The 72,089-nt window shown below is 39.6% G+C and overlaps 4 protein-coding genes and 2 non-coding genes across 6 annotated transcripts in view; 3 read left to right on the forward strand and 3 right to left on the reverse strand.

The window, feature by feature from the left end:
* Positions 1–1,389: 1,389 nt before the first annotated feature.
* cep97 (centrosomal protein 97) lies at positions 1,390–12,488 on the reverse strand. The gene is given in 12 exon segments (XM_072657052.1): positions 1,390–3,353; positions 3,355–3,797; positions 5,974–6,049; positions 7,328–7,973; positions 8,426–8,574; positions 8,772–8,936; positions 9,278–9,444; positions 9,542–9,655; positions 10,066–10,167; positions 10,267–10,425; positions 10,549–10,694; positions 12,420–12,488. Coding segments are annotated over 12 exon segments (2,259 nt in total). The 5' UTR covers positions 12,481–12,488; the 3' UTR covers positions 1,390–3,322.
* Positions 12,489–12,676: 188 nt separating this feature from the next.
* rpl24 (ribosomal protein L24) lies at positions 12,677–16,082 on the forward strand. The gene is made up of 6 exons (XM_072657054.1): positions 12,677–12,706; positions 12,834–12,909; positions 13,795–13,905; positions 14,319–14,455; positions 15,057–15,120; positions 15,953–16,082. The coding sequence occupies exons 1-6, from the start codon at positions 12,702–12,704 to the stop codon at positions 16,031–16,033; spliced, it is 474 nt and encodes a 157-aa protein (XP_072513155.1). The 5' UTR covers positions 12,677–12,701; the 3' UTR covers positions 16,034–16,082.
* On the forward strand, positions 13,998–14,130 carry LOC140536305 (small nucleolar RNA SNORA17). Its single transcript, XR_011977599.1, has one exon. It is a non-coding gene; the product is annotated as a small nucleolar RNA SNORA17 (small nucleolar RNA).
* On the forward strand, positions 15,580–15,710 carry LOC140536306 (small nucleolar RNA SNORA17). Its single transcript, XR_011977600.1, has one exon. It is a non-coding gene; the product is annotated as a small nucleolar RNA SNORA17 (small nucleolar RNA).
* Positions 16,083–23,625: 7,543 nt separating the features above from the next.
* LOC140536181 (interferon-induced GTP-binding protein Mx3-like) lies at positions 23,626–38,627 on the reverse strand. The gene is made up of 14 exons (XM_072657864.1): positions 38,607–38,627; positions 38,430–38,491; positions 38,127–38,323; positions 36,322–36,459; positions 36,027–36,181; positions 32,767–32,905; positions 31,757–31,955; positions 31,590–31,668; positions 31,183–31,305; positions 29,036–29,168; positions 27,780–27,938; positions 27,400–27,476; positions 27,063–27,284; positions 23,626–25,464 (listed from the first exon to the last, which is right to left on the reverse strand). Exons 2-14 carry the CDS (start codon positions 38,486–38,488, stop codon positions 25,240–25,242), a joined length of 1,905 nt encoding a protein of 634 aa, XP_072513965.1. The 5' UTR covers positions 38,489–38,491; positions 38,607–38,627; the 3' UTR covers positions 23,626–25,239.
* A 16,694-nt stretch (positions 38,628–55,321) lies between these two features.
* LOC140536180 (interferon-induced GTP-binding protein Mx3-like) overlaps positions 55,322–72,089 on the reverse strand; it is a 19,966-nt gene continuing 3,198 nt past the window's right edge. Inside the window, exons 4-18 of the mRNA XM_072657863.1 lie at positions 71,825–71,931; positions 67,821–67,909; positions 67,673–67,725; positions 67,374–67,570; positions 64,540–64,677; positions 64,201–64,355; positions 63,972–64,110; positions 63,385–63,583; positions 63,213–63,291; positions 62,119–62,241; positions 61,906–62,035; positions 61,105–61,263; positions 58,241–58,317; positions 57,912–58,127; positions 55,322–56,241 (exon numbers count right to left, since the gene is read on the reverse strand). Coding sequence (XP_072513964.1) covers positions 56,017–56,241; positions 57,912–58,127; positions 58,241–58,317; positions 61,105–61,263; positions 61,906–62,035; positions 62,119–62,241; positions 63,213–63,291; positions 63,385–63,583; positions 63,972–64,110; positions 64,201–64,355; positions 64,540–64,677; positions 67,374–67,570; positions 67,673–67,725; positions 67,821–67,909; positions 71,825–71,931 — 2,086 coding nt within the window. The 3' untranslated portion in view covers positions 55,322–56,016. The remainder of the gene's footprint in view (positions 56,242–57,911; positions 58,128–58,240; positions 58,318–61,104; positions 61,264–61,905; positions 62,036–62,118; positions 62,242–63,212; positions 63,292–63,384; positions 63,584–63,971; positions 64,111–64,200; positions 64,356–64,539; positions 64,678–67,373; positions 67,571–67,672; positions 67,726–67,820; positions 67,910–71,824; positions 71,932–72,089) is intronic.

The following is a 72,089-nucleotide window of genomic DNA, read 5'->3' on the forward strand; positions in this document are numbered from 1 at the left end:
ATGACTGGACATTAATAAATATCGACAGATTACTGCTAGATATGAGCGTACTAGTGTCGTCATTAGCCATTAGCATTTGCACCCAATGCAGTAGAAGGCTAGATTAAACCTGAGTGCCTTCTTGCCTCAGAATCCTGCCTGAGCAGACTGCATTTCAGCCATTTCAGATAGAACCATCATCTCAAAATATCTTGGTGGTATATGGTATTACCAGGGGGTGGGGAGTAGGGTACGTAGCTCAAGTAGCACAGATGGTACAACGCTTATGTAGCTAGTGGTTATGTAGCCACTTGGTCAGGATACCCCACTGTGCAACTGGTTATTGGACTTCCTCACAGACAGACCCCAAACAGTATGAGTTGGACCAAACACCTCTGAAACCGTCATTATAAACACTGGCGTTCCCCAGGGGTGTGTCCTGAGCCCTCTGCTGTTCACCCTGATGACCAATCACTGCTGTGCCCAGTACAACACAAACCACATCGTCACGGTCACAGACGATACGACAGTGAGTCTGCCTACAGAGAGGAAGTGAACCAACTTGTGGTCTGGTGTCACAACAACCATCATCAATTACTGTCGACTTCAGGAGAAAGCACACGGTACACCTGCATCTTACGGTCCAGTGGAGTCAGTGAGAAGTGCGGTGTAAGACTGCCAGGTTCAACAAGAGCTTCGTCCCACAAGCCATCAGATTACTAAACAGACACCAGCACAACACACAACATAATGGCCTCAGAACTGTTGATTAAAAAAAAAAAAACATACACAGACTATTACTGTAAACACGTGCAATAATCTTAGTATGTGCAATAATTTCTTTTTTTTCTGTTTGTCTATTTATTTTATTCTATGTATTTATATGTATTTTCATTCTGCTTTTTTTCCTGAAAAACAATTCAATCGAAAAATCAACAATTCAATAAATGTTAAACCATCAGTCTGACAACAAATCCAAATGCTGATTTGCCCTGAATCAGGAGAGATCCACTGGTTAGCATTAGCTTAGTCAGCTAGCAGGATCACCACAGAACGAATGCAAGTCTGACTGCCAGAAAACCCCACTTTTTCATGACTAAAATGACTCAGATGGAGCGACCGCTGTTGAAAGGAAGTTTTTTCCTCGTGGTTTTGGATTTGTGGCCCACTCACCAAGCTAGCCTTTGCTTAGCTAGTTCGGCTACAGATCCACAAAGTATCAGACAGTCCAGTGCAGCGGCTGTCCACTAACTGCTGAGCTCCCGACTAACTTTTATTTATATATAAATAAATAAATAAATAAAATTTATAGTCAGTGTCTTAAAACAGGAAAATATGAATCAATGCATGAGGGATTATGTAAATTGTAAAGAGGGTCATTCGGGTAGTGTTGAGTAACTAAGAAACTGCTGAACTTAACATTTTATTTTCAAAAGTGCATTCATAAAACATAAAAAAAATCCAGTGTGAAACAAATCAAAGTGATTCCAAATGCCACACAACCAAATGTACAACAGTATGTACAATGAAGGCATTTCAGTATGTTCTCAGTGTTGCTCAGTAATGCCAAGGTTACATGTCCGTCATCCTTTCAGCGTATATCTGCAGACCTGTAAAATTCGTTAACGTACAGTAGGGAAAAAAGTTCCTCAAGTGCAGTAATTAAGCTACAAATTGGCACTGTTTGTAAGTAAGGGTGTGATGGATCTCTGTGATGAAGATGTAATGTACATTCTTTGAGTTTATGCTAAGTGCTTGTACTTGTATCTGTACATGTAAAGGTGTGGGAAAAGAAAGTCATTCTACATTCACTAAACTGTTAAGTGGCTAAGCTGACTATGCAACATCTAACAAAAACTAGATCAGCAGACGTGGACTTGTCTCAAACTGAAGGTCAAGGCTATCCTTGGTTTGTTTTTTTGGCTTCAGTGGTGAAGAGAAGGCTATTCAAAACCCATCTAAAAATATTTCAAATGTAGTTGTCTCACAGCTACCGCCAGGGGCCGCTATTCAAAAGCACCTTCAGAGTGGAAGTGTTAAGCTAGTACCTGTTTTGGCAACTGGGACTGTTAAAAAGTAAAGAAATCCGGTCGCACGTCATCTTCCCCTCCAATCTCACACTCTTTATGAACACTTAAACACGTGTCCGCAGAGGTAATGATAGAAACAAGAAGAAATGCTTCACCCAAAACTGCTAGGTGGTCCCCATTAGCTTTCACTGTTAGCCATTTGAGCATCTTCAGAGTGAAGTATTTCCTTCAATGCTGCTTGAAAAAAAAGAACAATCTTAAAAGGAATATTCCAGCCATTTTCAACTTAACCTCTATCTGCCATGTCGGAGTCATACTCTTCTTTATCTTGGACTTCAATGGCTTCAATGTGTTTCCCTACACCGAAAAAAACCCCAACACAACATCCGCTGACTTGTAACTCACAGAAGCCAGTGGGCAGCTACTGAATTCTGTGAATAAACACAGAACTGAAATATTTAGTATAATTCAATATACACTGATGAGCCAAAACATAATCACCTCATGAAGCGAATATAGTGATTATCTCTGGGTCTAGGACATATTAGATGATAACAGAATAGTCGGTTCTCATAGTTGACGTGTTGACACAGATGTCATATGCTAAAGTCTGGCATAGAGGTGGGTAATATGATGATATTTTGTTGTAATAAATTCTGTTATTGTGATACACAATATGCTTTTCTGAGAATATTGAGGAAATCGTCAGTGCTTAAAAACACTGACCAACTCCACATTTCATTGCAGAGTGTTCTTAGTGCTGTTTAACTAGATGAAGTGCAGTGAATTGAGTATAAATCACTGTACTAAGTGAGAGTATTTGAATAACAGTGGTTAGAAATGTATTGAGTATCGTGAAACGGTCTTTAAATATCACAATATAATATTTTTTTAGATTTCGCCCACCCCTAGTCTGTTTAACTGACGCTAATAGAATCAGCAGCATTGAGAACTTGGGGCACTGTGTTGGGAAATGTGTGGAGAAGAAAAATCCAACCACGTGTGGAGGCGTGTGGACAGCAGTAAATAATGTCATGTGAGACAGTCATCCAGACCAGAGAAGCACCTACAAAATGCTTGTTTTTCATCTGATTTCTGGTGTGTAATTAGAACCAAAACCATCTGAGCATCTTGTTTGATTGACAGTGTACCTTTGACCAAAGAATTGTTGACCAAAATAGTGTTTTGCACAAACTGCCCAGTGGCTTTTAACACCCACTACAAATTTGGCAGGTGGTGATTCGGTTGAAAAGCGCTGGAGCATTCTTTACATAGTTTCCTACATCATTTGATCTCCTTTCACATTTCTGCCTTCAACAGGGGACACTGTCTTTCAGCCTCTGTATCAGGAGACGAGGGAGGCTCTGAGCCTCTAAGGGGAGAGTGAACCGACGGGTCCAGTGGCGTTCCTGTCCTGTCCAAATCTCTTTCCTCATCAGCCAGGTCCTCTTCCTCCTCCTGTCGCTGCACAGAGGAAAGGTACTGCTCGAGCAAGCTGCCGTCCTGACTGTCCCCAGCTGTTCCAGGCGAACGGCCAGCTCCTGCAGACCGCACCGTTTCAGGGGATCCGGCCGTGGCTGTGCTGCTCAGACTGTCCTCCAGCGCCCCCTGCCGTTCCCCGGGAGAATGGAAGCCTGATTCTGGTATGGAGAGCTCACTGCGCATGGGGGGAGCTGTGGCTGTGTCTTTAGGGTCAGCAGGAATAGGGCCCAAGGCAGAGATCTGGGAGGGGGACAGACAGCTGAGCTGCTCCTTCACGGAAGACTGCCACTCCAGCATGGCCTGAATCTGTAAGAAAAGAAACACAGCAACACTGTTTTTGCCTCCTGGAGTGGAAAAATGCATTGACTAAACAGTGGTCAACTCGTTCTATTGTGTGAAGAAAAAAGTCTTGGAGTAAATATCATGTGGTTTGTTAATTACAGCTCTACAAAAGTGATTGTGTACTGGTACAAAATGATAAAGACATTGTGGACAATGTGAACAATGCCAATTGTTACCATATGTTTTGTGGACGGAGAATTCTTCTCCCATGTTGAAAAAAGAAACTTCAGAGGTAAGGAGAAATTTCTGGTTGTGACATCCCATTCAAATGTGACACCACATACTCCTACAATATACTTATACTTCTATATAACATACGAGATCTGTGTGATGGAAAGCTTCTCTCTTTGCATGCAAAAAAGAAAAATCTAGACATGGTGGACAGAGTATCATAATACTCTTATGATCAGATTTTTTCATAAATGCATTTAAAGGATGTAATGTATGAATGAAGACATGTGCACTGCCCCCCCCCCCCTTTGGGGTTTCCCCCCATTTTCCGTGTTTGTTTCCTGTTGTTGTTTTTCCCCTCTTTAAATAAATAAATAAATAAATAAATAAATAAATAAAAATATGCATTTTTAAAATGATGAAAGTTAATGTTCCTAATATGTCACAAAAAATGTGTAAACAGTTCCTTAAGCCATTTGGTGCACAATATACCTCTAAAAAGATTTCTTAATAGCACCAAAACAATCTAAATGACATGAGGTTTAAGATTTCATATAATGCCATATTTCATTGGGCCTCACTGCTCTTAGGAAAAGTCCTAACAAAAAATCTAGGGTTTTTAGAAATAGAAATAGAAAACTTCTACAACTAACAAATATCAACTGTTCCAGATAAATAGCAAATAAAAATATGTACTTAGAAAGACAAAATACAGCAAACAAGAACACAACCAAGAGCACACGCCAGATTCAGATTTACCACAACTAAAATTAGCTGCCTTTTCAACTAAAAGTGAAAACAAAAAGAAGTTCAGTAAAAAAAATCCACAAGGAATAAATGAGTTCTTGAAAATATATCTTGTGGCCTGAGGTACCCTTTAGCGCTTTCCAAAAGGGAGCAAATCAAATTCAAGGATGAGAGGGATCCCCCACAATTTGTGGGCTTTCTTCATATTACTAGACAAATATATCTCACATGACTAACACATGTGTGTGTGTGAGTGTGTTCACTACCAGATGGGTTAAATGCGGAGGACACATTTCACTGTACAGTGTACACTGTTCAGTGACAAATACGTGCACCTTCACCTTTACCTTTATTTTTGTGGTTCATGTATGATATTGCCAGCCATATTCACAATTCTTGACAATTCTCCTTTTAGCCCCAATGATACCATACCAAGTGTGTACATTATACATCAAAACACTCAACCAAACTCCTATAAAACAGAGAGAGTATCTCTGCTGACTCAGAAACTCTTCAAAGTTCCTCAGCAAAACTGCAGAGTTGTTCACAGCTCTGCTCCTTTAATGATGGATCCCACTGTCCACTTGAATGTCAGAATCTCTGTGAAAACTGCAAAAGTGGGATTTAAGAAGACAAATGATCGGCAAATAAGGTCAATCGATATTAATACTAGCTTCTCTGTTATAAAAGGTATGCAACACCCAGTGGATGATGCCACTACACTGGTCACCCGACAGCAAATACCTTAATATAATAATGCTGTATTGGCCAATAAATGTCACTTGTACACAGAAAGGTGTGATTTTATATTAACTATGGATCATTTTAAATGAATGGTTAAAAATGGTTAGTTTTGCAGAGGGAATCATCTGTCTTCAGCTCACAAACAAAGGGGTGCATTCTTCTGTAATATTCTAAATGCACTGACAACTAAAGACTGATAAGCATCACCATGTTTTCTTCCACAAGAAAACAAAACAAAACAAAAAAAACTCAGTGATGTCAAACATCCACCCATGGAAACCAGACTGTCATCATACTGATACGTCTGAACAGTTTGCAATCTATAGAAGAGGCTGTTATGGTTGCCAGGACACAGATCTTCAGTGTTAGTGAGCATTCCTGTCCAGTCAGTGATCAAATATCTGAGTGACTGTTGCCAGGACTATGGTTAAACAAAGGAACAAGATAAATATGTGTGTGTGTGTGCGTTAATACTAACTTGCTTCCAGAGGAACTTCACAGCTTCTTCCTGAACCATCCTCTGCAATTTTTCTTCTTCTTGTTGCCTTCGCACCCTAACCGAACACACAGATAGCAGAAAAAGGCGCAGTTATAGAAACGCATACTGCAAGGGTGGTAAACATATGATCAATGATGATATGATCAATGGGCCTGAACCACCAGATGACCAAATTCTAAACTGGCCCTCCAAACAAGTTTAGAATCTAGATTCTCAATGGTAATGCTCTGACGCTTCTGAGTTGAGTTCAGCAGCTTACAGGGGGCGCTGTATCTATAGCTTATCATCTATATATATACACAAATTGGGCAAGCAATCTTTAATTCAGATGGGTAGGCAGAGCATGCACAAACTCAGATTGTTTTTGGCACAAAGTGTGGAATGTATTACATGTCAGATGGTGACTAAGACGGGACATGATGTTCTTCAAAGATAACATAGACAAAAGTATCTGGACACAGTATGTATCCTGCTTTTATTGAAGTAACTGTCTCTACAGTCCAGAGAAGGCTTTCTAGATTTTGAAGCACTGCTGTGAGGATATGATTGAATTCAGCAACAAGAGCATTAGTTAAGTCAGGGTGTTGGAAGATCACCACCTTATCCCAAAAGTATTGAATGGAGCACCAACAATCATTCCAGACAACACAGTTCCACTGCTCCACAGCTTAATGTTGGGTGGGTGGGGGTGGTGTTTATATCCCTCTAGCCCAGTGTTTCTCAGCCCTGGTCCTGGAAGCACCCTGCCCTACACATTTTAGTGGATTCCCTGTTTTAAGACACCCCTTGAAACTCTGAATGGGATTGTTAATAAACCAATTAATTCAACCCATAGTTAAATCAGAGTTTAAGCAAGGAATCCACTAAAATGTGCAGGGCAGGGTGCTTCCAAGACCAGTGTTGAGAAACACTGGGCTAGCCCACGCCTGGCATTAGACATGGTGTCAATAGGTTCATGTTTATCTGCTCCAGAGAGTCCTATTCTATTGGCAATACTACTCTGCCAGGACTAGACAAGCTGTGTGTGCGCATTTGCACATCTGTGTCAGCAATGGGTGCAACAAATAGCTGAATGTATTCATTAGAAGGGGTGTCCTTAGTCAGACAACAGGAACACTATTCAGTTGTCCAGTCAGTCAGCTGCTGGTCCACTTACACACTTTACCAAAATGTGCTAATGTTATTTAGCAAACTAAAAGCTCAAAAAGTCTCTTTTTGAAAGATGTGAACAGTGTGTTGGATTAAAAACTGGTCTGGTTTATGGATCTTGTTAGTTAAATGACTTCACCTCCTCACATAAACTGCATTAGGAAGGTTGTTTATATATGTTTACCTGTCCAGTTCTGCTGTCAGATAGACAATGTGGTCCTGCATCCTGCGCAGGCGAATCTCGCAGCGCACCTCTTTGGCCTGTGGGTGCCGCTGCCGAGTCCAGTGCCCCCGCCACCAAGCCTGAATCTTCACAGCTGCTTCACCTGGCTGGAACTGTGCCGCTTTAGGACTCTGCTTTTTCTGCTGAGAGCCCACCTCTGTGCCATTCTGTAACACAGCCACTCCATTCGGGAGACAGCTTTGGTCAGTGCTGTTTTTTAAAAAGACCCTTTCATCAGTCTGTGCGCCTGCTGTTGAATGGTCCACAGTGCTGTGTTTCTGAGTTACAGGGGCTTTTATTTGATAGCTCTTTTCCGTCTTCGTTTTCACAGGGTGAGAGCGGGCAGGATTTGGAGGAGCCAGCGAATCAGGCTCATCCAGCTCTTCTTCTTCGCTGTCGGGGGGCGAAGGCGAGGGAACGGCAGAGCTGACAGGCAGAAAGGCTGACTCTGAGGAGAGGAGGCTGCCTTGGAGTTTCTCTTCATCTGTCTGAACATCCTCTAGAACTAGACTCTCGTCACCCGAAGGGGGAGCCTGAACAGCTGAAAATTTAGCTGGGGACACACTGCCCATCCAAGTGTTCACCTGAGGAACTAGTTCAGGTGGTTCTGTCAAAACAATAAAAAAGAAAGAAAAAAAAAATGAGGAGAAGGCAGGCACTACTTTGGGAACTATGTTGAAGATCCTATGTCAGATCTTAAAGCTATCATTACAGTGAATCAATCTGAAATCGCCTCAGTAAACCGCAAGCAAGCTTTTTACACAGATCAAGTGATGTCAGTGTGCAGTCATATGTCATATGATCCACTCATCATGGACATGAATTCTGCCATCATTCTTAGGCAGACTGCAAATAATCAAGCTGAGCTATAAAAGATGTGAGGCAGGTGTGGAGTCTAAAATCCCTCTCTTATTCCTTTTACTTCATATCATCAGCCAACTTTTAAGCCTTTCTCGAGTCAAACTGGGAGTGTTAAAACAGGGTGAACTAAACTATTCTGTGCTGGTACCTACCCTAGACCTATTTTTATATTAATCTGAGATGTACTTAGGTACCAACCTGACTGACTGATGACCGTAAAAGTCTCGATTATGGCCCCTCTTTCTTTAGCTGGATCAGTCAAGTGTCGTTCCACATCCAGCTGAGTTGGTCGAGGAGGACTTGGGGAGTCACAGTGACCTCCCTGGAGCAGCTGTCTCTGATGCTGTCTGGAGAAACGCAAGGGGGAAAGGTACTGTTATAAACATAAAGACTAAGCACTTACAAAAAAGTAACCTAAACAGCATCATACTCTAGCATCTGCTGCTTACTCCTTTAGCATTTTATGTAGCTAAGTAGTAGCCAATTAGCTCTTTTGGGAACATGGGGATCTTAAAAAGGTTCATAAGATGGATCTCTGAGGCACCTCTGCTTGCTGAGAATCCTCTCCAGCTTGGCATCCTCAGCAGACTGCAGTGCTGATGTGGATGTCAAAGGGCACGTGGAAGCCAGGTACTGGACTAGCTGTATGTGTTGCCCAGGGCGGTATGAACGACCTTTACCCTGGCTGTACAGCCATTCTGCTTTGAGTCTGAAATGAAAAGACAGTACATACAGTCTTAAATTAGTGTAAAGCAAATCCAGACAGTATTATAACAGATTTTATAGTTCATTGTGCATTTGAACATTGTGATCTCATACATTATTCGATGTTAGTATAGCCATTTTAGTGTGTTATTGGTCTGAGATACTGAGATTACATATCATCAAAAGGTTGCAATGCTGTCCTTTTCGGCCAATGGTTCTTTTTAGGACCAATGGTTCTCCTCAACTTGCTATAACGTGGTTTAAGAATATTATGTCAGGTATAGTTAGATTATGTGAACTGACCAGAATGGTGTTTCACAGCATGACCAGCACTCATCCACTCACCCTTCTTTCTGTGACACCACATATCCGTCAAGCACCTTCAAACTAAGGCACCAGCTCACGACATATGGACGATAATCAAAGCCAGGCAGGGAGGGAGTAGCCATTACGCATGGGTTGCTCATGATGGACAGCTGCTCGAGGTCATGGAGAGGTGCCAAGTAAGAGACCTGAGAGAAATAATATGCTTAATGGACACAGGCTAGATAAACGTCGGAAATGAAACATACTTCAAGAATTAAGTAGGGGAAAAAAAGGGTAAACTACCTCACTTAGGTCCCGGATCTCATTCTCAGCCAATGAGAGAACAGTCAGGTTTGGGGGGAAATGAGCAGGGACAGTGCGCAAAGTTGTGATGATGTTCCCATGGAGAAGGAGTGTCTAGGAGAGATCAAACATTGTGTTGTTATGTTTTATGTCTTATTACATTTTACTGTCATTATACTGTAATACTGTTCTATAAAGTTATAAATGTTTCATATTAAGCCCCTTTGAAACATGTACAGTGACCCAGACCTTTTCTGGACATTGCCCGGAGGAGCTGTAAATGTGAATGCAAACGTCCAAATCATTTGTACCGGACATTACCCCTAGTACAAAGACCATGTTGAATGTGTGAATGGAGCAGATAATTTTCCGGAGAATTCACATTGGCATACACAGACACTACCCCTAGCCTAAAACGAAGAATTCCTGTATTCTCCAGCTGTACACTAGCTGTGTGAAAGGGAAACTGTGGAAAATATCCAGACCTGTCATTTGCTACACAGTAAATATTCCATACGACCCACCTTTAAGGCAGTGAGCTTAGAAAGGTCCCCTGTGTTAGAAATGTTGTTGTCAGACAAGTCCAGATGTTGCAGACCTACGCAGCTGTTAAGCTGCTCGATCACCTTTAAAAAAAAAAGAAAAATACAGAAACCATAGAACCATCAGAGGCCACAGACTGTCAGCACATTTCTTGTTTCTCATTGGACTTTTACGCTTAATACCTTTATGTTGTTGCCTGCCAAGTTTAGCCACTCAAGGTGCACCAGGTCTTTTAGCCCCTCGATGTAGCCAATGCTGTTGTTAGGCAGGTTCAAGACCCTTAATTCTGTAAGCCTGGACACCCCCATCATGCGAACTAGACGATTACAGGCCACGGACAACTGTTCATAGGGAGTGAAAAAAATGAAAACCCAGACAATCAATATGCAGCACCACATTCTGACAAACATCTCAAAATCTTATGAAAAGGTTTCATGTAGGTATGAAATACACACTACAGGTACCTGCTGAAGTGCTGCATTTTTCTCCAGATGTTCCAGCTTGATGATGTGGTTCTGGTCTAAGATGAGGGTGTGGGTGTCTGGCGAACAGGAGAAGCTCGGGTCCAGCTTGTTAAGACCCTGACTTGAAAGGTCGACTGAACCAGGTCCTTGGCAACAAAACCACACAAAACAGCGGTTAAAAGGCAGAACATGTTTAGATGAGGTTCGCAGCAACCCTATCGACCTCTAACTACAATGCATAAATGCACAATATCATACAAACGGCATTCACTGAATTTCCAAAAGTTTGTGGACATCTGATGATCCAATGTTCTTTTCTGAAATCAATGGCATTTGTCCGCTGATTGCGGCAGTAACAGCCCCCACTCTTCTGAGAAGGCTTTACGCTAGGTGTGGCTGAGGTGGATGACATGTGGTGATGTTCAATTAACACAGTTGATATTTATACTGTATCATGATATTAAGCACTGTACTGTCACTTCAGTAAAACAAAGCCGCTTTGTATAACTGTTTATGTTCGTACAGCTGTCTTAACTGTCTGTTACTTCTCTGAGCAATGCTGTCCTTTCATACTCTATGTGCTCTCTGTATCTAAAGGACCAAGGGTTCTACCACCGGGCCTGAAAAAACAGCTAAGGGAACCCAAAAACATGATGCCAATTATGACTAAGAAAAAATAGAATTCCAGGATATACAAAGTCATCATTGAAGCAACATGAACTTTAGAGAAGGAGGATACCCTTCATGACTTTCAATGGAAGCCAATAGAGTATTTCTATTGGTCCATTTTGACACAATGTAAAGAACAAGTCTCTGATTCTCATTATGTCAAAAACATAAACATAGATACGTCGAATTTTTTAAACTGTGTTTTTTTCTTCTTAATGCATTATTGTAATAATACTAGGATATATTACAAGAGTGTCCTATTTTACGGACAGTGCTGTACGGTACAAGGTGTGTGCACAAGCAGTAGTTTTCAACCCTGGTCCTGGAAGCCCTGCATGTTGCAGCGTTTTCCCTTCATTAAGGATCACAGGGTTTCCCAATCCCAGTCGCCCCAGTCTGGACACCTGGTCCAGTATATGAAGATGGTCTTAATTACAGATTGAATTTAATGATGTGTGTTTGATGAGGGAATGTTTACAAATACACACCTTGTGGCTTCCAAGCTGGGGACACCCAAGACTACACATATGAGTTTCAAATATACAGCTCTTTTAATACGGAAGCTCAATCCTGTTTTGAGCAGCTGTATGTCAAGATGATGATCTAATATCTCGTAATATTTTGACGTAGCATCTCATAATAACGACTTAGCTAACATCCCCAAATAATGCCTTCTATTTACTATCTATGTCGTAAATAAGTCAAATATGTCATGATGTTGACATACTGCTGCCAAATGCACACGAGTAGGAAAAGGCATCTCTACCTGGTGGGAAGGGGTTTGCGTACTTTAGCCAAACGTCGACCTGACAGGAGCTGTCTGACGTCTTAGCAACTTTCTCCAGCTGCACATCATAACGTTAAACCGACAAACCTCTGACAATGCCATTTCACCGGCTTTCCTGACGGTGTTGAACCGGTGCAAAGTAAAAAGGTCTAAAGATATGGTCGAATAAAGCCCTGTCAAATTAACCACTCGCTTGTGAAACGATCAGTTTACAGAAGACGGACAACACAGCCATTCCCAACTGGTCAACATTAACGTTCAGAAATTGAGGCTAAGCTAGCGCGCCATGAAAGACGTTCAGCACCATTATATGAAATAGCATACATGTCTAAGTCCTCACAGCACAACGTTACATCTATTATTATTCAGAAACCCGAAAACGCATCGGTTAGAAATCTCCCCACAAGCTTCATACCTTCGTAATTATACATTTGAGTGATGGGATCAGATACGATAGCTCTCTCCGTCGCCGCCATGCTTCCCGCTTGAGTCACCGCCAGGCAACCGATAGCGAACCTGATTGGTTAAATAAACTAAAAATTCAAAATATTTTTACGATATTTTACGAGACATTACTTTAAAATACGGTTCCAGAAATGTGGTTTGTTTGCGGAAATGTGACGTTTTCATCAAGTGGCTATCTTTATAAACCGGGTACCCACAATTCCTTTTCCTCTTCCCTGTCGGATTCGCCGCCATGAAGTAAGCGTAGTCCCGATTAATCCGTAAACATCTTCCTCTAAATCTTTGAAAAACCCATATGATTGGGGTCTGGAGGTAAATTAAAAGTATGTTAATTAAATATTCTTATGGTATTTGTGACTTGCAGGGTCGACTTGTGCAGTTTCAGTGGATACAAAATCTATCCCGGCCACGGCCGGCGATATGCCAGAATCGACGGAAAGGTACCGCTAACACATGTTTAATACTTATTCATGCATTTATCATTAAATATAGCTTAATATAAACAACCAGAGTGCTTACTCTGCTTTGCTTAGTGGGTAGCATGCACTTTGTGAAAGCTCAAAGCTGTCGGTATACTGTTGGTACGACTATCGTAACCACGGCCTGTTCGCCATGGGAGGCTTCGGCACACGTTAGTGCACTGTATAACTGCCTGTGGCTGAAAAGAGTAGCTAAGAGTAACTAACTTCTGCTCAAATCCTACATTTAGATCTATATTTTATGTGATAACGACAATGCTTTGATGGCTTTGAGTCCTGTAGCAGTCGCTGGATACATAACCCGGTCCTAGTGACGTTTATATGTTGTGTGCTGACTTGCGAAGATGTATAGGGTGTATATGTGTCCAGATTTGCAGTGTATGCAATGTTTACCCAGGATTTTGTAGACACTCTCATTCATTATGTGAGAGTTTGCTGCCCCTTAGCTGTTGTAACAGGCTGTACTATTCTAGGAAGATTTACATCAGCTAGATGCGATTGTGATTGAATTCAGCCATAATAATCATTGGAGAGATCACAAAATGATGTTGGGTTATACATATTGGAGAAACCATACAAAACACCGCTCCACTTCACCATAGTCCATTTCTGGGGGCTTGATACCCCTGTAGCTGATGCTTGGCATTAGGCATGGTGACCTTAGGCTCCTGTGTGGTTGTGCCAGAGTCCCATTGTACTGACTGCTGTTCTAAGGTTTACATAAGTGGTGTGCACTCACTGTTTTATATAAGGTGTCTATAACGTTTGTACCTATACTACGCATGTATCAGTTTTGTGCTGGTGGTGCTATGCAATCTGCAGTATTGACCAATTTTTGTGTTTCAGGTGTTCCAGTTCCTGAACGCCAAGTGTGAGTCTGCTTTCCTGACTAAAAGGAACCCCAGACAGATCAGCTGGACCGTTCTGTACAGGCGCAAGCACAAGAAGGGACTGTCTGTAAGTTCAGCAACAATAAAATTGAACTTTCATTCAAAGATGGCTGAAGGGAGAAATCTTATATGTAGAAGTAAGGTTCATAATCGGTGATGATTGCCCCTTGAGGCGTTGCAATGCGACTTACTTGTCGTCTTTGTGTCAAAAGGTGGCATAGAACAAAAGGGCTATGTTTACGCCTAGAACCTCCTCTTCAATGGGTTCTCAGTGTCTTTATAGTCCTACAAGTTTCAAAGCACTTGTTCATCATAGCTGTTTAAGGTTGTTGAAGTATGAAGTTTGAATCATGATGGCCCTTAGAGACCTGGCCCTGTCTAACTGGATTTAAAGAGCACATGCACTTTCTTTTGAGAGTATTTCTAGGGTTTTAGTAGATTTAATTATTAAAAAAAATATTTTCCTCCCTGCTCTAACAGGAAGAGGCATCGAAAAAGCGCACCCGTCGTGCTGTCAAGTTCCAGAGGGCCATCACTGGTGCCTCTCTGGCTGAGATCCTGGCCAAGAGGAACCAGAAACCTGAGGTCCGCAAGGCCCAGAGGGAGCAGGCCATCAGGTTGGTTCCTTTGTTGCATACATGCGTTTGTTTTGTCACTGTATTTTGTGAGGGCAGTAGCTTTGAGCTTGTTGGTGGGCAACTTGGGAAAAGTTGAAGTTGTTAATTATGTATAATGGTTGCTTTGGACTGTACACTGCATTAGTGGTTGTCGAGACCCTGGTAATGAAATATGGAACTTTGTTTCTATGTGGATTGTCTTACATGACATGGCTTACTGCTTACTTTTTTTTAGTTGTATGATGGTTGAATCTTGCTAAAACATTTCAGTGATGCCTTTGTAGTAACCTGCTGCAAAATACTGTCTAAGAGTGGGGTAACAATGCTGTTGAAACTGCACATGCATCCATGATGCAAGGCATGTAGTACACCTAGTTTCCCTTTCACTCGTTACAGGGATGCAGATCATATCTGTCTAATGTAGAAGAAAGTTGACTAAATTGCTTTTGAGTGTCTTGTTAACATGTACCCTGACTATTTTCCCAATCTGCTAGTTTTGTTGTAGATTTGCAAGCAAGTCTGTGGTCTGGTCACTTGTTCTGTCCATGTGTTGGACGGTTTCCTTTTTGGGGGTATTAACCTTATCCCTTATGGTCTTTAGGGCTGCCAAGGAGGCCAAGAAGGCAAAGCAGGCCACCAAGAAGGTATCCACCCAGAGTACTAAGGTAAGAGTGAACTGTAATTGTAACTTGAGTCTTGCAAAACAGAATATTAACTATTGCTTGACTTGTTTTATGAATACAACCTCAGCTCTTCTGAATCAGAATATTTATCTAGGATTCAAGTCTTCTTTCTGCATTGTTAAACACACCTGATTCTAATCTCTAGTTAAATAAAAAGGCCTTAAAAAAATTTAGATGAGGAGGAAGGGCTTCTCTCTAGGGCTTTGGTCCAGAACAGAACCAGTTTGATGTTAGATTTAGGATCTGTTGAGGTCAGTTAGGACAATAAGAGAATCCTGAGCGTTTTAGTGGTACATTCGGTTTAACATTCTTACTCTAAATGCTGGTAGTGTGGGCTTTAATGTTGAGTAAGTATTCGCCATGTGCCCTGGCTCCAGTCTTGGCAGCTATAGCTCTATTGAGGTTGGTGTGTTGTCTGCGCTGACACTGAATCAAGTGTCAATTGCCCCTTGAGGCGTTGCAGTACGACTTCTGTCGATACTGTGTCATAAGGTGGCATAGAGTACAGGACTATGTTTACGCCTGGAACCCTCCTATACAGTGGGTTCTCAGTGTCATTATGGTCCTACATAGTTTGCTTTGGGGAATTACTACCAGACATTAGTTAGCTTAATATTTGAACACATTTAGATTGCAGGTCAATGCAAGATTATCTCTAGAAACTTTTAAATGATATTAAATAAGTGAAACAGTAGAATCAAAAAGAAAAAGCTGTTTCCTTTTCCAAATCCTGAGTATTTTTTGTAAAATGGATACATTTTAAGTGAAGTAGATTTTGTGCAGCTCTTGACTCAAATACTCTCTTTTCCTACAGGCTCCTGCTAAGACTGCACCCAAACAGAAGATCGCTAAACCAATGAAGGTTAGCGCTCCTCGTGTTGGCGGCAAGCGCTAAATGGTGTCTGTTTTTGTGTACTAATAAAATTGTCACCGTAAAAAAAGTATTTTACTGAGTTGTGTTTTTTTTTTTTGGGGGGGGGGGGGGGGGGGGGGCTGTAGTACTTGTCCATGTACTACACATCTTGTATCAATCTACTCTAAGGTCAGATTTTGTAAATAAGCCCTTAACTAATGTTAATTTAAAAATAAATAAATAAATAAATAAAAAAACCTTGGGTGTCACTGCAGTGCTGAGACTGACCCACCACCCAAAAGATACCTGCTCTGTGGTGGTCTTGTGGGTTCTTACCTTTTGAACAACAGGGTGAAAGGAAGCTAAGAAAGTATGCTGAAAAACTATAGAACAACAACAATGCTCGATAGATTTGCTTTGTGTTTGAAAATGGTAAATTCACAAGCAAATTTGACCACTCTACAATGTAAACAGGTGTGTGCTAATAGGTCCTAAACCTTGTTCCTGTAGACTTAAGGTGCCGCCCAATCACCCCAGTGAAATTCTGACATTAAGTGACTTAACTGTGGGTAGAGTAACTTTGATAGACAAGAAGTTGGTGGTAGAGTGTACTTGGTTAAAACAGCTGGCATGTTATGAGAGTAAACAAGACAAACCAATTGTATGTCCATAAAATCACATTTACTCCCATATTACATGCGCACCATGATGCATGACATTTATTATTTTGCTAGTTACTTTAGAAAGCTTTAACTGACAGAGCAATGTCTCAAAAATGAAGCCATGACAAATCTAGTGCCTGTACTGGCTGGTTATAGAAATTAAATTATCCAAATAATTTGTCCCCCATTTTCCACCATATTTTTCTCCTATAAACTCTTTCCATCTTCAGTGTAAGAGTTTTCTCTGTGTTAATCTTGACATTTTCTATTCTCCCCCAGAAACCAGCTATTGAAGTGATCCTCTGCTTTATCGTAAGAAGGCAGAGTTACACTTAATCTATAAGTGTCTAACAGACCATCTGCAGGACCCTGCATTTCTGTTTGTTACATGGAGTAGTTGAGCTATCAAGCAACCAGCTAGTTAATCATACTCTTCTTTTGTCGTGGTGTGCTGTTCATATTAAATGACACTCAGTACAAAGTTCTTGCAGTCTATTAGTATAAAATGGCCAGTGTGATCCAATTAGTTTTTAGCCAGCCAGCTAACATTAGTTAGCTAGACATGCTGGACATTATTTTCACACCATTATTAGATTTATAATGTCAACATTTATTATTAATTGTCACCTGTGCATGCTGACTCTCCTGCAGAAGCTTTGAGGTTGAACTGGATCATAGTAGCCTTGGTTCGCCTTGGCAGCTACTGGAGCAAAGTAAGCGCAGTGTTGTAATTTGATGTAAATAAAATACACAAACTTTTACTGTTGAAACCTTACACTTACTGGGCAAACAGGGTATCCAGGAGGAAAACTCCACTTTGCTTCTAGTCCCTTGGCTGTGCTGTAAATCCAACAAAGGCAGTTTGAGATGCTTGGTCATGGAAAAGAGGATGCTTTGGTCTACCAAATTATTAGGCAAGTCTGGCTCTGGACTCTGGTTGCAAATGTGACAATGCCGTAGAACTGAAAAAAAGGTGCACGTATTTGTCACTGTACAGTGTACAGCGAAATGTGTCCTCTGCATTTAACCCATCTGTGGTAGTGAACACACACACACTAGTGAGCTAGGGGCAGTGAGTGTACACACACACACACACACACACACACACACACACACAGCGGTGGGCAGCCAACTCCAGCGCCTGGGCAGCAGAGAGGGTGAAGGGCCTTGCTCAAGAGCCCAACAGTGGCAGCTTGCTAAGCCCGGGAATCGAACCCACAACCCTGTCATCGATAACCCGGCGCTCTAACCGCTGAGCCACCACTGCCCTACCTACCGTGTCCATGTTTTCTACAGTCCTGAACTAAAGTTCCCTTAGCCAATACCACATGATTAACATCTAAGGAATACAAGGGCACTGCAAAGGACCCTGTGTAATGGGCCGCAGCTCTACTTTCCAGCAGACTGTAGTTCCAACCCTAATCAACTGCACCTGCTCCATCTAATATTTGCTTTCAGAAATTTATAAGCTAAATGAGTGGGATGTGGTCGAACACGAGCTGTGCAGCATGAATGTGCCCCAGAAAAATCTGCAGCAATTGTGTGATGCAATCATGTCAAAACAGACCAGAATTTCAAAGCGAAAGTTTCTAACATCTTGTAGAATTCATTCTATGAAGAATTAAGGCTGTTGTGAGAGCAAAAGAAGACCCTGCCCCATATTGGTGTAGTGTTTTAAATTAAATTAGGTTGTGTGTGTGTGTGGCTACCACATTTTAACATTAAAGACCTGCGCTCAACTACCTGTGAATGATCCAGCTCAGAAAAACAGCTAAAATTAAATCCCATACTAGCCACCCAGTGCACCTGTGTCCTGCTCAACCGACCAGTCCTTCATTCCCTGCCTCAGCATAGTGAGTAATCAGGATCACTGTCCAAATGTCTAAAAATAAACAGATCTGTTGTTAGTTACAAATTATGCAACATATTCCCTGCAATGACATGAATTTATGAATTTATGACACTATCTGTTCCATCTGCTTCCTCTGTCTGTGCTTTAAGGAGCTCAGCTTCTGAACAGACCTCCTGAATGGTCAAAAACAACAGATTACAAACAAACAATTCACAGAACAACATTACCTTCCCTCCTGTAGGCTTATCCCCCCTCTTTCCATCAAAGTATTTGGTGTTCTGAGTGAGAATCTGAGTTTATGGGGTCATATTTTGGATTTGGCGGCACCATCAAGTCTTCTCTCATCTCAAGGAGCAGTGCCTCGAGCAGCCGGCTCTGTTTACCCACGTGCAGCGGGATGGGAGGAGGGGCGCAGACACACAGGCAGACATGGCCGCACACTCTACTGACTGACTGTGTGTCCCAAAAGTGTCCAAAATCAACGGGTTACATCTTTACTTACTTTACACATTTAAATTCCCCATTTAAACGCAGTGCTTTGTTGTTTCTGGCGTTTTTCAGCGACAGAGAGACAAGAGCCGAACGGCTCTACTAATGAAGGACGACAGGAGAGAGCGAGGGGCGGGGCAATGACGTCACTTTCACAGCTGGGTGAAGGGGTTGCATACTCCTTGTTGCTGTCAGACTTTTCAGAATAAAATTCCTAATCCCAGAAAACACAAATACTTATGAGTATAAATATAAATATCAATCTTAACAATACAACTAACTAATAATCTAAAGGATTGCACATTTAGCTCAAAAACAGAGAACAGATTGTCAGTTACCAACAACATTTCTGAGGTGTGAACTATTTTTTATAGACCTTACAAGCGAAAATATATATATATTTTTTTTATCAAAACATGGTCAGATTCATCTAAATGCTAAAGGCTGTTAACATTTACTCTATATCTCAAATGAAGAGTAGCCTATGTTGAGTAGCCTATGGTCATCTGAAAATAACAACATCTGGCATTTGTCATGGTCTCCCATAATTTATGTTTAGGCAAATAAAAGGTGCGTCAAACTATCAAAACATCCAGCAAAAGACCCATAGGTTTGAAGTTGTTGCTGAAAATGATCTGTGCACAATTTTCTAATGTATTTATTTATATAAATGTTAAAACTAAATATAATCAAAATGACAACAAGGACAGTTGAAAATGACCCACTAGTCCCTCAGAGTAATGTCACCCCAGATAATGCCTCCAAAACTGATCTTTTCCCAGAGTAACTAGCATTTATTCACAAAGTCATTAGATAGTTATATAGACATCTATATAGACATCTCTGAAATCTTTTTTCATTTTTCATCACCTAGAAGACAAATGCTAGAAGGGAAAAGTCTATTTGATTAGCTCCAAAACTTCACAGGTGACAAGTCATTTTACTTGCAACATGACACAACTAAACTATGGACACTCAGTTCTATTGCAACGCTAGACGTGTTTCATCTAAAAAAATGATTGATTGGAAAGTCCAGGTTTCATCCAGGTTTCAAGTCAAGTCAAGAGGCTTAATTGCTATTTGAACTATACACAGAGTACACAGTGAAACAAAACAATGTTTCTCCAGGACCATGATGCAAAACACTCAACACAGTGCAGACAGAAACACAAGTGGAACAGAGACAAAGTGCATACAATGCAGACAGTACAGTATGAGACACAGAGTGCAGACGAGAAAGTGTAACAGGCAGGATACAATAAACAAATCAGACAGACTGAGCTTTGACTGAGATTGTAGTGGGAGATTGAAGTCAGGTAGTGCAAATAAAATGTGCATTTTTATTTTATTGTGGATCAGCCAGAAACAGTAGAGTGCAGCACAGGTTTGTGTTCGGTTCGCTACTCTAGCAGCTACTTTTAATAAATAAGAATTTGTGCAAAAATGCAATGTGCAACTATGTGCAGTCCAGTGATGCAGTGAGGTAGTATTTTTTTTATGCAAAATGCTTTCATATTGTCTGGGATTGACATCTTGGGTGAATGTGTGTGTGTGTGTGTGTGTATATAGAGGAGTTCAGTCTCTGTAGTTGAGAAGTCTGATGGCTTGTAGAAAAAAGCTGTTGCAGAGTCTTGTCGTGTTGGACTGGATGCTGCGATCCCTTAAGTCAAGTCAAGTCAAGTCAAGTGGGTTTTATTGTCATATTAACTACATACAGAGTACACAGTGAAACGAAACAACGTTCCTCCAGGACCATGGTGCAACATAGACACAGTGCATGCAGAACACAAGTGCAACACAATACAAATGCAGACAGACAACACAACACAATACAGACAGAGAATAATAAATGACACCTTCTTCTCGATGGCAGGAACAGTTTGTGTGAAGGGTTGGTGGGGTCATCCACAATGCTGGTTGCTTTGTGGATGCAGCGGCTGGTGTAAATGTCCATGATGTATGGGAGAGAGGCGCCGATGATCCTCTCAGCAGTCCTCACTATTCGTTGGAGGGTCTTGCAGTCAGAGACTGTGAGGTTCCCAAACCAGGAAGTGATGCAGCTGCTCAGGATGCTCCCTATAGAGGTACCTCTGTAGAAGATGGTGTGGAGGGCATTTGAGGTTCTCCGCTAAGTGGGCTCATGATATGCTCAGTAGGTTGCTATGACTGACCGCCTCTCTATACATCTCTAAATAATCAAAGCCACCCTCATCCTCATCAGCTCTACCCTGCCCCCACCTCCCTTCTCAGAGCTTGTCTGTCATTTCTTTTCCTATATCCCATTCAAAATAAACGCACCAGTGGCGTCCTTTAACCATCCTTAAAATAGCTGCAGCTGACACCTATTTTTAAGAAAGCCAGTCTTGCCTTGACGTGTCTTGCAAAGTACAGCCAAATCTCCAACCTCCCTTTTGATAAAAATACTGTTGATACTGTTGAAAACAATAGCAGACCAAAACCCTTTTTAGGACTGTTAACTCTTTGAGTCCCTATCATTAGCCAAAACCAGTACTAGAAGATGTTAACTAGATGCATGAGCGTATTCCAAAAGTGAAAAAGGAAATATGAGCCAAGGTCAAATCCAAAAAACATGCAACAGCCAGACAAACAAAGCAAAACAAATGTCAAATATAACATTATACAACATGTATCATAATATTAATTTGTATTATAATAGTCTTAATCAAACTAAGGCAATGTAACTTATGGAAGTATTGATGGTGATGATTCTGTGTGTAATAATTGGAGGGTTGAGACAGGATGTAAGAGTTCTCTCACTTTTAATAGTGATCTTTTAATAGTGAGTGGACATATTCATGACAGAAAGACACAAAGAACCAAAACCTAAGGACATCACCTAAACACAAAGAACCAAACAAGGAATCCAGAACAACATGAGAACAAAACTAAGAAGAACTGGAAACCCATAAATCACAAAGGCCATCAGGCATATTGTTCTTACAAGCCAAAGACAAACTGCAAACACAGGGGTATAAGAACACCAAGGATAACAAGGAACACCTGAGAAAATAACGAGAGGGTGGGGCTACAAAAGAAGCACATGACCTGTGCATGCGCTACCTACTACAGCCAGCAGAGGAAGACATTGCACTGTGAAGACTCCCTTCTTCAAATCAAATCTTCTTTAATACTTTAATACTACTTAAATCCCCACATAAAGCCGAGTGAATATAAACCAACTTCAGTTCCTTCTGTTTTTATTACTGTCACGCTTCCACGTCCTCCTTCTAGTCCGTCGAGCCTGATCACTACAACACAACACTACCATTATCCTCCACTCTCAAACACCATAGTCACAGGTCGCCAGCCCACCACTCAGAGGTAGCTTCCCAGATCTTCGTCACCGGCATCTCCGTGACCGGCATTTTGTTAGCCTGGTTGTGTTAGTTCTTTCCAGTCCTCGACTCTTGCCTGGTTTTTGGATTTTTCCTTAACGTTTATGTCTAGGACACTTATTCTGGTTTTGTGTATCAGCATCAGCACTCTGCCATGACTACGGTAATTTAAAGTCAGATGGAGACCAAAGGAAGCCATAGTACATGACATGGATTGAAATGTACACAGAAATTTAAACAGGCAAATGCTGAAGTTGTGACCTCACCTAACTTTAGTAGCATTGTCATTTTTCACCTCAAACACAGCAAGCTTCAGAAAGTGTAGCACCAATACCAAATGTGAGAAATGAGCATCAGCTTGAATCTGGAGTTGTTAGCACTTTAGCGCATTCTGTGTAGCATGATGTTTCAGGGACAGGTTGGCTTGAATGTTTTTGGTGCCTCATTTTTTGACTCGCCTGAAGTTCAGTCTTCAGAGAGTCAGATCTCCAAAAGCCGAACCACTTCCACACCACTGAATTCGTCCTCCCTCTCTTAATAACTCACTTTTGCATCTCAAATGTCCTGCGCTGGAGCCGAGCCTAGATTCCAAACAAAGTAGAGGCTGAGAAGAGGCTGGAACCTCTCGTGCTTGAATTCGAGACCTTGAGTCTTGAGTACTAAAAAAACTATCATGTGATTGACCCCTGAGATTGAGGTAAATTAGTGATTCACTCGCTTTGTCTCTAAACTCGAGCCTGATTTACAGAATTCAGATTTCCGGGATATTGTATGTATTTAGCAGGAGCCAAAGGAGGCGCTATCAAAATTCAGGAGAGGTGGGATGTTCGTCAGATGAATTTGGTTCACAATGTACAACCATTTAGCTCACATCAGTGTACGCACAATACATGGCCCATGTTCGTCCAACTGAATGTAAAAGGGGTGGCAAAAGACGAAATACAAAAGCAATCTCAGTTCGGGGTGGAGAGAGCAAGTGGTTATCTACTAATGGGAGAAACATGTTTGCTTGGTAAAATGAAAATGCTTTCTGAATCGAAATCATATTAAACTTAAACTGACAGGTAAGGCGCTACTTAAAATAGAAACAGGTGAAGGTAGTGAAGTTACACAAAAGTCCCAATGTCCCAATGTCCCAATGTTCTGGTAAACTTTGTTACCTACCCAGTGATTCACTCACTCTGGTGGGGAACATGTGGAAGGCAGTGAGAAATGTCAAACTTTGAATCTTATTATTTTGTATAAAATGTTGAGAATAAATCAACAGTATCATAATTATCTATCAAATCTTTTATTGTGATATTTAGTCAATCTCTCATTCGTTTTTTATTAACAAAAATGTTTTGAAAATCCATAACATTCAATTTATAGACATCCTGTGTGGAATCTAGTTTGAGGTTAGCACATAGAGTTGAGGCACAAAATGGCAGAAAATGTCAAGTCTGTCACTGTAGTTTGGTAATTTACCACAGCATGACTAAGATAAACCTTGAAACTATGTGAAAACTCCAGTCCCAAGAAAGAGAGAGAGTGAGACCTTCAGTGTCTCCTCCCCTTAACCAACACAGACTTTGTCAAAGCACTTATACCTTGTGAATTATGTGAATTATATGTAAATCAAAATGCATGACTTCTCATTTGTGATATTAAAATCAAAGTTGTCCAATGGACCAATAGAGACACTTTTCTTTCTTCTGTAAAGTTGTGTTTTTAAAGACACATATATATGGCATATATTTCACAAAATTTTATATGTCAGAAGTGTGGATTATAAGGTAATTCCACATATTGTAATATGTGTCATATTTGAAATCTTCATATTGTCAGGTACCAGATTTCCATATGACCATATACTGGGGTGAACAATACTGGAGTATTTTACAGTTTGGGGGTTGGTAGGAACTTCAGAGACTCTGAAAGATGTTTGTGCACAAACATTAAAAGAATTACAGGAATGCACAGTAAACTGCTTTGTTCATTTTCCGTCTCCATGTCTCTTCTAGAGACAAATGCTGGGAAGAAGTTGAAGGAGGAGCAGCTTTTTTTAATAGCATCAATACTATAGCCTTACTACTACATACCTCCTGCTCTGTCTTCAGAAACCTGCTGCAACTGAAGTGAAAGTAAACCTTATGTATACAGTACATATGTAGGCAGTTATTTACACTGCAACACCACTTTCAAACTGAAAGTTGAAAATGTAGATTACATGAGGTTTCCCATACAGTGTTTAGACTGAGAGACAAAACAATTCTGCAGCACTGAAAGAGCACAGTGGCCTCTCCTGAAGTCTTATATGGAATAGGTTTGGAGGTTTGGAATAACCAGGACTCTTCCTAGAGCTGGCAGCCCCACCAAACTAAAACATACTAACACCTTTGTTCAATTTTTCCACAGTTATTTAATAGAATAACTGAAAATAAGATCATTATAAGAAATGATGCTTTTCAAACGATACTGTATCTGATCCTTTTAAGCACAAAGTGTAAACGTAAAGTCACTAGATCGTTAATGAACAGAAATTTAGTACATTGTAAAAGACTATAGAAGAAGAAATGTTTATATTTGTGCTTGGGTCATTTCCTCTGCCACACAGCTTTTGTAGCTTTAACCACAGTGGCATGCATACAGGTTTTGACCTGAAAGTTATTTCTTTTTAAAACAGGAACTCTACAATGCCAATGATTACAAAGATAGAGGTCACAACCCTTGATACTGGAGATTTCTGTTAAGCTGAATGAGGTGTTTTGGAGCATTACATTTTTAAAATACAAATGAACTGGAAAAACTTTATGTTTCACCTAAATAACCCCAAAGACTACTGCTTATCAGTACCAAAGACTATTGCTTATCAGTAACCAAGATCTTCCCTCAGGTCCAATGACTTCTTTAAAAAAAGGTACTGAGCTTCTCCTGAGCAATGGTAAGGCGGTCCGCGCGGTTCTGCATGTTAATGCGGTGTCTGCTGACCTCGGACTCCTCCCGGAGAACCTCAGTTACATTTGCTCCATCTAGTAAGCCCAGCATCTCACTGCAGAGCAGCTGAGCAGACTCCTTCAGCATGAAGTATCGGATCAGCATGGGCACCTGGTCAGCCAGCCGCTGCACTACGATCTGTCAAGAAGGAGAAAATGATAACTAGTTACTGGAAATGATGATTAAAGACAGGGAACCATCTTTGGTGTTCAGACAAGTATTTTTCAAGTAAACGAGATTCGTTCAACCGGAGGTTCACCCATACTACCAATTTACTGCAACCATGTTTGATCATTTAGGTGCTCACACACACTGAAGAGTACTCAGCACTATGGCTCTTTTAGCTTTAATGGCCAAGTGAAAATGTCTGACGTGATGAATTCAGCTAAAGCAGCTAAATTATAATTTTACATTTTCTGTTTATTAACAACATATGTTCTGCCTCAAGCTTTATAGTTCAGGTTAAAAAAAGCCTGAAGCTGGTTTAGATCAGCATGGGTTAGCTAGTCAACCAGCATGGCCCACAAAATGACCATGTTGGTCCATCAATGTGACTAGCTTGACCTTACTGGTCTACAAGCTTTACCAAATTTGTCAACTAGTATGCCCAGCTTGATGACCAGCTTGGTCAAGTTGGTCATGGTGGTACAATAGCTAGTCCAACAAACTAAACTAAACTAACTAAAAACAGATAGATTAGCTAGTTAGCTAATCTAGCTAACTATCTTAATTCCAGAAATTTAGTCTTGCTACTGGGCAAAGATTTCACATGACTATTGTAAGAATTAAAGCATTTTTAGCTTGGTGTTTGTGTACAATGCAGTGATATGGGACTTTTTTGGGTGGCCCCATACCTCTGTTTGGGTACCAAAATGAACAAATGAAAAAAAGTCAACATAAACTATACAGAAACAATATAAACTATAACTACAATATTAGGTAAACTGTCAAGGCAGTTTTAAAAATATCAATAACATATACTGTTAAAGGAAGTGATAAAACAGAAAAAATTAAAGTGATCGAAAAAGCATCTAGATATCGCTGCTGTCCAATGAAAAACCTCCTTCATTCGAACCCTGTTGCTGCTCTGTACACTGTTTAGATAATTCCAGGTCAATGGACCAATAGAAATGCTCTAAATTACTTTTTAATTAAGTAATTTTTTTAAATTTAATTTAATTATTTTTTTTATTTTACATTAATTTCTGAAGTCAAGATTTTTGCCTCTTTATTGGACAGTGACGATATACACGGACCACTACTGCAAAGATGTGCTAAGTTGATGAATTTTAAATTATGACAGAGCAGCAAGATCAGATCCAATCAATCTAAACAATCTGATTGGCTGAGCCATATTTCATGCCATTATGTTAGAGTGCATATTAATACACTCTGGAATCATTCTCAGAAAAGCCAGATTCTCCTCAACTGCCCTTGGAATGTTTGCTTTAATAATTTAAAATATGCCTTTTAAATGTATTGCTTAATGCGTTTGTGTATGTGTTTTTAACAGGACATTTACCATCAGTCTAGTTCAGGAGATGCTTTTTTGTGGGACAGTGTTGTCATGAATTGCTAACAGCACATGAAAAAGAGGTAAAAGCACCAACACCACCACACATGCACAAAATGTTGCTTGGTAATTTGACAAGCTAATCTCAGACTACTCATCAGCATGTGTATGAAAGAGTATTTGGCCCTCCGGCTTATCTGGCCACTGAGCTTATATAAGTTACCTCATAATAGGCCTTCAGCATTTCAGGGTACTTGCTTCTGCTGTCAAGCCCAGCACAATTATTCTCTGAGGCTTTCTGTCCATCCACAGCAGGCTGGGTCTCGTTTAAGGTTTTGAAGTAGATGCCATCTTGAGTGTAGACCAGTTGCTCCATCTCAAACTGCTCCAAGATCCTCTGCTCCACTTTGGCTTCTTGCTTTGACTGAATGTTGTCTATCTTGTTCTGGGGTTGTAATTGTAAGACGGTACATACTGTCAGTAGAGCTGGAAACTAACTAGGTGGTAAAGTGATGATTGTATTTAAATATTCTCCTTCGAATTCTAAAAATAAAATTTACCGTGGCAACACAAGTCAGGAACGGATAGTTGTTGAAGCAGGCTTTGGACACATCTGAGAACTGTTTCTGGATTGTGTCTGAAATGCACGATTCACATTCAAACACAGTCCTTAATGCAATAATTGTAATGCAATACACAGGCCACAGAACTGTGCTTGACCATATATTGTTTGGGTGGTGGACCATTCTCCGCACAGCACTGCCATCCTGCAATCCTGCAGTTATCTTCTAGCTTTTTATCATGGAAAAAAACAAACACGCTGCCCAGCAACTGTCAGTATAAATGGCATCTATACGGCAAAACTGCTGACAAAGTGTATTTACACCTAAAGCATCAGATACTGTGAAACAGATATGGTGTGTAAGTGATGAAAACATACCTCTTATGACCCTGAGTGTGTCCATGGCTGGTCCCTTCAGTTGGATTACAAGGGCCTGCACCAATGTCTCAAACACATTATAATCACAGAAGCCAGGCAGCTCTCGTCCTCTGTATTTCAGGTCATATTCTTTCATTAGAGTCTGGACCGTCTCATGAACTGTGTTCCATTAAAAGTTTGAGAAGAAATTATGTATTAGTCATACATAGCAGTACAGATCAGTCAGGTCTATAAGTATTTGGACGTTGACACAAGTTTTGTGGATTTGAAATAACCCAAGTTATTCAGTCCAAAGAGGTGTTAATGCAAGTGAAGGAAATCTATCAGAGGTACATTATTAAAAAACAGGAATGCTCCAGTTTTTGGAGCTCAGGAGCACCAAAAAGCCTGGAAAATCAAAATCTTTTCTTTAGTGATAAAAAAAACACACAAAAAACACAAAAAGAGACAATTTCATCAAGCCAAGGTCCAGAACGTCTGAACGTTTGCATTATACACGTACAATATAATAATATAATTCAGTATATTTTAACAGTATTTATTGAAAATTTTCACAACAAACAAATGATAAATATCAAATACTGTAAATAAATGTTTTTTTCTCATTTGGTGTAAAATAAAAAAAACAGCTTTTGAAAAAATGTGAATCTTAAAATAATTTTCTGTCACTGCCAAAATGCTTATGGACCTTACTGTATATATTATGGGCCAGTGGAGCTGCCTGGAATTTTTGCCCCATTAAAAGATATTACACCATTCAATTAATACATGCTTTAGGGCCCCTGTCAGTCACAGTCCCTTAGAATGGTCCCAACTCCCCCTGAATTAAAAACCCTGTCAGGGGTTCTTAATTAATATTCAATAAGGTTCATTTAGAGACAGTTTCATCAAGCCAAGATCCAGAATCATAATGTCTAATTTGCAATACGCAAGTACACTTATAATTTAGTATATTTCAACACTGTCTATTGTCTTGTGCAATGAACACATTATAAATTACAAATACTGAAAATAAATGTTTTTTTTTTCATTTCAAGTAAAATTGTAGCCTGCAAGCAAGTCCTCTGCATGTTTTAAACTAGTGTCTAACCATGTGTCCGGGATCTTGCTTTAACTTTGAAAAGTAGAAAGATGTATTAATTTAAAAAAAAAAAAGACACACCTGCTTATTTCCATTTCTCTACAGCAAACAGGTTTAGGGCAATAGAGAGCAGCATTACAGTCAAGACCTGTTTGCATATGTAGAGTTTACTTACATGTTGACTTTGTACTGTCAAGATGGTCTTTCCACTTTTTGAACTCGGATCGAAGCTGAACAAACAAGTTGTCCTCATTACCGGCTTCTCCACATGACAAGCGGTTGATCTTTTCATTAAATTTCATCATAACCTGTAAAATCACCCAACACAGAACTTCAGCATGTAAGCCTGGACACTGGCAGTTTATTAGAGGTATGTGCCTGTAGCTTGTACCTACAGTCTTATACAATTCTTTGGCCATGTTTACTCAAATGTTGATTTTTCCAATTGAAAATGATTTAACAAATCCGCTACAGGAAGCACACACATTTAGACACAATTTCTATTCCTTTTCAAAATTTGACTTATTGAGGAAATATCTATGTACAATGTATGTAATGTGCCATGATTTTTCTTCATTTTTTTTTTGGTACTGCCAATTAACCCACCCGTTCTTAGCTCACCCTAGTACTAGCAATACTCCTGATACTAGGAAAGGCACAGTAAGGGCACATCTCCTCCTTATGCAAACCCAGCCAACGCCTCTTTTCAAACTGGTGCTGCGGCAGCCAACACACACTGAGGAAAGCTCTGCGTCCCCATCTCCAGATTCAGCTTTAAGAGTGAGGAGGAGAGAGCGCACCATCTACCCTCCTGGAGATAGCATGGGCAATTGTGCTCACTAGGACTCTGGCAGCTGATGGCAAATCTGCATGACTTGGGATTCAAACTCACGACCCCTGGGCCATAGTGGCATAACGCATTGGACCACTGAGCCAATCAAAGCCCTGCATGTCACATTTATTGTTTTTTCCCCCCTAATCTACTCTATATAGGCGAAGCAAGTTTGCATAATTTGTATTTGGAATGGGACCACCATATGACCCTCCTGTCTAGATATTTTAGGCTGGTGGACTATTCTCAGCACAGCGGTGGCACCAACATCCATCAATTGACAGGGTAGATGGGGACGTGGCTGTACATGTTCAGTGTTCAATTAAATCTAGCAAATCTATATTCAACAGCACAATTAGTTGGTACTCTAATTGTGATAGCAGTGGTGTTGCCTAAAAGGAAGTGAAATTGTCCACTGTACTAGTCATTTCATACTGGCAAAGGAGAGTGGAGAAATCCTTCTTGATGGAAGTATCTGATAATTCCACTTATTTCTTAATTGAATGGTTAATCTTGCATGATTTGTTTTGGCAATAATTAAATCTACTTAAATCTACTGCCAGAAGGAAAGATTTAGCTGCACATGAAAGTGGACCTTATGGAAGGATAAATATTAAATTAATATATATATATTTTTTTTTAGTTCAATTATTATTTATATTTAAATTATTTAAATTATTAGTTAAATATGCGGCCATCCCATATGTAGATATGAATGGCAGGCTGGTCATTTGAGACCCCTTCATTAAGATATCTGGAGTTACTAGCTTATTCAATTTAATGCTTTTATAAGTTACTGTTATTGCCATTTTTGGCAATATCTTTATGATACACTTAGCCAAATATTTCATGCAGAAGCCTTCACTTTATGAATGTAGTTGCAATAAAAAAAAAGATTTTAAATAAAAAAAATGGCTATAGGGGGATGTACAAATTGCAGCTACAGGGGGATGTACAGGTTATTAAGTCCAAGGGTTCACTTACTTTTTCGAGCCTGCACTGTGGATGTTTACTCAATACGCTCAATTATAGACGTGAACAGTACAACTGTTTGTGTGTTATTAGTTAAGTTACATTGTGTTTGTCTCTAATTGTGGCTTAGATAACAATCAGATTTCGAGTGGCACTGCTTCGATAATGCTAATTTATGTTAGCACAGTCTGGACTTTTCTGTTATGTTAGCTTCAATGCAAGAGTTATTACTTTTACATAGTTTACTTTCTAAACATGGTTTAACAAGTAACAAGTTTTGTATGTTTTAATGCTTTAAAAGTGAATTCTTTGGTAAAGCCTGAACATTACTGTCACGTTAGCCTGTGAGCTGTTAGCGGAGCTGTTCAGCCATGACCTAGTTTAATAAGGACAACCATTCCTTTTCATTTCCAGAGATAAACAGATCATACTATTTAATTACATTTACAAACTAATGACTATTGCAGTTCATCAAGACATATCATTTTAGAGTTTTTGAACTGGAAATATTCACTCACAGCAATGAAAAAGTATTTTCTCTTCTGTGGGTCCAGTGGTGGGCCAGCTTCACACTGGCTCAGCTCTTTTCGTAGGTCCCACAGCTGCTTCTTTATCTGCTCTGAAAGCAGAGGCAGTGATTTCTGGAAATGGAGAAAAAAGGAACAGCAAATTAAAATGCGTTCTATGTTGGGTTGCTTATAAATATAATAGATATCATATAGAATGAATATGGAAATATGGCTAATGCTTATATCTCAAAGGGGGCACATATATATAAAGGGTTAAAAGATGTTACATTTTTATTGTACTTTTTCATGGTGTCAGTATGTTAGTCAATCCTGCAAACTTTTAAAAAATTATAAAGGGCACATAGTCTGATGGCGTATTGTGGAAGAAAAAATATGCAAAGAATATGTATATATACTTTGATGTGATCGACCAGGTCTTGGGTCAATTTGGTGGCAAGACACTGAACTGTTGCTTTCTCTTCATTCAAAAGGCATCTGTTAAAAAAAAAGTAGTGTGAAATGTCACAAATAACAACAGATAGGCCCATCCAAATAACAAACTGCATCTTCACGTGAAACTTACTTGAAGTATTCATGACGTTTGAAGAAATCCCTCTCCACCCGAGTAGCCTCCTCCAGAGAGATCTTCTCATCAATTTGCTTCTGGCCACGGCATTTAACAATTATGTATCCTTTGCTTAAAGGAATGACCTGATTTTTGACAATATCCAGTACATTTTTCTCTGTTCCTTTGTCAATAAGGTCTGGCTTAGTTAGAATAGCTGTTAGGAAAAAAAAGAAACATGCATACTTCACATTATTTACAGCTGGGTCCATTACACCACTGGGTGGCACTAAGCATATAGATAAGCTTAAAAGCCTATAAAGGTCAAAAAATAGGTCAGCCCCCTACCAAGTGATGGCACTGCTTACTAAACACTAGCAAGATTTAAACTACAATGAGCAGACATATGAGGTAAAGTACAAAGTATTTCCACTGTGATCTCAATTTTTATTTAGATATTTTACATTCTTTTAGAAAGTGGATGTGCAGTTATTGTACAAACTGTAACCTGATGATGTTAATTATTGTAATCCATTGTTTTCATATTACAATGTGTTCATTGCTTTTCCCTATATTTTATCAATAGCTTGATAACTGCGCAGACATCTCCTTCACTCTAGGAAACAAAGTGGTGGCACAGTGTTGTACGGCCCTATTAGGGTTGTGTTACAAATTGTTAAATATGGGTTGCCTAAGACAGGCGTAACAGTAGCTCAGACAAATAGTTGGTGGCACTAGCAATACTCCTGACACTTGGAGGGTAAGGACTTAACACATCTCCTCCGATACATGTGAAGTCAGCCACCCCCCCCTCAAACCACCACCAGTGCGGCATCACCGGGCAGCCAACACACTCTGAGGAAAGCTCTGGGTGCCCATTTCCTGTCATTTTGTGTAGTAACATTTCTATTGTAGCTTACAAGCTAATGTTTGCTACCAGCTAAAAATATTGTTTGAGTTTTTATTTTGCATATTTTCAAGCAACTTCTGTGGAGGAATTATGCTGAATGTTGTTGTTTACACTTTACCCAGAGTTCTTTTTCCTTCTGGGTCGACTTCCTGCGCCATTTTCAGGGCCTCTGTTGTTGCAATGTCAACGTTGCATGGCACCACGACCAAATTAATGGTTTGATCTTTCTCAATGTAGGTTCGAATGAGACTTTTAATCTACAGGAAAAAAAGAAAAAATAAAGCTTCAGAAACAGAGCTTTGGAACTATTAGCACTTACAGAGATTTGTGAGGAGGTGGACAGGTGTGAGGCAGCCATGGCCCAAGCCAAGGTTAGAGAAGTGGGCTTGAGACCAGATGGTTGAACTGCAGGAGGTTTTTAATGCTCATATTAAAAGTTGGTCCTGTCATTAATCATGCACTGTGTTCTGTGAATGGAGCTGGCTAGTGGAGGGGTGGAGGTGAGGAGGGACTGGGACAATGTTTAAACACATTGGAACTGTCTGCACCCATTTTCCATGAAACGAGGTACATTAACATGGTTAAACATTAATTTGAGAGTATAAAAAAACAGTGAAGTGAGTAAATACCATTTCTCATCCCATAATAAGGTCTAATACTATCAAGTAACCTGGAATTGCTCTCTTGGCCTCTACAACTGGAGTTCCACAGGGGTCAGTCCATGGTCCGCTACTCAAGTTCTCAAGGTCCGAGCTCAAAGTAAACAAGCCAATAGTAAAAGTGGCAAGAACAAACTTCCCTGAGCAAGAGGAGGAATCTTTAAGAGAGGAACCAAGACTCAAATGGGGAACCAATCCTCCACTAGTGAACACTGGATATCAACTCCATGATGGTCAAGTTGGTCTGGACAGCAGGCGGCAGGGACACAACGGCAATACTACACCATCTTTGACCCAGACACTAAGTCACTGGGATCAGTTTACATGCTTACATGGCTTCTTCAGTTATCAGCTGTACTTCTTACTGTACGTCCACCATTCGTCTTCAATGTCCACTATCCTTTCCCCATATCTCTTTGAGGGTGGAGGCCCAGCTAAACAAGGAGAAATGAAATATGAAGTACTGCCCTATTCTCCTTCACTCTAAAGTCAATCTAGAACCTAGAGTTTGATTATCATTTTAACTTCCTTGCTCACATAACGTCTACAAACCGAATCTTAACAAAAATCTGCCCAACTACTCCACACTTGACTATCGCAATTTCCTGCTTGCATGCCTCCCCACATCAGACAATAATCTCCTTCAATCTCTCAGAATTAGGTCTTAGGTCTTCTGCTTTTTGGCTCTTCTTTAAAATCTGAACATGTGTCTAGGGTAGGATGGGCTGCTTCAGTGACCCTCCACCTTGCAGAGTTGCCCAGTTCTTATAAGACCCAAGTTAACACTTTCCTGCACGTCATTTTAGTTTTTTTTTTGTATTTAACATTTGTGTTGTATTGTTTTTATTTAAAAAACATGGTTTACATTTGTTTATTGATCAAACAATAGTAAAGATCTAAAGCTTTTTAAGCCTCTTTGTAAATGTCATGCTTTGTTCCATTTGAACTCAAAAAGTCGGGAGCAGTGTTGCCAACTTAGGGACTTTGTCGCTATATTTAACAACTTTTCCGACCCCTCTAGCGGCTTTTTATTTTAATGCGACCAGCGACAAATCGAGCAACTTTTTCTGGTGTTATTGGAGACTTTTGGACACTCGGAGGTAAACACACATGTTCTTCTGTTGCTGTCCTCAGCAGCGGGTGCTGCAGTGAGCCCCATCCCACAACACTCCCAGTGCTCAGTCTCACAGTCAGAGCAGACCCACAGCGCTCCATGTCCACACTGCAAATGAACTGCGCATGCCCAAAGCTCGCACGCCCCCTATTTACAGAGCGGGATGTAGATATAAATGCAGTCTTCAGAGTGACACAAAAATAAACCACTGCATTTATCTAGCACAGTCTCAGTCAGTCACTCACTCACCTCAACACTAAAAAAAGAAAGAAACTCTTTTAAGGTCCCTTTGCTGGTCCCAAGCAGGGATAAAAGAGAAGGTTGTAGGTAGAGCAGCAGTTCCACCCCGCATAACAGTCTGATTAAATTTGATATGCTAACATCTAACAAAATTATCCCTTTATTCTACAGCTTCAAATACAAGCAAATGAACAATTATGCAAATTAGGCGATGATGTAATTTAACTTCTAGCGACTTCTAGGACAGCCAATAGCTACTTTCCTCAACTGGGATGGCTAACAATGCTAACCTGGGACAGTGCTAACAATCCTAACCTGGGACAGTGATACCAATGCTTACCTGGGACAGTGCTAACAATGCTTACCTGGGACAGTGCTAACAATCCTAACCTGGGACAGTGATACCAATGCTTACCTGGGACAGTGCTAACAATGCTTACCTGGGACAGTGCTAACAATGCTAACCTGGGACAGTGCTAACAATCCTAACCTGGGACAATGATACCAATGCTTACCTGGGACAGTGCTAACAATGCTAACCTGGGACAGTGATGCCAATGCTTACCTGGGACAGTGCTTAAAATGCTAACCTGGGACAGTGATACCAATGCTTACCTAGGACAGTGCTAACAATGCGAACCTGGGACAGTGATACCAATGCTAACCTGGGACAGTGATGCCAATGCTAACCTGGGACAGTGCTAACAATCCTAACCTGGGACAGTGATACCAATGCTTACCTGGGACAGTGCTAACAATCCTAACCTGGGACAGTGATGCCAATGCTAACCTGGGACAGTGCTAACAATCCTAACCTGGGACAGTGATACCAATGCTTACCTGGGACAGTGATACCAATGCTTACCTGGGACAGTGCTAACAATCCTAACCTGGGACAGTGATACCACTGCTAACCTGGGACAGTGCTAACAATCCTAACCTGGGACAGTGATGCCAATGCTAACCTGGGACAGTGCTAACAATCCTAACCTGGGACAGTGATACCAATGCTTACCTGGGACAGTGATACCAATGCTTACCTGGGACAGTGCTAACAATCCTAACCTGGGACAGTGATACCAATGCTTACCTGGGACAGTGCTAACAATCCTAACCTGGGACAGTGATACCAATGCTTACCTGGGACAGTGCTAACAATCCTAACCTGGGACAGTGATACCAATGCTTACCTGGGACAGTGCTAGCAATGCTAACCTTGGAAAGGATTGTCAACCCAGTTGGTGTAAACTCAAGTCTTTAGCTAACTGTTTTTTTTTTTTTTGGACGTGATTTAAAATATTGATTATCAGAATATTTAACAGTAAGCTCTGACATCCGACTTCCCAAGTAACGTTTCACACTGACCTGATCTCCAATATCCTCAGGTTGACCATAAACAGGAACCCTGGCGATCCCAGGCAGATCGATCAGTGTGAGGTCACACACTTCAGGAGACATGATCTCCAGAGTGATGAGCTCATCACATATTCCAACTCCATCTCCAGCCAGTGTTTTCTGGGCTGTTAGACACATGTAATTAGAGGCATACAGATCAGAACTGTGCATGATACATGTTTTGTCTTCATTTATTACAAAAATACTGATGGCTGTTCAGTGAGGACCAAGTTTTTGTTAGAGTGGTAGCAGCGACTGTACTAACCATCTTTAACATGACCTTCAACCAGTGAGGGGTCATCAAACTCAATGTACTCCTCTTCATAGGTTATAGCTGCTCTCCATTGAACTCCACCCCTGATCTTCTTCAGCTTTAGCATCAGAGGACATCTGGTAACAATACCTATAGTGGTCAGAGAACATTATATTTCCATCCATCTGTTTACTGAGCTAATGAGATATCGCTGCTGTCAAACGAAAAACATGTATGTCCATTTTTGTCCATTTTAGTTTTCCTCATCGTTTGAACCCTGTTTAATTCTGGATGAATGGACCAATAGAAATGCTCCATTTGGAATAATAATTAAAAAAAAAAAGCAGAAGGTTTTTTTTCCTTCTCCTGTAAAGTTGCTATTTTGGAGATTCATGTTTTTCATTGGACAGTGATGATATGAGAGCATGAATAGTAATAGTACTATGTGTCTTGTGAGTTCTTAAACATCTAACAGCATTCTAACAATTGGACTCAGATGGAACACCTGGAAGTATTTAGGGAGATCAGTTCCAGTATTGGGTAATTAAGTGTACTGCAGTTTATACAACAGTTAGTTCCGGCCACACAAGCTGATTGGTTGAGCAGCATTCAAACCATGCTGTTATTTCGCCATAACAGCAAGTTTTTCCCACAAACACTGTATGACTCCACTGAACGCTGTTCCTATAAATCATATAATAAACTTAGAAGTAATGTAAATTCCCTGAACTAAAGGAAACAAAGAATTAAGGCAAAAAAAGTGGAGTTTAATATGTTGGTCTGTGTAAGGAGATGGAGAAGGAACAGCAGGCTGTGCAGTGAGCGAGTGGAGGTTGTTGCTTTGACATAGCAACAAGCTGCATGTTAATGAACTATAATTTGGCAGAAGGAAATGCTAATGTTAAAACAAATGAAATGTTACGTCTATGGCTCAATGTATTACAGTGCATGCAAAGCAGTGCACTATGTTGTTATCCCTTGTTTTCTTCTTACTATTATCAATATTATTATCAGTATCAATAACTGAAAAAATGCTTAATGTTCAACTTTGTTGTGTAAGACTTGACATGACATGATATGACTTATCTATTTTCTACATTTCCTTTAAAAATATTAGAAAAAAACGAAGGCAATTTTCCAGTAGACTTAAAATAAGCCATTGTGACACCATCATCATCATCATCATCAGGTTTACACTGGCTTGAGCCGGTCCTTCACTCTCACTGTGCTAATGTTCAGCCTCCCCTTCACTCTGTTTCTCTCAATTTGACTGTATTACTAGAGTCTCTATACCCTACATTTTGGTCACATGTTTGTGGACACAACTCTATTGGATCATATTGGATGAGCTCTAGGACCAGCCATCTTCTGGGTAAACGTTTTGGCACCCTACATTTGACATTGACAAAAGTGTGTGGACACAATTCTATTAATTCAATTTAGTTTTTATTTTGTCCTTTTAGGAAATGCACATCTAGTTTATTACCTTATTTATTTTTTTCAAACTGTTGTATACCGTTGCTGTTTCAACAGAGACACAGAGTATTTCTGCTTTCACAGTCTCCCAGTACACTATCAAGCTTTGCCCGCATAGAATGCTTCCTCTTCTGAGTGCAAATATGTACAGTGTACACAGCTACAGCACTGAACCATATTTTGTTCCATATTGGAAGACACAAATGCAACATGATTCACCATAAAATAACATACAACACAATATATTATATAAAATACAGATACAATACATTGCTTCAGAGGTACATGTTGTTTTTTGTGCATTTTATACTCACTAAAGATAAAAAAAAATAAGTACCCACCACTCCCTCTGGGTAATGCCACCCCAGACAGTGCCTCCAACACAGAGCTTTTCCCAGAGCTCTGATCTCCGATCACTGCTATACTTGGTAGAGCTAAATCTTCTTCAACACCAATCAGCCTTAGAGAGTCAATCAGGTCGATATAAGGACGAACTCTCTCCTCTAAATGGCTATGGAACACCCCCTCCAATGGTTTACTGTCAGTAAGAGATGGTGATGAAGTTAAAATAAATAAATAAAAAAGTAAAAGAGCATTAAAAAGTCAATTTCACTATTCACCTGCACTAAATAAATTCCACAAACCTGCTTTCACCAGAATCAGAGAGAGAAAACTCTCCTAAACTGCTTCGTTCTTTCTCCATCACCTAGGAGACAAAAGCTAGAAGATTTGTAAAAAAATGTTGCTAAAAAAATATTTTTTTATGTTTTTTTTTTTTTAACAAGTTTAAGATTATAGAACTGCAAAGTTATTTTACTTACCTCGTTTCTTCAGCAACTTTATGCAACTAAACTAAAAGTCAACTGAAGGTATGCTCCTATATAAACACTTCCAGAAGGAGGCACTCCCATTGCAACAGTACATTTGAAAGTGAAACTGCAAGGGGTTTTCCCATGATATTATGGACTGTCCAGATTTTATCTTTCCTAGACTTTCCAGATTTCACATAAATAGGTGTGGTTTAAAGTCAACCTTAGAAAAGACCAACCTCAAGGACCAGCAGTATTGTTGTATTGTGACTTCTCTTTCTTAAGCAATTATGTACAAGTATATTATGAAATATTATTTTGGAAGATTTGTAATTGAATATTGAATAATTGTTTGCAAATACATTTCAGTTTCATTCTTTTGTATTTTTATTACTATTTTATTATATATATATATATATATATATATATATATATATATATATATATATATATATATATATTAGTGTGTGTATGTGTTAAAACGTTGGGCCATCTATGCTGCTGTACAAGTGTGAAAGGTTTTGTGTCATTTATTGTGCTCTGTAAGCTACTGTTTAACTATGTACAAAGTCCCTAAATGTGCAAACAAACAGGGCCATTAAAGCCTGTTTATGATTGTGATTTCCTCAATGTATACTGTATCATTAAATAAATCAAAATGAAGTTAAAATTTGATTGAAGTTTATGGACAGATTGAGTTGTTTGGCTATAACGATCTGAGGTATAATTGAAGGAGCAAAGATCATTCATTAAACCCCCAAAACACGGCACCAACTGTTAAACATGGTGGTGGTAGCATCATGCTCTAGGGCTAATATGCTGCCTGTGAAACTGGTACATTGCACAAGGTGGATGGAATAATGAAGGAAGTGCTCTCTCTGGCTCTGCGGTAAAATTCATTTCGGCTGTCAAATAACAGTATTATCCCCTTATTCTGAAAAGCAGATCTTCAATGTGAAATAAATGCATTGTGAGGGCCCCATGATTTGGAGTAGCCGAAGTAGTTTCAGTCAGTAGATGGCAGTATGAGGTAGTAGTATTGTGTGTAGACTGCATGAAATTTGGGTTTACCCCCAACTCTAACCATCTTTTCACTCTAACCCATTACAATACTAGGAAGTGTTATCATTTCACAGATTTGCAGACATTATGCAGATATGCAGATGATTTTATGTGTAATGGCTGTGTAATGTGTGATGCCCATGTGCTCCAATATGCTTGCTCTATGCTCCTCCTTACACCTGAATGCACATACCAGATAAGCGGAGCCTCATGCCTGGACTATTTGGGGGCGATTCTCCATCTGCGTTCTTGTCTGTACTTGTGTTCCTTAGCCTGAGGCTAAGAAGTGCACTCAGTACATGACACTACATGATTGGAAACAAAAGGTAGTGATAAAGCCATGAGCTTTATTACTCTGCCTCAAATTCCATTCATTTGAGTCATACTCGTACAATCCACACTTCTGCTATCCCCCTCAACTTTAACACTTTCACTTTCAGTTTATCTCCTTAACCTCTTTAAGTCTTATTGTAGTTACTAAATGTTGACGTAACTTACATTACTTTATAACGTCTGACAGAATTGTTCATAGATGCTTCATATAACCCGTCTTTAAGCTGTTATCTCCTCTTACCAATCCTATGTGGAAAAATACATTAAGAGTAACTATTTTCAGAAGACAAGAGAAAAAACAAACATGAAAAGAAAGCTTCTCTTCTCTTCGCTTTAAGCTTAGTTTTTGTGTTCAGTGGCAGTGTTTGATGTTTAATAGATGCAGGATCATTTGAAAAGCATAATATTCAAATTATGATTGCTATTCTATTAAGTATACTCCTGAAATTAAAGGTACTACAAGAGGTTATTTGAGTGATGCCATAGAACAAGCACTATTGGATCCATAAAGAACCATGTTTGTCTTAGAGATGTGTGAGTATTAAAGACCCCAGAAAATTGCTCTTGATGTAAAGGTTCTTTGTCAGTTTAAAGGTCACATCTATGCTACAAAAATGGTTCTTTATGGAATCAAAAGTGGCACTTTTATTAGAGTGTAATTGTGGATCATTTAGTCACAATAACATGAAGAAGGGTATTTTCTAATGGTTTTATAAACAGGAAAAAGGTTAGTGTGGTTTAGTACTCCAAAGTTGTAGTAGCTGGACTCCAAAAAAACAATACATTTAATTCTGCAGAAGCTCATAAAATACTTTGGAGATCTGTGATGAATTGTTTAAAGGTCTTAAAGAAAATAAAAATGTAAAAACTAGGTTTTCATTTTTGGAAATCACAGTTAGAGTCAGGCTTTATTGGCCAGATTTCTGTGTTTACTACATATTAAAAAAAAACTGTCCAAGGTTACACAGTAGCTCACAAAGCACAATTAATGACTCCAAAATGAAATAAGGAGATATTAGCATGTAACTGCAAATCAAATTTATTCATTTGAGTCAGGCGTACCATTTCCTTAAAAAATCCTTAATAAAGATCTGTATGAGCCCACACTCTCCACTCTGAAAACCACATAACTTACAGAATCACGTCTGACAGAATGCTTCACAGAATGGTTCCTCTTACCACTTCCACATGGAAAAGTACGTTGAGAAGTTTCTCTTTGTAGAACAAATAATTTTTGCTAAGATCAAACGTGATCTTATTAGTCATGTATTAGTTGTATATATGTATAGTTATAGTGTTGTGGGTGCAGGGAAAGTTTTGTGGCAGCCAGATGATGGTGTGAATTAGACATATTTCAGTACAACACCCACAGGGCTAAAAGGACAGCACACCTACAAGGGCTTCCAAACCTTGTCTGTATATTTACATTGTGTCAAAATGACCAATATGGTGAAAATATTATATCATGATATTTACAGACATTTTCACGATACACAATATTTATCGCAAAATATGTGATGGCAGATAAAATGCATCAGTAGTGACAAATTCTTAAAAATCACTACTCAGACACTTTTTTACAGCCATTTTTTATTCTAAATGCATGCGCAGTGGATCAGTGGAGTTGATCCGGGTTCTTTAAGCACTGACGAGATCCACGACATGCTTAGATAAGCATATTGTGTATCACAGCCCAACCCTGTGTGAAATATTTTTTTTTATTGAAAGGTTTTTGCACAACAGTGGCAAAACATCTAAAACAACACAAAAAGATAAAAATACAAAAGGACACAATAAAATACAAAAGGACACAATATATTTAAAATGTCAGGTAATTTGAACCCAACTTGAGGGCACCCAAGTCCTTATAGTGAGATTACCTAAAGTAAACAAGTGAAGTAAATTGACTTAATCATTTAGACACTACGGAAACACCACGGACCGAATAACAGAACAAACATACACATGGCAGTAAGTGGTAACAATACAGGTGAACAAACATCAGTGCCAAGTGAACTGGAAGGACAAAGACCTTTTATAATTCCCTTTTTTTAAACAGAACTGACAAGACAGAAACGGTTGGCAGAAACAGTTAGAAACGTCAATTCAACTGAGAACAATAAGAATATAACATGAGGTGGAGCTTGGGTAAACTGAAGACAAGACCAGAGCAGAGCAGGAAAGAGGTGGAACCTGACCAGGGATCCACACATTACACACATATGCAAATGCCTACTTTACCAGTAAGTGTGATTAGGTAAGCAGTTATGGGAGAAAAGGGTACTGAAAACTGTGGTGAAAGTGCAGGTCTGGACACTGAATCAAAGTCTTTAATAAAGGTGGACATATGAAGCCAAAAAGATTCTGGAGTGAAAGTGATCAAAAAAGTACATTTACATACTGATAGCCAGAGGTGGGTAGTAACACGCTACATTTACTCCGTTACATTTGCTTAAGTAACGTTTTGAGCAAATTGTTCTATTAAGAGTTGTTTTAAAATCTTGATACTTTTACTCTGGTATATTTGTGAGGTAAAAATGTACTCTTACTCCATTATATTCTTTTACCTTCCTCCTTGTTAAAAATATACTTTTTGTGGCTCTGTAATTACCTATTTACTCATTATTATTATTGTTTTGAACAAACTAGAAATTAGTTTGGGTTTTCAAATGTCTAGTTTACATGTATTTATTTTATTACAATTAGTTTAAAGAAAAACTGTGTTATGGGCATTTTTGATTTGGTGCTTGTATGTGATACCTAAATAAGACTTTAATTTTGCAGTTCTATTTTGATTATTAAATGAGATAGAGGAAGTAACTCGCTACTTGAGTAGTCTTTTTATTGAGTACTTTCATACTTTTACTCAAGTAATAATTTAAATTTTAAATTTCAACTTTTACTTCTACTCGAGTAAGTATTATTTTGACGTAACAGTACTTTTACTTGAGTTCAAGTTTTTTTGGCTACTCTATAGGTCATATTGCTAAAATCACAAAGGTGAATTAGCACAGTTGGAGGCAGCTTTATTTTGACTCGTTTTTAACTTGGTTAGATCTTTTAATGAAAGCAATACTTCATTCTGTAGAAGCCTTTGAGATATGTGATGAATTATCTAAAAGAAAATAAAAATGTAAAAACTAGGTTTTCAGTTTTTGGAAATCACTATTAGAGTCAGGCTTTATTGGCCCAGTTTCTGAGTTTGCTACATATTCAAAGACTGTGTCCATGGTTACACAATAGATCACGCAGAGCACAATAAATGACCCTAACATTGAATAAGGAGATATTAGCATGTAATGACAAATGCAATATATTTGACTCAGTCATACCATTCCATACAACTCCTGTTCCACCTTAAAACTGTACCAACTGTACATTTCACATACATACACTTGTACAGATGTCCCAACCTATATCTGTGAACATGCACACAGTTGTGAATAAATAGATATATCATGTAATAGTTGTAGTCATACCATTTTCTTAAAAACACTCCTGTCCCACCTTAAAACTTTCACTTTCAGTTTAACCCTTTAAACTCTGAAGATCTGTATGAACCCACACACAGCTCTCTACTCTCAAAACAACATAACGTTCATACAGTTTCAGTGTAGTTTAACTGAATCTAAATAATATGTCTTTACAACATTACTTCCACATCACTTTATCATTTCTTACAGAATGGTTCATAGATTCTTCACAGAACATCTTTCAGCTGTTTCTTCCTCTTACCACTTCCACATGGAAAAATGAAACATTCAGTGGCTTTGCTGAATGATTTTGTTGTATCCTTTTCCTTGGTTGTGCAATACAGTGACCTCTTCTCTGAACTTTCTGACTCCCCTAGCCTGATCTTATCAGGGATTCTACTCAGGGGTGAATACAGGCCCGTGAAAACTTCATACTTGAAAACTTAGCTCTGAGCTTATGTTCCATATTTAGACTGTATGGGGTGAATGGCATGTTTCAAACTATGTTTAAACTGGAATTTTAGAGATTGTATATTTAATTAGTGGGTAATTATAGCATAGTGTAAAAATATTCTACTATACTGTAAACAGTAGCTGTCTTCTGAACACAGCTTTTCCCCAATATAACTTAGAGTGAATACAGATACTTCATTTATGTATTTTCAATACTTCTATTCTCCAACATCCCACACCTGTACCTGGAAGAGGTTTGAGTGGGTTGAGTGAAGTTAAGAGAAGAACGTGGAGGAGACAAGAGGTGGAGAGGACAGTCACTCAAGTTTATTCATTAAACACTTTTAACAACAGACAATTTTATAATTCAACAGCTTTACAGAGATCCGGGTCCGAGCCTCTTCTGAGCAAGCCAGCGGCGAGAGACCAACAGTAAGACCAACAGGTGAAAGGACAGGCAGACAGAGAGAGAGAAGACAAAAAGGGACAAGACAAGCAGGCAGAAAGACAGACAGCAGACAAGGACAGCTGGAAAGAGAATTTAAAGGACAGGCAGGCAGAAAGACAGACAGCAGAAAAAACAGACAGCTGGCATGTCCATAGTGGGATGTGTGGAATGGAAAAACAGAAAAGATGAAAGACCGACAGATAGAAAGGCAGGTAGGCAGAAAAAATACAGTCAGAAGTTTTCTAATGAGTGCTGGATTAATCTTGTTTATTGCATCTTTGATCTTCATTATTTTCTGCATTGTTCAGATGCTAGAGGGCAGCTGGAAAGACAGACAATTTGGAAAGATAGAAAGTCAGGAAGATATAAACAAAAAAGGCAGATATAAAGACAGACAGGAAGAAAGGCAATTTGAACACAGGCTGGCAGACAGCACGCTGAAAGAGAGACAGGTAGTAAAAAACAGTGGGAAAGAAAAACTGATGGAAAGTCAGGTAGGCAGAAAGACAGATGGAAAGACAGACAGTGAAAAAGGCAAAACACTGAAAAGACAGACAGCTGAAAGGCAGAGAGCTAGAAAGACAATCAGCTGGAGAAATAGACAGTTTTAAAGACAGACACCGAGGAAGACAAACAGTGATATACAGTTGAAAAAAATAGACAGCTGGAGAGACAGACCGTTGAAGAGACAGACCGTTGAAGAGACAGCGGAAAGAGAGAGATGAAAAGCAAGGCAAATTTAACAGGCAAGATCAAAGACAGCTGGAAAAGACAAGCAGCTGGAAAGACAGACAGTTTGAAAGACAGACAGTAGGATGATAAACAGGCAAGAGAAGAAAGACAGAAGAAAGACACTAAATTCAAATACAGACAGATGCAAGGACAGACAGCTGGATAGGCAGTTGAAAAAACAGATAGACAGATGGATGGACAGACAGACAGGCAAGAAAGAAAGACAGCATGACGGAAGACAAGGACAGCTGGAAAGAGAGAATTTAAAAGACAGGCAGATGGACAGACAGTTAAAATGATAGGTAGGCAGAAAGACAGTAAGATGGATAGGCAGACAGAGTGGGATGGAAAAAACAGGCAAGTGGAAAGACAGACAGATATAAAGGCAGGTAGACAGTAAATATACAGTCAGAAGTTTTCTAATGAGTGCTGGATTAATCTTGTTTATTGCATCTTTAATCTTCATTCATTTCTGCATTGTTCAGATGCTAGAGGGCAGCTGGAAAGACAGACAGTTTGGAAGATAGAAGAGAGAGACAGTAGGAAAAAAGGATGATGCGAAAGACAGAAGGGGGAAAGACAGACAGTTGATAAAAAAAAAAACACTGGAAAGACAGAGTTGGAAGGAGACAGCTCGAAAGGTAGTGGGAGACAATGGAAAAGACAGGCAGCTGGAAAAATATACAGCTAGAAAGTAAAACAGCTGGAAAGACGGACCATCAAAAAAGACAGACAGTGGAAAAATACTGGATTCTTGTTTATTGCACGATTAATATCCTAAAGGAGTTCTCTGCATTGTACAGACACTAGAGACACAGCAGTAGGAAAGACAGACAAATGGAGAGATAGAGAGATGGATAAAGTCAGGCAGGCAGACAGAGACAAATGGAAAGAAAGACAGTGGGATAGCCAGACAGTTGGAAAGATATACAGCTGTAAGCTGAAAAGCAGAAAGACTAAAAGACAGAGAGCTAGAAAGATAATCAGCAAGAAAAAGAGTCAGTTTTAAAGACAGACACTTAGGAAGACAAACAGTGGGAACGACAGGGATAGATAAAAAGAAAGGCCACATGAAAGACAGGCTGGCAGACAGACAGACAGTTGGAATGACATACAGCTTGAAAGACAGACAGTTGAAAAAAATAGACAGGTGGAGAGACAGACAGTTGAAGAGATAGCGGAAAAGAGAAAGTTGAAAAGCAAGGCAAAAGATGACAGGCAAGATGAAAGACAGCAGGAAAAATAGACAGCTGGTAAAGACAAGCAACTGTGAAAGAAGACAGTTTCAAAGACTGTGGAAAAAAGGAAGAAGACAGACAGTTTCAAAGACAGCTGGAAAGACAGACAGTGGGAAAGACAAACAGCTGGAAAAGCAGACAGTTTAAAAGATAAACAGCTGGAAAGACACTACATTGAAAGACAGACAGACAGGCAATTTGAAAGATCAGCTAGCAGACAGACAGCTGGGGAAAAAGACAGCTGGGATGGAAAGACACGCAAGATGATAGTCAGGCAGGAAGGAAGAAAGGCCGACATTTGGAAAAATATACAGCTGGAAACACGAACAGTGGAAAAGACAGTGTACTGGATTATTGTTTATTGAACCATTAATATCCTAAGCATTTTCTTTGCTTAGTTCAGACACTAGAGACACAGCAGCAGGAAAGACAGACAGCTGGGAAGACAGAGATGGATATATAGGCAGAGAAACAGAAGGTCACATAGGCAGAAAGACAAAAAAATTTGAAAGATAGACAGCTGGAAAGGCAGACAGCTGGAAAGACAGTCAGAAAGTTCATACAAGCAGTCAGAAAGACAGAGAGATGGAAATGAATAGACAGGTAGTTTGAATAAATGATGAAAAAACATGGAAAGTCAGGCAAAAAGACTGACTGATAGACAGACAGGTAGTTGGAATGAAAGGCAGGCAAACAGTTGAAAAAACAAATGGAAAGACAAGCAGTTGGAAAGAGAGATCAGGCAGAAAGACAGATGGAGAGACAGGAAAGGAAGAAGACAGATGGAAACACAATACAGGCAGACAGAGATAAGACAAAAAGGGAGAAGACAAGCAGGCAGAAAGCATGACGGAAGACAAGAACAGCTGGAAAAAGAGAGTTTAAAAGACAGACAGAAACACAGACAGACAGGCAGAAAGAAAGAGATGCACAACAGATGACAAGAGACAGTTGGAAAGAGAGAAACAGGCAGGCAGAAAGACAAACAGCTGGAAAGAAAGACAGGCAGTTGGGAAGACAGACAGCTCAAAAGACAGAGTGGGATGGAAAAACAGGCAAGATGAAAGACAGACAGATAGAAAGGCAGGTAGGCAGAAAATATACAGTCAGAAGTTTTCTAATGAGCGCTGGATTAATCTTGTTTATTGCATCTTTAATCTTTATTAATTTCATTAAAGACAGGCAGTTGGAAATATAGAGAGCTGGAGAAACTGACAGTTGGAAAATCAGATGTGTATGAAAAGTCAGGCAGTCAGAAAGACAAACAGATAGACAGACGGATATAGATGAAAAGAACAACCACTTGAAAGACTTGCTGGCACAGAAAGACAGCTGCAAAGACAGACAGATGGAGAGATAGCTGGAAACAGTGGGAAAGAGACAGTTGGAAAGACTAGCAGCTTGAAAGACAGTGGGAACGAGAGATGAAAAAGACAGGCAAGCTGAAAGACAGACAGACATACAGAAAGGCAATTTGAAATACAGGCCAGCAGAATGACAGACAGTTGTAAAAACAGACAACTGGAAAGACAGACAGGTGGAAAATGGACACAGACAGATGAAAAGACAGGCAGGTAGAGAAGAAAGACACTAAATTCAAATACAGACAGATGCAAGGACAGACAGCTGGATAGGCAGGCAGTTGAAAAAACAGATAGACAGACAGATGGATGGACAGACAGGCAGGTAAGAAAGAAAGACAGGCGGAAAGACATGTAGTCAGAAAGATAATACAAGCAGTCAGAAAGACAGACAGTTAAAATGACAGGCAGGCAGAAAGACAGATAGACAGACAGGCAAGCAAAAACACAGAGATGGAAAGACAGACCACCAGGCAGACAGACAATTGGAAAGACAGAGAGCTGGAAAGAGAGACTTGAAGAAAGATAGACAGATGGAAAAACATGCAGTTGGAAAGACAGAAAGATAAATACAAAGAAAGAGAAGTGGAATGACGGTTGATTTAAAAAAGGATAAAGGATAAAGGTGCACGTATTCGTCACTGTACAGTGTGGACTGTACAGCGAAATGTGTCCTCCGCATTTAACCCATCTGGTAGTGAACACACTCACACACACACACGTGTTAGGGGCAGTGAGTACACACACACACCCAGAGCGGTGGGCAGCCAACTCCAGCGCCCGGGGAGCAGAGAGGGTAAAGGGCCTTGCTCAAGGGCCCAACAGTGGCAGCTTGCCGAGCCCGGGAATCGAACCCACAACCCTGTTATCGATATCCCGGCGCTCTAACCGCTGAGCCACCACTGCCCCTGATTTGACAGGCAGGCAGAAAGAAAGACAGACAGAAAATAAATAGGCAGGCAGTTTAAATAAATGATGGAAAGACATGGAAAGTCAGGCAAAAAGACTGACAGATAGACAGACAGGTAGTTGAAATGACAGGCAGGCAGACAGTTGAAAAAACAAATGGAAAGACATGCAGTTGAAAAGAGAGATATGAAAAGTCAGGCAGACAGACAGACAGGCAGGCAGACAGGTTTAACTACTATTTTATTTGGATATTTAGAAAGAAAGACAATACAGGCAGACAGAGAGAGAGAGAGAGAGAGAGAGAGAGAGAAAGACAAAAGGGGAAATGACAAGCAAGCAGAAAGCATGACGGAAGGACAGCTGGAAAGACAGGCAGATGGACAGGCAGGCAGAAACACAGACAGACAGGCAGAAAGAGAGATGGTACAACAGATGACAAGAGACAGTTAGAAAGAGTGTTTAAAGGACAGGCAGGCAGAAAGACAAACAGCTAGAAAGAAAGACAGACAGTTGGGAAGACAGACAGCTCAAAAGACAGAGTGGGATGGAAAAACAGGCAAGTTGAAAGACAGACAGATAAAAAGGTACCTGCAGAAAATATACAGTCAGAAGTTTTCTAATGAGCGCTGGATTAATCTTGTCATCTTTAATCTTTATTAATTTCTACATTGTTCAGATGCTAGAGGGCAGCTGGAAAGACAGGCAGGTAGAAAGGCAGACAGTTTGAAAGAAAGATATGCAAAATGATAGACATATGGAAAGAACAGAAATGACAGGCAGGAATAACAACAGACTGAGATGAAAGAGAGACAGACGGAAAGAAACATGCAGAAAGACAGACTGTTAGAAAGGCAGGCAGTAAGACAGAGTGATGGATAGGCAGACATTTAATAAAACAGATGGAACGACATGCAGTGGGAATGACAGATGAAACGGCAGAGAGAAAGACAGACAGAAGAACTGACCACTAGATGGACAGACAGGCAAGCAGAAAGACAGAAAGATGGACAGTTTGATAAAACAGATGAAAAGACATAGTTGAAGAGAAATACAGGAAACATTAAAATGCATGTAGAATGAGAGGCAGTCAGAAAGACAGACAGAGAGATGGACAGATAGATGGAAAGACAGACACTTGGAAAGAAAGGCCGGACAAATGACAGACAAGTAGAAATACAGATTGACAGGCAGACAGACAGACAGACAGGAGGATGAATAGACAGGCAGTTGGAAAAAATGATGAAAAGACAGGAAAAAAGACAGACAGACAGACAGGAGGATGAATAGACAGGCAGTTGGAAAAAATGATGAAAAGACAGGAAAAAAGACAGACAGGTGGAAGGACAGGCATGTAGAAAGACAAGCAGACAAATGACAGCCAGGATAAACATGGAAGGACAGACAGAAAAATAGACATGGAGAAACGTGTCTCTGCTCGGTTCAGACGCTAGAGGGCGCTGCAGTGCGAGTCAGAGGAAACGGGTTGAGGGGAGATTTAGTGGAGTCTCGTTTTGTAGGATTGATGATTTTAACAGAGGAAACGGCTCGATTCCTCAAAACAGACCAACATCAGACATTTCAACACTGCTGAGAGATTTTAAACTCCTTTAAACTCCACTAATAAACTTAGAGTGGACTTTTAACACCGTCTTATTTCCACTGAAGCACAGACACACAGTGAGCTGATCAGCTGACCAGCCAGTCAGCACTCAGTGATTTTTCATGAGCTACATTTACAGAAATGAAGATAATTCTCCAGTAAAAGAATAAAAATATGAATATTTAATAAACACTTCTATCCGTTCAGCTCCATTCAGCTCTATTCAGTAAGGACTCGGTCTCTGGCGCCCTCTAGCGTTTCTACTCATGTTTCTTTGGTAGAATAGGAGCGATGGGCTCCTCACAGATCTGCTCAGGAGAGTTTCCGCACCTGTACTCCCTCTGCTTCCCTCCGCCACTCCTGGAAAATGGACACACCTGGACACAGCTTGGGTCACACACCTGGGGGCGGTCAGCTGAACCAGAAACGGCTCCGTATGAAGAGAAAGCAGCTTGTCGGTGGAGCGGTCGGTTAACGTGTGAACGGTTTCCACCGGATCAGAACCCGAACCGAACACCGAGCTCCATTTCAGCGCGCGCTCACAATCAGCCTCGAGCGTCATCAACGCGTCAATGATCGGACTCGAAAGCACGCGGGGGGAGGAGGGGGAGGAGGGGGCGTGGTCAGTATGATCAATTAATAAATTAATTTCACCCGTTTCTCCAATTTCAGGTTGGTTATGTGTGTTTATGTACGTAATTCACTCTGAAAACTGCTCAGATTGGATATATATATATATATATAATACCATAGTGAAGGACTCACTATCATCAGAGATCAGAGACCACTTGGGAGCTGTCCAGCCCATGACAGTCCCTCATAGTAACAGAACTATGAAGCCATGGAACAGACAGGGGTCCAATAACAAGCAGGGAGGGTAAATCCTCTAACTACAAGAGGTAGACTATACTAATCTTAGTACTGCAGGTTTGACAGGTTAGTACACTCAATATTAATGCACTAATCCACTGCATACTAACAGGAAGTGATGAAGTGTTGCCATGCCAACATTTGGATACTTTGGGGCATTGTGGGACAATGGTGTCCCTCAAAACCATACTCAGAGACTGACCAGTTCCAAGTATGCATCATGGTTTTTAAGGATCCTCAGCTTGGACACTCTTACCTATAATACATACTACATACTCAAAGGCTAGTTAGGATTAGGACCACCCTGCATTACTGCTCCTGTTTGCCTGTGTGTCTTGGGTCTTGGGCATACTGGGGCCATCAGTAATGGAAGGAATGTAGAAGGGCCATGGCCTGTCTTTCCAATGTCGCCCTTTTTCCGCTCATGATATGCAAAACAAAATATACTATGGCTACTGGTTAGAAAAACTGAGTCTTACTTCTCTGAGAATTTGCTTCCTTGCTTTCTCAGTGCTTTCAGTGGACATATTTTGGATGCTTTGATGATTTACCTTTGGATAAGGTATTTGAAAATTGTGCAGGTCAAGAAAAGTGCAGGTCAAGAAAAGAACCGGGTTTTGAGAACAGTCCTGTATGTTTTTTTTTTGCTTAATAGAAAGTGTTGGATCTCTGTTTATCTACAGTTCTTCAGTAGTTCCTCCAGAGGGCAGCGAATGTGGATGTAAAAGTGTGTCAAAGTGAAAATGAAACCAAAAACCCAGTAAATTCCCACACTGTAACTCATACCACTGTAATGGATACGGCACCTTTGCAGTTAAATGTATTAACCCAGAGTGATCTGGATAATCAGTCAATGGAGTGAGATTTTTATTCTGCATCAATATCTACTTAAAATGTTTAAGAATGGTCAAATGCAAATCAGTTCCAAGAGTCCTTCGAGCTTCAAGTATGGCTCTGCTTGAACCACAAGCGTCCAGGATTTTTTCTGTCCTGCACCAAAGTGGTGGAATAAACTTCCTTTGGGTGTCCGAACAGCAGAGTCTCTCGCTGTCTTCAAACGCAGACTGAATACCCTCCTCTTCTGAGAGTACTTGGGCGAAGTGTAGTGTTGAGTGCTGTGGTCTCCATACTGACTTTTGTATTTAGTAGAGTCTAAGCTCAGAGGTATTTTTTGGATTCTAGCCAATACAAAATGGATAAGGGTATTTTCTGAGTAAACAGTGAAGCACTTTTGTAAGTCGCTCTGGAGAAGAGCGTCTGCTAAATGCCTTAAATGTAAATGTAAGATATATTAATGTAAGATATTTACAAATATACCCCAAAATACTTTTAGAAATGTGCTTTTGTAAAGTTACAATAGCTAAAATATAAGCTGTGATCTGAAATGTAAGTCTTGGACTTAACAACAAAGTCAGTGGTGTTTCATTACTAACCAATCTGGATTCAAGCCTAATTCCTAATTTCTCAAATTTCACCAACTTTGCCATCTATAAAATTTCCAAATAGAGAATGTATTTTACCACAGGACTAATATCCAAAACATGCCTCATAGATTTGTGGATAGACAAAAAAAAAAGTTGTGTATGCAAGACGACCCAGTTTGCAAAATGTGATTTCTGCTGTGCATTACGATTTGCATTTGTACTGTTCATGAGTTGTATTTCACTAATTGAGTGAACGTCCACAGTGCAGGCTAGAAAAAGTAAGTGAACCCTTGGATTTAATAACCTGTATATCCCCCTTTTAAATAAGATTTGCACAACATTGAGGAGGAATTGTGGACCATTCCAAGTTTTTTTCATTTCATCAATATTTCTGGAAAGTCTTGCATGCACAGCCCTCTTCAGGTCACGCCACAGTATCTCAATAGTGTTGAGGGCAGGACTCCAAAACTTGTCTGTTTTGGGTGTGTTATTACTCTGTTATTGCTTCACTCAACGTCTCTTCAGTCATGGACTGCTGCCCTTACATTCTCCTGTAAAATGTTTTTATGTGACTGAATACATTGTTTCCATAAAGATCAGAGGATGTCCTCTGGCCTAATGATGCACCCTCCATGCTACACAAATGGGATGAGGTTTTTGCAGTCTTCTTTGTCCTGTTCCAGTTCTGACATTGACATTTTCCCCAGAAGCACTGTGGAACATCTAGGTGTTCTTTGGCAAACAAAGAACGTCAGTGGCTTCTTTCGTGGTGTCGGTCCATGAACACCAGTCGTGTTCAGTGTTTATAATAGTAGTCTGAGGGTTTGGAAAATCTTCTGTAGTTATTTTGCTGTTACCCTTGAAGTCTTTCGAGCCTTTATTTAGGATTGCCCGGTGTACTCTTGGAGTGATCCTAACAGAATGCAGAATGCACTCATAGGGAGAGACAACAGTCCTATTTTTTTCTTTTTTTTACCGTGGACTGATGTACATTCAGGTCAACAAAGCTTTTGTGGCTTGTTTGAATATTTGATCACAAAGCCAATAGTTTTTGTAAGTTGTCACAAGACTCTTCAACGTAAATGTGTTGTGCCGGTATCCTGGTGCCTCCACAAATCTATGCTGCAGCCAAGGTAGGACAGATCTTGCACTGGTATACAAAGGCTTCTCCTACCTTAAATCAAAATGAACAGTTGCACTACATTTCTTTCCCACTGTCATTCACCACTGTTTCCAGAATTAGTTAAGGTCACAAATGCAGGATTGCAGGTCATTCAATGTCTCGAAGGATACACAAGCTGTCTGCTATGATTTCTCTTGAAATATAAATGAAACTGTACAAAAAGCTGCAAATAAATCTTTCTCTGTTCTTCCTGACTGGTTTTGTTTATGTGTCAATTTCCTACATTTATTCTGAATTAGATCTCTATGCAACATGATTCTGAATTGTAGCTGGTTACCATTAAATTCTCAAAACCTGCCCAGTTAGGAAGCAACACTGATTGTGAATCATGGGAGCAGTGCCACACATTTCTGGCATAGAGACATAAGTGGATGAGACCACTGGCACGGAAGCAGAAGACCTGGGAGCCGACAGAGGAGCAGAGAGGGCGGACGAGACCGCTGGCACAGTGACCGGGGCAGAAGAGACTGCTGGCATGGGAGCAGATGACCTGCTGCATGATATGTAGCTCATGACAAGAATTTCTATGAATTTTTTTCTAACAAAAAAACTCTATTTAAACAACTACTTTCAGAGCTCACTCCAAAATACTTTTTAATTGTCTTTTGTAAAGTTTGTGATGTCAGCTAAAATATAGAATGATCTGAAATGTAAGTCCTGGACTAAACCGCAAAGTCATTGTTTTTCATTACTAACAAAGACAATGTCTTAATATGCCTTTGAGTTCATGGTTTCCTCAATGGTTGCAGGATGTCCAGGCCTTGAGGAAGCAAAACCACCTAAATTCGTGATGCTCCCTCCACCAAGTGTGGGTGAGCACTCTTCTTTTTCATCTTCCATTTTTGACATTTTAAATTTTTCCAGAAGTCTTGTGGAACACTCAGATGGTCTTCTTTCGTGGTGTACGTCCATCAACAACATGTCATGTTCAGTGTTTCTAATAGATGAAGGTTTGTATGGCCTCCTGTAGTTATTTTGCTGTTACTCTTGAATCCTCACATCTCTTAAAGGATTGTCCGATGTACTCTTAGAGTGATCTTAACAGGATGCCCACTCCTAGGGAGAGTAGCAACAGTTGTAATGTTTTCCATTTGTAGTAGAGCCTAGTAGATCACAAAGTCAGCTGTTTTTGGGTTGTGACAAGACCCAAATCTGGGTCAGGCTTGAATCTGAGAGTTGTCCTTGATATTGTGTCATTCATGCTGTATGGACCAATATAAATGCTCCAGAATGATTTGGACTTCTATTGAAAGCTAAGGATTTTCCTTTTCCTATTTTTTCATTTTTGGAGAAACAAGGTTTTTGTGTGACAAAGACAATGTGTTCCTTTCATCGATCAAACACTCATCTGTCAAACCAGCAATACAAATTATACTTTGTTAAATTTCGCCTTTAGAAATCAGATCCCAATGATCACACCCACAAGGTTGATGCCAGGCCAATAAGAACGTTAGCGGTAATTGTTCATAATTATCACTAACTGTCTGCAGTGATGATTTAGAATTCTCAATCATTAGTTAATTACAGCAGTTAGTAATTAGGAATGATCACCACAATACAAGATCATCCACCACAATAAATGATCATCCACCAAAATACATGATCATCCACCACAATAAATGATCATCCACCACAATGAAATCATCATTTCCAATCTTTTTTATTTATTTACAATCATTCCATTTCATGATGCCGCACTGTACGGCATATTTAGCATATTTAAACACCTAAGATTAGAGCCTCAATATTATATCTGAAACTCCTTAAAATAATACATACTAATATCTAGCTATGGCATTCTACGATTCAATATATATAGTTATATATTAGAAAGTATATAATACAAAATGATTTTTCCATTTTTTACATTTTTCACTTTTAGACATTATACATTATTTCAATCTGGCAGTGGTTCTTCTTAAGATTGCTTTTTGGGAGATACAAGGTTTTTGTGCGACAGTTCCAATATTTAATGCAGGATCATATTTTTCATATTTACCCTCATACTGTGATTAGAGATCATGCAACATTGAACATTTATTAGAAATTTAACAAACATATTTTAGAAACTGAGAACTAAAACTCACCTTAACATCATATCAGACTGAAAGTATTTGGATATATTAATTTAGATTAAGACACATACATACTTACATAGCCATGACATCAAGGACAGTGTTCTACCATATGTATATATATATTTTTTCTTTTCTTCTTTCTTTATTTTTGGGCAGGATATTCTTTGTTACATTTATTTATTTATTTCATTCAATTTAATACTGACAGCTAAAATTCCACTGTGAAAAATGTATTGCTCTGATCCAGGGTCCTCTTGTTCAAACAAAGTTATTCAGCTTGTGCTGAGCAGAGGTGAGACGGTCTATGCGGTTCTGCACAATGATGCGGCACCTGCTGACGTCCGACTCCTCCTGGAGGATCTCTTTCAGATTGGCACCATCTATTAACGCCAGCATCTCACTGCAGAGCAGCTGAGCAGACTCCTTCAGCATGAAGTATCGGATCAGCATGGGCACCTGGTCAGCCAGCCGCTGCACTACGATCTGACATGAGGGGACACATGATAACATAGTTGTTGATCTTTATTATTTTTTTTATTAAATTTGTTTGTCCAAATGTATCCCTAAGGAGACCCATCTCCTCTGATACATGTGAAGCTAGCTACATCCTCTTTTTTGAACTGCTGCTAATGCGACATTGCCAGGCAGCCGATACGCCTGGAGGAAAGTGCTGGGTTCCCAGCTCCACTGCACCAGGTAACAGAAGCCTGTGCCGGCCAACATCGCTTTAAAAGACGATTGTGCTCTCTCTGACTCCGGACGCTGATGACACAGCGGCATGGCTTGGGATTCGAACTTGCAACCCCTGCACCATAGTGGTAGTGCATAGTGATCAATGTGGCTTAAGCACTATAGAATTGACTAAATAATCACTAAATATAATGTGAACTGAATGTGAATTAATTACTCTCTGAAAAATTATTGCGTCATAACATAAAAAGTGGTGTAAAAAGCACAGAAAATATGAATATATGAATATAAATATGGGCTAAAATACACAAAATAATATTTGTGTGAAAATGTTAAACATACAAAAGTGTGTAAAAGCAGAAGATAAATGTCAGTGTTTTTAAGTTCATCTATATCTGCAGCATCTGTAGCGTACAGTTGATTACCACAGACAGTAATTTCAGGGTTTAGTGTTTCCCTATTGATTCAATTTCAACAAGCTATCATTCACAAACACATTTACATTCAACTTACAGCCAGTGAAAGAGATATCAGCCATAACATTAGTACCACCTGCCTAATACTGACTAGGTCTCAGTTGTGCTGCCACAACAGATGTGACCATTCGAGACATGGACTCCACAAGACCTCTGAAGGAGTCCTGTGGTATCTAGCAACAAGACGTTAGCAGCAGATCCTTTATTCCTTTATTAAGTCCTGTAAGTTGTGAGATGAGGCCTCCATGAGCATCAGTGAACCTTAGGTGTCCATGACCCTGTCGCCAGTTCACCTGTTGTCCTTTCTTGGACCACTTTTGGTAAAGGAACTGACCACTGTGTACTAGGAATACCCCAAAAGACCTGCCTGATGTTGAAGCAATCCTTGGAGATGTTCTAACCCAGTCGTCTAGCCATCACAATTCTGCCCATTGTCAAAGCGGCTCAAATTCTAATGCTTGATCAGTTTCTCTGCTTTTATCACATCATCACCTTCAAGAACTGGCTGTTCACTCGCTGCCTAATACATCCCACCCCTTGACAGATGCCACTGTAGAGGAAGATAATCAGTGTTTTTTTACTTCACCTTTCGGTGGTACGGTGTCAGTGCTCTGATTGGACAAGGAGCACAAATGTAGTGGTAGAAGAGCAAGAATAGACACAAACAGAAAGTAGATTTCAAGAGAGTGGTGAAAGTCTCACCCTGATAGGTAAGGCAAAGGTATCGAAGTATCCAGGGTGCTTGTTTCCATGGGTCCTTTAAGATCCATTGCCCTTTTAAACCCTAGATATACTGCTTTGTTATTAATCCTAATTAATATAAATCATTAGGCAGTTTAAGTTTATTAACAGCATATCTTGAATCCCACATGGTCCGATTTTAGGGTGTGTGAAACTGATTTTAATTATAGGAGTAATGCAGTTATGAGGGTGAAGAACTAAAATGCAGGCCTACATACAGGGTTCAAGGAGTTCACTTTAACATACCTCATAATAAGCAGACAGCATTTCAGGGTACTTGTTCCGACTGTCAAGCTCAGCAGATTTATCTTCTGAAGCTCCTGCCACAGCAAAACCAATTTCGTTCAAGATTTTAAAGTAGGTGCTATCCTGAGTGTAGACCAGCTGCTCCATCTCAAACTGCTCCCTAATTCTCTGCTCCACTTTTTCTTCTTGCTTTGACTGAATGCGGTTTATCATGTTCTGGAAAAGCAGAAAGAAGCAGTTAGAGAACAAAGTGTCAGAACAGCAACTAAAAGCTTTTTGTGAAATTTCAGAATTATGGAAATATTCTTCATCCTAACAATGATATTTACCGTGGCAGAACACTGGAGGAGGGGATAGTTGGGGAAGCAGGTTTTAGACACAGCGGAGAACTGTTTCTGGATGATCTCTGCAATACAGTAGACATATTCAGACATGGATAATGGTCCATAAAATTACTGTCAAATTACATCAAATGTGCAGAAGTTTCCTCTTACTAAGCTTAGGCTGACTAATGATAGTATCACCAAAGACCACTATGGAGCTTTTGTCTTGGGACTCGTATGTTCTTTTTTAATATGTAGTCCATGTCAGCCCTAACACTGCATGGCTTTTTGACAGAGGTGGCAACTAACAGTGTATCAGTACTTTCTTACTGTACTTAAGTAGAGTTTTGAAGGATCTGTACTTTACTTGAGGATTCCTGTCTTACCAAACCTTAATGGATAACACGAAGAGTTGAACATTTGTTATCTGGATAAACTGTACATTTACCACCAGTTTCTTAGTCTGTCCTTTTAGAATTTTATACTATTACTTGAATATAAAATATGAATCATACTTTAACTTTTACTTAAGTATTTTCTAACTGGAATATTTGTACTTTTACTGAAGTATGGGTCTTGTGAATTTCTGCCACCTCTGCACGTTTATACCTTTACAGTATTTAGCAGATGCTCATATCCAGAGGCACTAACAAAAGTAGCTTTGTTGTCCATTCAGAAAATATAAAAATTATCCATAGCTTGTGTAAACAAATACAGGTCTGAAATACCCTTGAGCTGAAATACCCTTGAGCAAAGACAAAAACAGTTGGACTCTGAAGACACATTTAGACTTAAAGCTGATAATCTAGACAGAGACAGCGCAGAAACACGATCTCATATAAATGCTATAGAAGACATTTGAAATGTTTCTCAAAGTAATAGGTCTTTAGTCAGCATCTGAAGTGAGGCACTGTGTTGTTCAGACAGCTGGATTCAATTGTTCCACCACTTGGATGCCAGGACATGTGTCTCATGTATAAGCTGTAGGATAAGCTGAGCCATAATTGAAGCTCAACAGGCCAAGCCGTATTGATTGCCATCAGGTCGGGAGTTGCAGGTCGATTTTTGACCGAAACAGGCTTGCAAGATCAGCTGAGACTGAATGGCCAAGTGATGAGACACTTCAATGAGATGGCAGGATCTGTCGTATCAGGGATGTCCAACATCATCTTGCTGTTATTTAGCTTCATGTGGTCCATAATGAGACATCAGCCAGACAAGCCAGGATGGGACTGAAAACCTGAGTCTCAAAAAGCAAGAAGGAAATGTTTAGTTGAGTGTAATTACAATAATCAACAGTGGTAGGAAAAGCACTGGAAAATGAGTGGACATTACATTGCCAGCAGAACTAGAAGAGAAAAAATGGGCCGATTTCCATGCAGAGCTGATGGTTGCAAGAGGATGGACAGGAAAACGTTTTGGCTGACAGTGCTGAAGACAGTGGAAAGGCCAAGAAGAATCAGGACTGATGACAATTTTATAAAGCTCAGCACAGTGGCCGTAGGTTGTAATAAACATATACTGTAGGTTAACTTCATGGGTGACAATGGCCATGTTCTATTTGGGGAACCTCACTTGGGTTCCTATTTTCCCCTTTTTCTACAGTCTTTCATGTCACTAATCCTACAGTGATTTGTGGAAGTAAGAGAAATGGAGTTACATGAATGGGGCTGTCTTAAAGCTGTACTGCACACAATGGCTTCACAACCATAATTTCACAAGATATATAAGAACCAATGGACAATATGGATATTTGCACTGAAAGTGTATCATACAAATATTTAGACTTCAACACTACACCAACTCCAGTTTCTCAAACTGTGGGATACTACCGCCACTAAGCACTTTAACTGCCACATCTGACAACATATTTTTGACATATTTTGTGAAGGCTGTTCATATTATGTTATCAGTTTAATGGGCTGCAGAAGGAGTTTGCATGTAGTAGCATATACTCAAATTCAAATTTATTTATATAGTGTTTTTAGCAACAGCCAATGTCCCAAAGCTGCTTTATAGAGATCCGTGTGCCAGTCCGAGCACACCAAGAAACCTTTAAAGTAACCAAAAGACTAAAAGCATGAAATACAGAAATAAATAGAGACAGAGACATCTCAAACTACTTCCAGAGGGCAGAAGGTATTAGTATTCAAAAAAGACTTTGAAGAGCAGAAACATAGAGGCCATACAGCAAGATGCAAATCAGCCAGGAACTGGTCAAGACATTTAGAAATATACAACAAAGGCTTTGGAAGTTTTATGGACTAATTAGACCATGAGTAACCTCAACATTATAGAAAGTGACAGAAAGGCAAAAGTGTGGAGAAAGAAAAGATCATGAGCTCATGAGCTCATCAGTCGAGCACAACGTATGTAGTGTCATGAATTAGGCCTCTATGGCTGCTTCTGGAATGAGCTCACTATTCTTTATTGATGAAGAAACTTATGATGAAGCTGAATAAATTCAGAGGTCTGCCATCAGAGCAATGCTTCAATCTAAATTGGGAAAATGTCATCAAGCAGCAAGACAATGACCCAATGGCAAACAAGTGGAAGTTTTTAGAATGACCAAGTCAATCACATTAACCCTGTGAAGCATGTGTTTCACCTCCTAAAGAGGAGACTAAGAGAGCCCCCAAAAAACCAACAGCAAGTGAAAGACAATGCAGTAAAAGCTGGAAAAGCATGAATGCAACAGTTTAGCGAGGCAGTTACTGCAAACACTTTGTTTTTACCTAAAAATTCCACTGATTAATGTATTTCTTCTTTATTGAAACAGCAGTAGTTCTGTACATATTGTACAGTCTATTTATACATCAAACAATTTCGATATTATAAATGTATAAATTATGTATGTGGTGTCAACATACCTCTTATGACCCTGAGTCTCTCAATGGCTGGTATTCTCAGTTGGATCACAAGCCTCTGCACCGCCACCTCAAATACATTATAATCACTGAAGCCAGGCAGCTCTCTTGATCTGTATTTCAGGTCATATTCTTTCACCAGAGTCCGGACCGTATTTTGAACTGTGGTGCATTTAAAACATTTAGATTTAGTATTTTAAGAACAAAAACAAATAAACAAGCTGTCCAATGAAAAACATGTATCTCCATTTCTGTCTGTGTTTTGGTTTCCTCCATCATTTGAACCTTGTAGCTGCTCTCTTCACTGTGTAAATAATTCTGTATATTCTGAGTGGAAAAGCTCCATTCAAAGCTAAGACCATTTTTGCCATCTCCTCTAAAGTAACCATTTTAGGGATACACGTTTTTGATTGTACAGCGACAATATATAAGTTCATACTTGAATTTAGTGGATTGTGAAGTTTCCTGGTAACATTCCAAAATTACAGCAAAAACTCCGCTTATTGTTTCCCATTAGCTGTAAGTTCATGAGAGTTGCATGAAAGTTGGCTCTATCCATTGCCAATTGCAGTTTTTAGAAGTGTGGGCACAAATATGTTTGAAAACTACTGGAATAGTGTTCCTTCAGGCCACTGGCCACCATCCCTGTTCATGGAGATCTACCTTCTGACAGAATTCTGCTCAAGCTCAACTGGATCAGATCCCCAACCCTATTTGGAAACTTCTCAGAAAAGTAGATGTCCTGGAACAGGGTTGTGAGCACTGGCTTTTCACCTATGAGAACCACAAAAACTGTTCACTTACACTCATTCTTTGTACTGTCAAGATGGTCCTTCCACTTTTTGAACTCTGAGCGCAGTTGAACAAACAAGCTGCCTTGATTGCCTTCACCAGATGCCACACAGGTAATCTGGTCATTGAACTGTATCAAGCACTGCGAAAACAATGAAAGACAGAAAGACGTTTAAACCATGTTCAAGTTGCTGGCTTTGTGAGTTTGAGAAAGTGTTCACTCACATTTATAAAGAACACCCTAATGTTCTCGGTGTCCAGCGGAGGGCCAGTGTTATACTGACTCAACTCTTTTCTCGATTCCTGCAGCTGCTTCTTTATCGCCTCTGAGAGCGTAGGAAGTGATACCTGAAAGGGATTTGAGATCGCTGACATTCGTGTTTATTTTTTACATTTACATGAATTAATTGGTAGTTGATCATGCCTTTTACTGACTTTTATAATTATCAAATAGTATCAAATACATCAAAAACAATATGACATGAATATTCAAACAACCGTGAACGCAGACAGATTCCAGTGGGACGTAATAATTTGCCTCAGCTCACCTAAAAGAATAGCAGAACTGGAACCTGAGTATCCTACAAATGCATCTGCCCATCTTTTGCTTCATTTCACTTAAAAATAAAAGTACATTTTGGTTGATTGGATAATTGGGAATTTAAACGACTAAATTTATAACTGATCCACAATCTGATTTAACTTGGCATAATATTGGAGTACCCACCCCAGCAAGCCTAGTCTGCAGCATAGCTAAAAGGCCTGCCTTCCATTGTGGAATTACCTAGGTCAACAGGCTAAATTGACTATCAGCCTCTAGCCAGCTAACACTTAGATTAGTCAGCTACCTAAAAAGATTATTTTATTAGACACTTTTCAGTGTTCCTGGTCTGAAAGAGGCTACAACAGGTTATAACTAACAGAAATAACTCAAAAATCTGATTATTGATTTGCACATTTCAGAATATTTGGTCTGCTTGGTTTAATGACTGAGTTGTGTATTTTGCCACTGCCTTGCACAAACCTTATATTTTAACAATTATTTTTTGGTATTTTTACAATAAATAAAATACTTTTATATGCTTTTATTTTTAATTTGTGTAACTTTTTGATATCATTTAAAACCTAAAGTTGTTTATATTGTGGTAGAAGTTCATGATGAATGGGCCAATAGCAGAAAAGTTCCCTCCATCTTCCTCAATCCTTATTACCTTATTAAAGTTGGTTAAAGAAGGCTGAATCAGGTTCATGCAGTCTCCTCGTAAAAGGCATGTTTTAATGGCTGTTGTCAGAGTGAAAAAGGATAAATATATATTTACTCTGATGTGTTCAACCAGATCCTGAGTCAGTTTAGTAGCAAGGTACCGAATAGTAGCTTTCTCCTCATACAGTAGACTCCTGTCAATAACAAATACAGATGCTTCAATATCCAGGTATGTGCTTTGAGATGTCAAATATAACGAAATCATTGTTTGTTCAGATGATGCTTACCGGAAATATTTATGATCTCTGAAGAACTTTGTCTCCTGAAGAGTAGCCTCCTCCAGAGAGACTTTCTCATCAATTTGCTTCTGGCCGCGGCACTTAACAATGATGTATCCTTTGCTTAAAGGAATGACCTGATTTCTGACTATCTGCAATATGGTTGTCTCTGTCCCCTTGTCAACAAGGTCTGGCTTAGTTAGAATAGCTGTTAGAAAAAATGTAAATAACAAACATACATGTTTTATTACATTTATATAACAGCAGTTTGTTATTATTATTATTATTATCATCATTATTATTATTATTTGCAGGCATATCAGGTCAGGCATGTGGTTCTAATGTTGTGTATGGATGGTCTTGTCAAATTATGACTTATATAAATTGCCACATCACATTAGCTTAAATATCTGATGTGAATAGTAAGTGTATCTGCTAGGTTAGCCAAAAGACATCGCTCACATCTTCTGTGATGATAATGGCTGGTAATGTTACAACTTTGAGCCAACATGAAACACATCCAACTTTACCACTTTTCAAGAGCAAATACAGACACTTAGTGACCAAAATAACCATTAGCTTGAGGTACACTTTACCCAGAGTTCTTTTGCCATCAGGGTCCACTTCCTGTGCCATTTTTAGTGCTTCTGTCGTTGCGATGTCAACGTTACATGGGACCACGACCAAATTGATGGTTTCGCTCTTCTTGATAAAACTCACTATGAGGTTTTTGATCTACATCAGAACATCAACAGCAGTTTTCCATATGAATGAAAAAAGGTCTTCATTTACTTTTAAAATGTCAAGACATCATTTTACTCTGACCTGCTCTCCAATATCTTCAGGCTGATCCTGTACTGGCACTCTGGCAATCCCAGGCAGATCGATCAGTGTGAGGTCACACACATTTGGAGACATGATCTCCAGAGTGATGAGCTGACTGCATATTCCAACTCCATCTCCAGCCAGCTCATCCTGGGCTGTTAGACACATGTAACACCTGAACTAGGACTTCATATGTCTTCATATGTATTATATGGATACATTGCAAACCAAACTCCTAATTAAGATCAAGTATTTGTTAGTGGAATTATGAACATGTAAGGATGCATCTTAATATTAATATGACTTTTGTCAAAAAGTGCTATTAGTGATTGTACTGACCTTTATTAACAAACCCTTCAACCTGTGAGGGGTCAGAAAAGTATTTACTCTCCTTGTTGTAAGTTATGACTGCCTGCCATTGAACCTCACTGTTGACCTTCTTCAGTTTAAGCTCCAGAGGACATCTCGTAACAACACCTACAGCAGACATAACATACTTGTTTGTATTTACTGGTTTACCTTCTTGTTAGGCATTCTCCATAACAATGTAGTTAAAGAAGAATCATGTAAATAATACTACTAATATACTTAATTAATTTTTTTATTTATTAAATATATAAATAAAAGAAACAAAGTAATATGTTATACTATTACATACACACATATTTACACACACACTTAGTAACACACTCTGGCAAATATCACAGCTGGTAAACACATTTAGAGACCTTCCACACATTCTTCCTTGAAAGAGACTTCTAGTTCTGTTAGATTCTTGAGCCGTCTTGCACAAACTGTTCCTTTCAAATCTTTCCTATGAGCAGTTCTCTCAGAAAGCTCTTTTTCTCAGCTTGACTTTATGTTGACTGCCATTTCTTAATTAAAGGTGTAGGTTTTTGTCACTGCACTATGTACAGCGGAATGTGTCCTCTGCATTTGACTAATCTGTGGTAGTGGACACATACACACACACACACACTCACCCAGAGTGCTGGGCAGCAGCTGGAAGCAGAGACGGTGAAGGGCTTTGGTCAAGGGCCCAACAGTGGCAACTTGCCAAGCCTGGGTATCAAACCCACAACCCTGTCATCAACAGCGCAGAGCTCTAACCAGCTGAGCCAACACTGCCTCAATCAATGCCTCATAATTACATTATGAACTGAGGAAAAGGCCACTTAAACTCATGTAGCCTTTTGTGGGAATCAATTACTGTAACTTTCAGAGGACTAAGCAGCTACTTGATTGATATACAATTATTGTGAGCAGGTCACAGTCCTAACAAGCAAATTAAGGTCTGAGGCCTTGGTAAATGTCAGCTGTCTTGATTTGCCCAAACTTTTAAATGCTGTTTTAAATGATAAAAGAATGTTTCATGTTAAACTTCTTACCATTTGGAGATCAGAAGAAATTTATACAACTATTCTCAGTAACAGAAATGCTGACCATGGGTGCACAAACTATTGCATGACTGTATGTTTATGGATAGAGCCTAAACACTGTATCTGACTGAGAGAAAATATGGTCTTTTCTAACATTACTTTCATGTGGTTTCAACTTGTTATCAAATGGTTATCTTAATCCTTTGTCTCACCTTTTGTTACCCTTCATCTGCCGGCCTAAAGTGGTCACTCTCTCTCTTTGTATATCATAAACCCCCCCCTCAACTTCACCCACCTCCTACCCCTCTTTAAAGTGATAACTATCACCCCCTATTGTTGACACTCCAAGTGCCCTCAACTTCACCCACCTCCTACCCCTCTTTAAAGTGATAACTATGACCCCCTATTGTTGATACTCCAAGTGACCTACCCTTCACCCCCCTCCTACCCCTCCTTAAACTCCTCTTCATCAACCTTTCTCCTCCCACAATTTCCAATGTATATAAGGCCCTCTCAAAATACCCCTAATCAGACTGGGTTGACCGTGACCGATCGAGTTGTACATCTCTGTGTGTACCAATAAACTCATCAACACTGAAGATCTAGTCTATTGACTCCTGAATCTGTCTCCTGGACGCCGGATTTCTAACAAGACCAATGATGTTTTCTACAGTGTACAGTGTTTCTACAGAGTTTTTTAATGTTTTCCACAGTCAATGGGTCCGACAACTCCAAAATCAACATATTTAACTGAACAATCCTGCCACAAAGAGTCGCACATAGCTAACCCGAATTCTGCCGGCTCGTTAATGCCTACCAAAAGCAACTTGTTAAGGGAATTGAAAATAAACCCAAAAGATGAATATACGTTAATGTCAAACCATCAGCTCGGTGGTGGACAAAATTAGGTGTTTAAACAGACAATGACCCCAGACACACTTCAAAAGTGGCTGTGGAAGTTTGCCAAGAGAAAACTGAATGTGCTGTAGTGCTGATTTCAGAAATTTCCCCTAAAAATTGAAAGACGAAATTATTGATTGCCCTAACACACAAACATCCATACATATTCACACACACACACACATATATATACCCATAACACACAGCATGTTAGCTGTTTTTATCAAATAATGCAAATCCACCAATACTCGAGCCACCAACACTCAGCACTAGGTAGGATCCCAGTGACTTCACAAAAAGCACTATGGCACTATCAGTGACCTTAAGAAAAAGTGTTAATTTTGCCCATTCAATAATCTTCAAGGATTTTCTTAATATTTAAGAAGCAAATGCAGCTACTGGAGTAGCTCCCAACGTACAGCTTACTGCAGGGTGAAATATGCCTATGATTATTGTGCATTCTGGCAAGAAACCACAACATGGCTCAGAGATTAAAAGGTAATGATACTAACCAATGAGGACGAACTAGTTTTATACGACACGTTTACAAACGCATAAACAATCGTGAATAATTGTATATTTTTGTAAATTTGTATTTGTAAATTGTATATGACAACATTTTTGCTGTCTTTCACTTTTTGACAATGTGAATCTGGTGGAATCTGGAGTTAAAATTTCATGATTGGTTCAGTAAAAATTTACATTGACCTCTATCAAAAATGTACATTATTTAAATATACATATATAGATTAGATTATATATCTAAATTGAAAAGATTAATATTTCATATTTATGTGAATTAAAAACTCAAACAAACAAAAGCAGCAAAAGACACCTGAAGTAATGTTGCAGAAGATAATTTAGATTTTATTATTAGGGGGAAAAACTACCCACCACTCCCTCTGGGTAATGCCACCCCAGACAGTGCCTCCAACACAGAGCTTTTCCCAGAGCTCTGATCTCCAATCACTGCTATACTTGGTAGAGCTATGTCTTCTTCAATACCGAGCTGCCTCAGAGAGTCAATCAGGTCGATAAAAGGGCGAACTCTCTCATCTAAATGGCTATGGAACACCCCCTCCATTGGTTTACTGTCAGTAAAGAATCAACATTTAATTGTATTTAATAATCACAGAAGAAAAATCACAGAATTAATAGTTATGTTTGCTTGAGCATATAAGCAGAGCACACACCTGCTTTTGCTAGAAGAGGGAGCACCTTGACTTCTTTTTTCATTCTCCATTATCTAGGAAACAGTCTAAATTGTACACTTACCACAACTATAAAAAAGTCTTTGCATTTCACTTCTCTCAGATCACAAAATGAAGACATGCCACTTACCTTTCTATCTCGTACAGCCTGGCTTGAAGAAGGATGCAAGTAAAGCGAAAGTGAATGGATGACTCTATATATATACACACCCAGTCTCTCTGCAACCATTAAAATGAAAACGAAAGTTAACACAGAGCTGTAGGGATGCTGTGATTCGTCAATGTAATACTGCATTGCCCTGGTAATGGTTTTTTATGTGCTGCAGGCTCCCGCCTTTGCGCATTTTCAGTGAGCACAGAAAGTACAGCATGGATACAGACAACACCCAAACAACACAGATGTGTCGTTAAAACGTCTAGACGATGCAATTATGACAACGTTTCAGGCAGGTGGATGATAATCACATCAATTTCACATCAGACTTAAAAGACTTTGTGTATTTCTTTTGCTCTGCTGTGAAAGAGTAACTGTCTTATATTTACTATTTGAAAGGAAGATTTCAAAACATGCCGAGTTGAAAAGAACCCGATTTGGGTGATCTCCACTTTCCTGTGCTGGGTTATTAGATAGCAGAACACATGTCTGGGTTAAACTGGAGGACTGTGTGAAAAACCTATAAGGGAATTGTTGTTACTTTGACCTGGTTGTTTATTAACCCAGCAGTAAAACATCCCCCATCCTGGTAAGCCAGCTGGTTAACCAGTGTAGTGTATGTTTTCACGTGACTGACATTCTAGCTGGTCCAACAACTACTATTAGTAGTATTTTACTGTACTAGTAGTAAAAATGTATATTTTATGAAACCTCACCTACCAGCTTCATCAAGTGCTTACTCCACCTCTTCAGGTGCTGTAATTACTCCACCTCTTCAGGTGCTGTAATGACTCCACCTCTTCAGGTGCTGTAATTACTCTACCTCTTCAGGTGCTGTAATGACTCCACCTCTTCAGGTGCTGTAATTACTCTACCTCTTCAGGTGCTGTAATGACTCCACCTCTTCAGGTGCTGTAATTACTCTACCTCTTCAGGTGCTGTAATGACTCCACCTCTTCAGGTGCTGTAATGACTCCACCTCTTCAGGTGCTGTAATTACTCCACCTCTTCAGGTGCTGTAATTACTCTTCCTCTTCAGGTGCTGTAATTACTCCACCTCTTCAGGTGCTGTAATTACTCCACCTCTTCAGGTGCTGTAATTACTCTACCTCTTCAGGTGCTGTAATGACTCCACCTCTTCAGGTGCTGTAATTACTCCACCTCTTCAGGTGCTGTAATTACTCTACCTCTTCAGGTGCTGTAATGACTCCATCTCTTCAGGTGCTGTAATGACTCCACCTCTTCAGGTGCTGTAATTACTCCACCTCTTCAGGTGCTGTAATTACTCTACCTCTTCAGGTGCTGTAATGACTCCACCTCTTCAGGTGCTGTAATTACTCTACCTCTTCAGGTGCTGTAATGACTCCACCTCTTCAGGTGCTGTAATGACTCCACCTCTTCAGGTGCTGTAATTACTCCACCTCTTCAGGTGCTGTAATTACTCTACCTCTTCAGGTGCTGTAGTGACTCCACCTCTTCAGGTGCTGTAATGACTCCACCTCTTCAGGTGCTTTAATGACTCCACCTCTTCAGGTGCTGTAATTACTCCACCTCTTCAGGTGCTGTAATGACTCCACCTCTTCAGGTGCTGTAGTTACTCCACCTCTTCAGGTGCTGTAATTACTCCACCTCTTCAGGTGCTGTAATTACTCTACCTCTTCAGGTGCTGTAATGACTCCACCTCTTCAGGTGCTGTAATTACTCTACCTCTTCAGGTGCTGTAATGACTCCACCTCTTCAGGTGCTGTAATTACTCTACCTCTTCAGGTGCTGTAATGACTCCACCTCTTCAGGTGCTGTAATTACTCCACCTCTTTAGGTGCTGTAATTACTCTACCTCTTCAGGTGCTGTAATTACTCCACCTCTTCAGGTGCTGTAATGACTCCACCTCTTCAGGTGCTGTAATGACTCCACCTCTTCAGGTGCTGTAATGACTCCACCTCTTCAGGTGCTATAATTACTCTACCTCTTCAGGTGCTGTAATGACTCCACCTCTTCAGGTGCTGTAATGACTCCACCTCTTCAGGTGCTGTAATGACTCCACCTCTTCAGGTGCTGTAATGACTCCACCTCTTCAGGTGCTGTAATTACTCCACCTCAAACATTTAATTCTTTAAACTAAATTAATAAGTCAAATTTAACCTGAGTAAACACAACATAACATTTTCAAACGTTGACAAAAAGTAATCAAACATAAACTTGTAGTTGATCATTTCAATCAAATGAAACACTCCAATAGTTACTGCCAGGCCCAATGAACATAAACATCACTTAAAGAGAACCTTTCCAGCAATGTGAAGTTGGCTAAAAGGCCTCAATAAGTGGCACATTATGCTACAATCAAAACAAACTGCAAGTCAGATGAGAAAGAAAGTTATTAAATATATGTCAGTCTGAAAAAGGGCTACAGAGTCGTGTCTAAGGTCAACAGGAGTGAATCTTCTCAGGAGCAGCTGGCCTACCAAAATTCCAAGAGCGCAGAGATGACTCGTCCAGGAAGTCACAAAACAACTTACATGACCAACTCAGGTACTGAAGGCCTCACTTGCTTTAAATAAGATTCCACCATTAGAAAGAGACGGAGCATAAAACGAGGTCAACCAGAGAATTACAAGACCAAAACCACCGCTACAAAGGCTCATCTCACTTTAATAACCCCAAGTCTGCTGGAAAACATCATGTGCAAAGTTCTTTATGTTCTCCTCGTCTAATCATTTGTCTGAGTATCTAAAAACAAAAAACTGACAAATATTCAAAAGACATGAAATACTTTTTCACAGCTTTGTATATTTAAATCTTCTGCCTAAAGATTAAATAGAGTCAGGAATCAATAATAAGAATATGGAAATTTGGACAAGGCAGTGACCCCAAACATACAGTTAAGATAACTCAAGACAGAAAGGTAAAGGTGGTAAAGGTGTATACTTGGCCAGTCTCCTGACTTGACTACTTACTGTAGACGTCTCAAAAAATGAGCACTTGCATGTTTAAGGTGGGAGTAACTTCAGGCTCCTGCAGATGATGCTGCACGAGGATGATCGATCAGAACAGGTGGTACAGTGCAGTGAATGTCTCGTTTGATGGAAAATGGGTGGCAAAGTAGATGTTAATGATTGGCAAAAGGTTAGCGATTGCATTTGGGCGTGCCAAAGACTATAGTGTGAAGGAAGGAGCTGAATTTGCAGCTGTATCAAAGCGCACAGTCATACAGGTCTCCCAGTAGTGGCAAAAAATCTTGTCAGAATTGTGGCCAAAAGACAAAACTGACTGAGATACTACCAGTCTAAAGCTGATTTTTTAAAAAAATATTTTTTCTTATTCTAACAAGTACATACTTTAAGCTGATCAGTTGTTCAAATTTATGAAATTACAAAACATATGCACTTTAAGTATATTATCCATCAATACTTATTTCCCCATTACTGTACTTATCTTAGTGAAAGTGCAGCACCTTCTACTAACTGCATACAAGCAGCAAAAAAAGTTTTATAGTTATTTTAAAGTTAATTATGAAAAAGACTCATCATTTCAACAAAAGAGTTTATTTGTCTTCCCACTGAAATCCGTTGACTGAAATTGCTGTGAGGGACAGAATATGCAAATGCACTAATTGTGCAGCTATTTTTTACTGGTTTCAGTTCTACCGGGAGAATTTCTGGTTGTTGAATGTGTCTTGGAGAGACTGATGCATTTACGATGACAAAATGTGCCTCAAATGGGTCTCAGAGCACCTCCTGAAGTCTTGGGTGTGTTTACACTTGCATTTTATGTGGTTTGGTCTTATCCAGATAGGAACAGGGTCAAGGACAGAGGACAGGATTTAGATTTAGACAGGACTACAATTGTACAATTATATATCCCGATTACCATACATCTAGTAATGCACTATAAAACGATCTATAAGAGGCAAGAACTACATCTTTGTTTGAATAATGATTTTTAAGCATCAAAGTTTAGTATTAGATAGAATAGTGCTCACCCTTTACTGCTCTGTAGACAGCTGTGCCATCTACTCTTTTCTTCTTCTTCTTCTTCTTTCCTTTATCTTCTAAATTGGACTGGCCCATTAACTGGTTACTTACGACCCTTACAGATAAGAAGAAAGTTGGGATGTAACAAAGTACCAGTACTGAGAATACATATTCTTTCAATTTAAGAAGGCAGTATATAAGAAGCTATAATACTCTGTTAACCAGATATTTATCAAAGTTGAGGACTGTCCAATAGGAATGCCCCTCAGCTCT

The sequence above is a fragment of the Salminus brasiliensis genome, chromosome 15 (assembly GCF_030463535.1).
Source record: "Salminus brasiliensis chromosome 15, fSalBra1.hap2, whole genome shotgun sequence".
Lineage (NCBI taxonomy): Eukaryota > Metazoa > Chordata > Actinopteri > Characiformes > Bryconidae > Salminus > Salminus brasiliensis.

What these genes read in the sequence shown, in the direction of transcription:
- rpl24 (XM_072657054.1), top strand. An exon ending in ATGCCAGAATCGACGGAAAG is followed by an intron (nt 12,910 to 13,794) that starts GTACCGCTAACA and finishes TTTGTGTTTCAG; the next exon opens with GTGTTCCAGTTCCTGAACGC. An exon ending in AGCACAAGAAGGGACTGTCT is followed by an intron (nt 13,906 to 14,318) that starts GTAAGTTCAGCA and finishes CTGCTCTAACAG; the next exon opens with GAAGAGGCATCGAAAAAGCG.
- LOC140536181 (XM_072657864.1), bottom strand. Translation starts at nt 38,488, where the DNA reads ATGGAGAAAGAACGAAGCAGTTTAGGAGAGTTTTCTCTCTCTGATTCT. An exon ending in TGAAGGTCATGTTAAAGATG is followed by an intron (nt 36,182 to 36,321) that starts GTTAGTACAGTC and finishes TGTGTCTAACAG; the next exon opens with CCCAGAAAACACTGGCTGGA. An exon ending in GAAAATACTTTTTCATTGCT is followed by an intron (nt 29,169 to 31,182) that starts GTGAGTGAATAT and finishes GTGATTTTACAG; the next exon opens with GTTATGATGAAATTTAATGA.